We start from the raw sequence: 62509 nt of genomic DNA on the forward strand, positions 1-62509 counted from the left end.
GAATATTTAGAAGTCAAGATGGCAATAGTCTAGACTGTAACATAACATTCCACAACAATCCCCATACCCCAGCAGCATAATTCACAATGGGAGAAACACATGCATCATACAATTGAGAGTAAGTAGAATAACCAAGGTCTTTATATATTTTTAACTTGTTAACAACAGAACCCAAAGCTCTGCCAGCTGAATCAGCCAGGAGTTTAATTCCATTTTCATAATTCATAGATTCATCAAGTGGAAATCAAAATATTTATAAACAGATGTATTTTCTAATGGCATATCAGAATAAGTAAAGATTTTCTCACTTCTTGGGACATCTTTTTTTCTAAAATGAATTATCTGTGTTTTACTGTGATTTATAGACAGCCTCCATCTGCAACACCAGGTCTTTACTAAGTTTAACATTTTCTGTAAATCATCCTCCGATTCAGCCAGCAGAACAATATCATCCGCGTACAACAGAGTACCCACAGTCAAATCATTCAAATGTATACCTAAATTAGCATTCTTGATTTCAAAAGCCAGGTCATTTATATAAAGAGAAAACAAACTAGGGGACATGACATCACCATGTTTAACACCAAAGGGTGTTTTAAACCAAATTATACAAGTGTTTGTGTTAATTTTTATGGGGGCCATTATGAAGCATTTTTTCCAGTCCCTTTTGGTAAAAAAAAATAGCTTGGCCTGTATCCTAGAAATAAAATATACAGGAAAACGCTTGTATATTATATTTTACTATGTCATTTTTATGTTTTGTGTTTTTCCATCTCATCAATGTGTATGTGTCTTCACTCTATAATATGTAGATACCACAATCAAGTGTCCCCTTGGCAACTTCTTCTAAACAATTTTAGAAAGCAAATTTTAAGTAATATTCTGACAAAAAACCTTAATAGTACAGTCCAGGGCTGTACAGTGTGACAGTTTTGATCGCATTTGCGACTGAAATTGATCACGTGCGATGATGAATACAAATCCATTCGCACTCGTGCGACAGCTTGCTAATAAGGAGAGGATGTCTTTGAAACACAGAGGAGAGATGCACAACACTGCTTAGAGGGCTCTACATTAACACTGCGGGTAAATGAGTCTTAGGCAAGTAAGTTATTGAGTCCACCCTCCACTTTGGCTGGTGAAAGATATGTGTCCTCGGGATCTGTGCTCGTGCAGCGATTCTAGGTATAAAAACTTCACCTACGGCAATTACCGGAAGGAGACGGCACATTACCGCAGTTAAGTTAGCGCGTGTACAAACAGAACATTTCCTGTGCGCCTTCACATTAAAAGCCTGTTACTAGCCAAACGTGAGTAGACTTTTATTTTGAAGCCAGTAAGAACAGGAAGTTAGCGCTTTTTTCTAGCTTGAAAGGCAACTCCTTCAGCTGCAGCGAGCAGTCAACAGTAGCCTAGTCTATTTAAACAAAGTTTTAAATAGGCCACTGAAAAGCTACTCCCAACACATTCACAACAACCTATTTAATTTATCCTAAATTGTACCAATATGTATACTTATTTATTTAATAGGCTATGTTTAATGTTTTAAAGTTTGGTTTTAATTAACAGAAGGGCTTTATAATAATAATAATAATAATTCTGAATCAGCAAAAAATTGCAATTGGCAGGTTAGATTCTTTTTTCTAAATTGCAATCAGTGCACCCCTATTAATTTTTCCATAATTACCACTGCACACACTAGGATATAATATTAATTGAGAATCTCAAATGAGACCAAGATGACATGCTCAAAGGTAATTAGAGCGAAATGCAAGGGTTAAGGTTATGCAAGTTTTTGATCATACTTTGTGTGCTACTAAATTTATTTTTGTGCTACTGAATTTTTTTGCTTGCTAGCACCAGTGCTACCACCTAAAAAATAAGCGTACAGCCCTGGTACATTTTCTATTGCGTTTTTGTTTTTGAAAAATGACCAGACACAGAGGTCCACACTTGGTCAATGTAGACTGATAGTCCACTGTTGGCAATGTAGGATAGTATGTGTGTGTGTGTGTGTGTGTGTGTGTGTGTGTGTGTGTGTGTGTGTGTGTGTGTGTGTGTGTGTGTGTGTGTGTGTGTGTGTGTGTGTGTGTGTGTGTGTGTGTGTGTGTGTGTGTGTGTGTGTGTGTGTGTGTGTGTGTGTGTGTGTGTGTGTGTGTGTGTGTGCTAAAAATAAATCCTAAAATCCTACAAGACCAAATCAGACAGTGTCTGTCGCTCCATCAGAATATCGTCCGCCGTTCCTCTCTGGACTCAGAAGTGTGTCGCTGCGATCTCCTGTGAATAAAGGAGGAGATTGAGAGATCAAATCAGAGGACAAGAAGAAGAGCAATACTAAGAGCGACAGATAAGTGAAAAAATACCAGCCTGATTAAAAAATAAATAAAAAAAAATATGTGCCAGATTTTTAATTTCTCTCCAGGGGCATCAAGTCTGAAATGAGGAGGTTAATGAGGAGGAACGGAACAGCACTGTGAACATGTTGCCCTGAACTTTGGATCTGCACGCTTTCAATCTCAGAAGTAATGTTTCTCAGTCTAACTATTTGAAAATTCTGATGTGTTCACTTTGCACCGTGGGAATTCACTGCATTGCCATAAACTTAATATATTTTGCATTTCTTAAGGGCCTCTGGGGGTATATGCTAGGCTCTTCTACTTGATCCCGATATGCATCTGTGATGCTCTCCTTTTTACTTATGCCAATCAAGATTACTTCAATTAATGGAATTAAATAGATATGCACTTGAGGGAGACCACATGCCAGATGAATTTCCAAACCAAACTTTTGCATTCCTCATTTTCACACCCACCACATTCTTGTTTCCGCTGTTGTTGTTTGTGTGTGTGTGTGTGTGTTATCGTGCCATGCAGTGTCTATTCTTTTTGCGTGAATGTGAACTTCCTATCTCCCCCAAGAAGATAATCTGTTCCATCAAAGACTGTTTGTCATGGACCAGTGCCACGTCTTTGTTCTTTTTGAAGGATTTCTCCTACGCAAGCCGACACATAAAGTCACGGACCGAACTAAATACAAAAGCAGAAACTGAGGAAATACGCCGATCATTAGGCAGACATGCGTGCAAGCACAGGTGCACAAATGAGATTTACACACGCAATGCACATGTGTTCAAAGCAGAGTGTAATATGTCATCACACATATGGTGTGTGCTTGAGGAGCCATTCTGATGCCTATATACAGTATGAAAAACTAAATGTTGTTGGAAGTGTGTGTCTAACTGTGTGTGAAAAACAAATATAAGGGATTTGCATGAAAACACATCAACATACAGTATCTCACAAAAATGAGTACACCCCTCACATTTCTTCACATTTTTCTTTATATCTTTCCATGGGACAACACTGAATAAATGACACTTTGATACAATGTAAAGTAGTCAGTGTACAGCTTGTATAACAGTGTAAATTTACTGTCCCCTCAAAATAACTCGACACACAGCCATTAATGTCTAAACTGCTGGCAACAAAAGTGAGTACACCCCTTAGAAAAAATTTACTAATTGGGCCCAAAGTGTAAATATTTTGTGTGGCCACCATTATTTTCCAGCACTGCCTTAACCCTCTTGGGCATGGAGTTCACTAGAGCTTTGCAGGTTGCAACTGGAACCCTCTTCCACCCATTTATGACAGCATCACAGAGCTGGTGGATATTAAAGACCTTTACGCTCCTCCACCTTCTGTTTGAGGATGCCCCAAAGATGCTCAATAGGGTTTAGGCCTGGAGACATGCTTGGCCAGGCCATAACCTTTACCCTCAGCTTTTTTAGCAAGCCACTGGTCGTCTTGGAGGTGTGTTTGGGGTCGTTATCATGTTGCAATACCACCCTGCGGCCCAGTTTACGAAGGTTGAGTGCACATGGTCAGCGTCGTACACAGAGGTTGGCTTTGGAAAATAGACGTATGAGTGCTGCCAGCATTGCTGAAGGGCTTGAAGGGGTGGGGGGTCAACCTGTCAGTGCTCAGACCATACGCCGCACTCTGCATCATACTGGTCTGCATGGCTGTCATACCAGAAGGAAGCCTATTCTAAAGATGATGCACAAGAAACCCCACAAAAAGTTTGCTGAAGACAAACAGACTACGGACATGGATTACTGCAACCATGTCCTGTGGTCTGATGAGACCAAAATACATTTATTTGGTTCAGATGGTGTTAAGAGTGTGGAGCGGCAACCAGGTGAGGAGTACAAAGACAAGTGTGTCTTGCCTAGAGTCAAGCATGGTGGTTGGAGTGTCATGGTCTGGGGCTGCATGAGTGCTGCCAGCACTGGGGATCTACAGTTCATTGAATTCTAACATGTACTGTGACATACTGAAGCAGAGCATGATCCCCTCCCTTCATAAACTGGGCCGCAGGGCAGTACTGCAACATGATAACGACCCCAAACACCCCTCCGAACGACCACTGGCTTGCTAAAGAAGCTGATGGTAAAGGTTATGGACTGGCCAAGCATGTCTCCAGTCTTAAACCCTATTGAGCATCTTTGGGGCATCCTAAAACGGGAGATGGAGGAGCGCAAGGACTCTAATATCCACCAGCTCCTTGATGTCGTCATGAATGGGTAGAAGAGGGTTCCAGTTGCAACCTGTGAAGCTCTAGTGAACTACATGCCCAAGAGGGTTAAGGTAGTGCTAGAAAATAATGATGGCAAAACAAAATATTGACACTTTGGGCCCAATTTGGACATTTTTTCTTAGGGGTGTACTCACTTTTGTTGCCAGCAGTTTAGACATTAATGGCTGTGTGTCGAGTTATTTTGAGGGGACAGTACATTTACACTGTTATACAAGCTGTACACTGACTACTTGACATTGTATCAAAGTGTCATTTATTCAGTGTTGTCGCATGGAAAGATATAATGAAATATTTGAAGAAATGTTAGGGGTGTACTCACTTTTGTGAGATACTGTACATTATACCGTAATTGTAGGGATGGCCATGCATCTAACCCATCCCCCACACACCTGACTGTGTGAAAATCAATTTGCAATCAAGCTTGGAGAGAGTAGGGATCAATGAACCAATCCTCAAGGAACAACATATCAAACATAGGCTATTACTGTAAGGAATCATTCCCAAACAACTGGTTGCTGAATTGAATGGTTTGAGAATATGTTTTATTTTTTACCTAATTTGGATAGCACAAATTCCATGTGTCCATAGTCAGACTGTGCTAAGTTCATTGAGAGAGTTTAATGCATGCAGAAGATGCATACATTTACATATATAGCTACAGACAGTATAATTTTTTTTTTTCATTTTAAAACTTTGTCTACATTTATATCGCTGTTGGATCAGGGAGGCGGCAGGATGTTATATCAGGAGTGTGAATCTCTCCTTCATTAAGGCCGTATAAAGCTTGTAATTGACATGGTAGTCTGTCTGAATCATTAGTACAATGAGCATCTCTGCCACATTAATGGCAAGTTTGAGTTCTGGCTATAGAATACACTTGCCACATATACCTTTGGATAATGCTACAGTGTTTTGTTCCCTATTACAACAACAACAACGAGATCCTAATGTGAAACTGTCTGTGGATGGCATGTTCTCCATAGTCACAGGCCGCTGGGCTCATACTTTTCCTCTTTAACATTTTTTTAACAACCTGCCACAACCACTCCCCCAGTGACTCCAGTGTAAAGTAATCGCAGTTATAATTTACATGCAGCCTGTCTATCACACAGCAGTTGTCTGTTCTGTGATGTATGATGTTGTGTGTGTTTTTTTTGCATGTGTGCGCACTCATAAAGAATATATCACCTTATCATAGTCATGTGTTTTGGATGACTGGCAGAACAACACGGCATCATGGACACTGGAGAAGAGACAGGATCTTGTCACTGTCTCATTAAAGAAACCTCCGGTCTGCAGGTTGTCCACCACGCCAGCTAGAAAAGGAGAGGGAGAAAGAGAGTGAATAATTAATACGAATTTCAGATTTGTCTATCAGTATTTGTGGTAGGATAGAAGGAGTGATAAGCATAAAAAAAATTGGATAAATAGAGAACATTTTAAAACATTCAAAGTCGGTTAATTTAAATGGACTAAAAGTAAAAAATTAAAAGTGAGCGGTATGTTTTAATTGAACCTTGTTGTAATTCTTGGCTGTATGAATATTCTTAACAAACTCCTTTTTCTCATTCCAGGCCGTCAACTGAGTAAAGACTAATTAGAGCTGCTTGTCCTCTAAAATAAACTGGATGGCTTCTAGCATTGTGGTTTTAAGATATTTGTCCCTGGAGAACCACTTTTCTTTTTTTCCATCCAGAAAGTCAGACCTAAATATATGTGGGCTAGCATATAAACTAAACAAAGAGCAGATGCTTTATAAAACCAATAACCCAACCACATCAGTATTTCCCAAACTTCCCGTAGGACCCATTACAATCTTCTCGTGAGTGACCAAGTATTACGTATCTTGCCAGACTTAAACAACCTGGAATAGTGTTCTCTGGAAAACGGCGTACCAGCATCATACATCCACTTCCTTTGCAGGAAATGTTACAATAACATAGGCAAACAGCTAAAGCAACATCCAGTGTTGTTGAGGGAATTGAAATTGTGTGTGGCCAAGCGGGTCTGGAACATGGATGTCAAAAGAAATAGCCTACATTTGTGTGTGGGATAAGAGAAGATCCCTGTGCAATTTTGGAATACTTCTGGCAAACCGTCAGGGAATCACTAACGTCTACGATGGAATAAGTTCGACCCGAGTCATATGGAATAGAAGCTTTTGTATAATAGAAAGACGAATGGAGAATCAGCCAACAGATTTAGGAAAATACATTTACTAACACTCATACGCCCAGGAAGCTCATACAGTTGTAAACAATGACTGTAATAGAGTTATATCTGATAGATTTTGATATTTTCTGGTTAATTTCATGTAAAAATGAATGTGAGAGAAAATGTAATATGCCCAAATCAACAAAAATTAGGTTGCATTTTTTTTTATTGTTTGTTATCTAGCTCTAAGAGGGACTTACTTTGGCAACCAGCGAGAACCACCTCTATACCGATTTGACCGTAGTCTTTCCGGATCTGAAACAGACACAGAGGCACAGAGCAAAGGTCGTGCTGGGGTTTCATTTAATTACTCTGACAATTCAATTCACAGTAATTGAATGCCTGAGGGGATCAATGATAAGGAAAAGGAGGGAAGAATGGAGGACGAGTTGAAATTGTTGAGGAAAGAAATGAGAAATGCAGGGTCACAAGTGTTGGTTAAAGAGAAAGACGTTAGCACAGCTGAGATAAAAGCATCAGAAACAGTCATCTTTGTTAGTTCATTGTCTAGTTTTGGAGGACATTTCCTTATTGACTATCAACTGCAGTATGCATGTTTGTTCATTTGACTTATGTAAAAATATGTTTCTGGATTTGCATTTTAGATGACAAGAATGTAGAATTTAAGAGTAACCAGTTTCGTTCGAATTTAAGACACATAAATGTAGATTATGTACATGTAACTATTGGGATGTATTTAGAATGCACTCCTAAAATGTTTTGAATTTCTTATATGTACAAGCAATTTAATCATTGATAAGTATTTCCCACCTCCCTTTTTGTTCTCTTGGGTGTGTGTGGATGTGAAAATGTGACGGCCGTATGCTTACACCACGTAGCGTCTTGACTCCCACCGTGTCCAGGAAGTTGACGGGGCTGAGGTCTAGGATGATGGCTGTGGGGAGTGAAGGGTCGGGCTCAGCAAACACCTCAATGACAGCCACGTCCCTATGCTCCGTCCCCTCCTGTACGGGAGGAGACACCAGGTTTATCCAAGTCAAGTGTTGTGTTTTAGATAATAATAAATCACTATCAGAGTTCAGAACAGAACGAGACATTTGAGGATCAGGTATGGTTGAATACAGTTTCACTTGGAATGTGTCATAAAACGTTGCCGAAGACTTTTGCAGTGGCCTTCAACAAAAGTTGAGACTTTGATACTCCCTCCCTTTTTTTTCTCATGTATCTTATGTGTTGTTTTGTGTTGAATTTTGTACAGCACTTTGGTCGACTGATGTTGTTTTTAAATGTGCTATAGAAATACATTTGACTTTGACTTTTGATTTCAATTGAAGTTCAGCAGGGGTTCAGTCAGTCACTAAGTAAATATAATGTCTCTGGTCATCCTCACCATGTCCACATTATTCTTGGCTTTCTTTGCATTTTTCTTCTCTTGCCTCTTCCTTTTGTCCTCCAGTTTCTTCTTCGCAGACAGTTGTTTGGTTATGTCAATGCCCGACTATAAGACAGCAAAAGACAATCAAACAAAAAGACAATCAAACATGGTAAAAAAAACTGGAAAATGGAAACAAAACTCTCCTTCAATTAGAATGAGTAGCCTACCTCAATATGATGATATCAGAGGATATATCTGCATTGAGCATCACCACATATTTTTCCTAAACTGTTTCAAAAGCTGTATTTTATTATTATTGACTTTCTAATAATAATAATGGATTGGATTTATATAGCGCTTTTCAAGGCACTCAAAGCACTTTAAAGGGATCCAGGTTCCATTCATTCACACACAGTCATACTGGTGGTGGTAAACTACGATAGTAGCCACAGCTGAGACTGACGGAAGCGTGGCTGCCATTCAGCGCCTACAGCCCCTCCGAACACCACCTCAAACATACAGCAGTCATACACATTCAGACGAGGCTAGGTGGGTTAAGTGTCTTGCCCAAGGACACAACAACCATGACACAGGTGGCAGAGAGGGGATCGAACCGCCAACCCTTGGATCATTGGCCAACCCGCTCTACCACCTAATGCAATAAGCTAAGTTGATAAGCTTCCTCATTAAAACCAATTTAAACTGAAGATCCCTTTGACAAACATTGTAGAGTGGAGTAAATATTTACACCAATTGTCTGGTGATGTTTTATGTACTAAAAACAACTGGGAAGAGTAGTATTGTAGAATTGGTAAATTCAATAAAATAAAGTGTAAAAAAGTATTCTAACCAGAAAAAAAAGAATGTACAATGTTGCACAAGATGTTATTGTGTCACAATAATAGAAGTGGTGATAGATCAACATGAATTACTCTTGCTATACCCTCCTCTTCTTATGGTCCTAGTAATGAAACACAAAGGTTTAATAAGCCAGTTTAGCCAGTTCAGTCAGTCCAACTAGAATGAATCATCAAAACAAATATAACCCTAATCCAAGTAAGCAGGTGTGTCAGGTAGCAGGCTGAGAAAAAAACATCTCATGCTTTATCGCTAATAAAGAAACAACCACGTGACACGTATGTTCATGAAGCTTAGTGCTTTTGCTTGAGGATTCGTGTTTAAAGTAAACATGAAATGAACAACTCAATTATTTTGTCTGGATCCCAAGTGCATTCCTTGATGTTTGTTTGTTTCAAACTTTGGAGGATTTCCACTAGATTGTCTCATATTAACTTTAAATAAGCATTGAATAAGCATGAATATATGCACTGAACAATGACTGCCGATTTTGTCATCCATCATTTATATTCAAATAACTTCACGATGTGATCTTTTCATGGCAAATATGAACATAACAAGGAGAGGTGATAACAGCAAGAAAAACCCTTATTAAAATATGGTTTCTGTTTAGCAGCCTCAGTGAGATGTACAGTAGAAATAGTCTGCTACTGACAATATCTACCTCCAAATAGGGTGATTTCCAACAAACCAAACAATGGAAAAGAGGGTTTTTATCTCAAAAGGTAGGGAAAAGATACTGATGTCCTACAAGCGTGTGTGCTGGCAAGCTTTAGTGCTTTTTAATTATACATGACATACACACTGAAATATGTGACAGCTCCAGTTAAGCCAGGAATTTGCAAAATAACTAAGTGTACTGCCGCTCACAGAAAATTCTCACCAGTCAGAGCCTTAACCAAAACACCTCCCAGTACAACACCAGACAGCTACAGCAGATTGCTAGCCCCTTTTTTTAGATGATGAATGAATTTCAGTTTTCAGTCCCAAGATGCAGTACAAAGAGTTTCAAAAATAACTTTGTTCCTGCGACTATCACTGAGTTGAACAACTGATAGCGATTTTTGCACATAAACGCAATTATTTATCCTTTTTGTCAGCACTATTTCTTTGGTTTTCTACCTGATTTTATCCTGGTTTCATTCCAGTCCAGAATTATTTATTGATATTTATTTCTCTCTCTCTCTCTTTTATTTTCTGAATGGTGGAACACTGAGGACTCCATACTGAGTACTCTTATCTTTTTTCCAGCAGCCTGTAATTCATGCTGTTTTATGTTAAAGTTTGTTTTGTGATTGCAATATGTAATCATCTTGCTGCAAAATGCATAGACCCAAGGGTATGAATAGAGCAACCTTACCTTATCCAACCTTTTGAAAGGGTGCACAGATGCAATGTATAATTTAAGCATACCATTTGTATATTTAAAATCACATAGTAGGTCTAATAGTAGTTCTGAAGTGTGTAGAAAACATAATTGGCAATCAGTAAGGACAAATGAGGTAACAGGAAATACAAAGAAAAATGATCATCGGTCAGCAACAGCCAATCAGATTCTCATTGTTTGTTTTTGTGACTTGCGTAGCCCGAATAAAATGTCTGCCGGACAGTTGCAAAGTGGATGAGGATTTGATTATTGCCATTTAAGCCATCTGAAAAAAAGTATAGCGTCTTAAAAACACTGATGTAATGATATTATAGGAAAAAGTAATTCATGCAATAATGTATGATTTGGCTCTTATACCGTCTCTTGTAGCATTAGAACACCAATTGATGTTATTGCAGCATTATACACAAGTGCAACCCATTAGTCTCTGCATCTGAAAACAAAGCAGTAAGTTGTCCCAAATTTCTCCATTTCCCACTACACACAACAAGTCTACAGTGGACTGATGTAGCAGAAAACACTTTTCCTGACAGATCCTAAAATCACCAGAATGCATCTGGTGGCAATGTCTCACCTTGTAAACAAACTTGCATCCTCTGCCAGCCGACAGCAGCTCAGTGAGAGCTTATTTGTGCATGGAAGACTAGAGAAAATTCTGACATTTTAATGAATGAGACTTTTCCATTATCTCCCTCACTTATTCAATCTCAGCCTCTCACCCTGCCTCCATCTTTTGTCATCTTTCTTCTACCTTCCCTCGATCTGTCTTCCCTTTTGCCCCAAAGAGACGCGAAGGAAGAGGGGGGAGGGAGAGAGAAAGGGCACAGAAAAGGAGGGGAGGGCTTTAATCAAAGTAGAAAGGAGAGGAAGATATGGGGGGATGACATTTTGAACAATGTATGTCACGATCTTGATGTTTGAATCAGTCAAAATGCCGGGTCATTGATTACTGTGTCAGGAATAGTGTTTGGAAGAGAAGTTCATTTCACAGACATTGTGACAAGGGGGATTGTTGCAGGAGTTGGTTTTTTCTTTTCTCTGTGTGTGGTTGTTTTGAGTTTAACTAGATGTAAATCTAGGTTTGTAACTTATACTTTTCTGTTTCAGTGTGTATGGTTGATTTTTTACTTTTAAACCTTATACTTTGAAGGCCTGTTTGACTTGGTTTTAGAGTTAAGCTAAGTTTAAGGGTGTGTGTGTGTGTGTGTGTCATCACCTTCTCTCCAAGGGCCTCTTGGTACATCTCAGCATTGGCAAAGTAGAGGGTGGCAGAGGAACGGAAGATCAAAATCCCTGGCACCTGCCTCACCTAAAATCAATTGGTCCTTGAATGAGTTACTCAATTATAGTGGGAAATAAAGAACTAACATTCCCTTTCTATTATCATTAACAAAATACTTTTATCAGAGATAACTGGACGCTATTTAAATGTTGTTTTGCCGTAATCGAGCAGCCCTACCCACACCGCTGCAATATGTTGACTAAGTTGGCAACCCTAATGCTAACATGCAGCCAGAGCTTGATCACCCTCACTTTCTGCTTGCATGTTATAGACGATAATGTACCTTACCTGGTTATATTCCTCCTGCGGCCTGTACACATCAGTGTCTGGAACCTGCCCTAGTATGGAGTACGTAGGCCTGGAATACACACAGAACAAACACAATTTGTAATAGTTTATGTTTAGTTGCGGTTTGAGAGAGAGAATTATTTAATTAATTATTGGGTGTGAAGATTGATAGCTCCTGAGGGACCAACGAAAAATGAATAAATAAACATAATGTAAAAAGGGTAGGCGCAATAAGCTAAGGCTTCAGCCTACACCTTTTCGATCAATACTATTTATAAGAAATTAATATATAAATTACGATGACAACTTTGTGTTATTTTGTGTGTTTTTTATTATTTTATTTTTTTAACTTATGTAAGTAATGTTGTGAATATGTTTTGATCGAAATAAACTGAAATAAATAAATAGCTCTAGCTCTTGTCAACCAGACACACCCTTTCCACTGAACTATTAGTGTTTATTAGTCTATAATAATGGGTGTGTGAGAGAGACAGCTCAAGGTTTCCTACAGCTGTGTTCTGAAGATGACGGTGAGCATGGAGAAAGCGATGGAAGCAGCCAGTCCCAGGTCAGGGTTGAACAAACAGGTTAGGATGAAGGTGACCACCCAGACCAGCTGGGGACAGAGAGAGACATAGAGTGATTATGTAATAAGACTAGATACCGTCAATTATAACAATGATTACACGTGACTTGTTATACAGTATGTTTTTATTAAAGGTGCAGTGTGTAATAAAAGTGTATTTTGGCGGCATCCAGTGGTGGACAATCTAGATTGCAACACTGTTTCTACGCCACCACCTTCAGAGAATTTAAAGAAGCTGAAGTGGCCTTTTAGGACAAGAAGTTAGTTACTGAAGATGTCAGCATCCACCACAGCCTCAAGTGTGTATAAATAGTGATGAGGTGAATATGTATTTATTTATTTATTCTATGGAACTTCTTCTTTGTCTTCCAACAGGTGGATGTCCGGTTAACAACCACTACAAATAAAAATAAGTCGGGCCGTTAAGTTTGTCCGTTCTGTGTTACTGTACAAACATGGCGGTGCAACATGGCTGCCCGACCAGCTCCAGTGTAGATATAAAATGCTCATTTTAAGGTAAAAATAAATAAGCAACTTTTTATATCCTATGCTGGAGAATTTTGTATTCAAGAAAGCACTTTTCCTCAGAAAAGAGTATGACATATACAGCTTTTGAAGTGCTGTGATTTCAAACGACATTGAATCTACAGAGAAGAAGATATGCCCATCAGTGCAGTACATCCTGTTACCAAAGTATGAATGAATCTTATCTTCCCCACACATGAATCATGCCCTTGTCTACTTTTAAGTACACTCACCATGTCTACTTTGTTGCTCTTCCACAGTGCAGGGATGTCCATGAATTGCTTCATCATGCCATGGAGGTTTACGTAGATGATAGCGGCCAGCACTGTCTGCAAAGTGAGTCCAATATAGTACATTTTATATACAGCGCTACGGTTTCAAAGGCCTCAAAGATGAAGGTGAGTTAGTTTATGTGAGACAAACCTGTTATGTGATTGTGCAAAGCATTTAATAATTGATATCACTTACTTTCGGGTGAGAATCTCATTGCCCCTTTGATATTATTTTTATTGTTTTGCCTTTAGACTGCCCTTGTTGTCTGTGGATTTGTATACCTTTGCCTGTGCTACAGATTACAAGTGTGCCGACGTAAAGTAAGCCTAAACCCGATTGAAACCCTGTACTCAACCTGTTCTGTGAGTCTGCTTTGTGGGTCCATCCATGTATGGTTCATACTTAGAGGCTCATAGTTAAACAATAATTATGCTTCAGAGCCTGGAAACCTGTACTTTGTTCAACTGAATGTATTCAAGTAAAATCAACGTGATTAATTATTTCCAGATGTTTTTATTATTATTTATTATTATTTTCTTAAAGAAGCCATTCACTTTATCAGATGCTAAAATAGTATCTGTTAGTGCCATTATAGCAACACAAGCTCAGCTCTTGCCTTTTTTTGTTTTCTTTTTTACTTACTGAGGAGGAAGGGAAACCACATTAACTCAGACTTGGACATGTGCATATGCTTGGGCACAGATATGAACACTCCCAGGCCCCACATGGATAAAGTACCTTGGGCAAATCTTCAAAGAGGGCTCCAATCCAGAGCGTGATGATAAGAATGATCATTGCTGATAGAGCCCCAGCAACCTGCAGTGAAGGGAGAGGGAAGGTAGAGGCATGAGGAATGGAGAGAGAGAGAGAGAGAGAGAGAGAGAGACAGACAGACAGACAGAGACAGAGAGATAGAGAGATAGAGCTTGGAAAGTGCTTGGAGTACATGGAGTGCTTAAGGCAAGACACTGCAAAAAAGCACTGTTAAAAATTGACCAGTGCTTGAAGAACAGCTACATAAGGGAAGAATGATGCAGTGGTTGTTAGTGTGAACTGGTACATGCTGATGAGAGGAGTCAAGACATGATGGGTTAAGGCCTCTCCTTCCTCTCTCCTCTGTAAGGCAAGGCAAGGCAAGTTTATTTATATAGCACAATTCAGACACAAGGCCACTCAAAGTGCTTTACAGGGGCAAGATTAGAATACATAAAACACATTATAAAACATTTAAAAGCGAATAAAAGAAGCAAATAAAATAAAAATTGCAGGTTAAAATGGAGACACATTATAAAACATTTAAAAGCTAATAAAAGAAGCAAATAAAATAAAAATTGCAGGTTAAAATGGAAACAAAAAAGTCTTCAGACTCGATTTAAAAGAACTGAGAGTTGCAGCAGACCTCAAGTTTTCTGGAAGTTTGTTCCAGATTTTTGGTAATAGGCCTTAGCTGAATTAATGGTGTAATCAGACTAAATTAGTTTGGCCTTTCAGTGAATCTGTGTATGTGTGTGTGTGGACTTCAACAATACAAGACAAAATCGATTCACTAAGAGTTTTTAAATGATGCCACTAAACAGAGGAACGTTAATTATGACCAGCTATGACACCCCGTTTAACCTTTAAGATTTGCACAACTTTATAAGTGCGGGCAAAGTGAGAAGTTGGGATAAAGAAAATACTGGTCTGAAAAGGTATCTCATTCAACGTCCTTGTTAATTTTTAAAAGCATAAACACCAGTAGCATTTTTCATAAATGTTGTGACTGTTAATGCTTTGTTAAAATGCTCAGCTGTGTGGGAAAAAAAAAACAAAGGAGAAGGAGCAAATATCGTGCAACCTAAAACAGCTTTAAAAATGTAAGGTTATATTTGTGCATCAGTATGATGTTGGCCAAGAAAAGTAACATATCAGATGTCAGATCTGTTGATTAAAATGATAGGGCACAGCTAGACAGTTACATTACTAAATGACAAAACACAATCTCTATTGACATTCTCAAACAGTTTGCAGTTTACGATCTCATATGAGATAAAACTCCTATGAATTAATATGATGTACGTTTTTTTAAGATAGTGGTGGAGCTTTTGATGTGTTTGCCTTCATGCATCTTTGTTAGTATGGTGAGGATTTATGTAGAATGCTTTATTTTGACTGAGGTTCTCTCACAAAAGACATTCTGATCTCCGGCGTTCATCCTGTTCAAAGGGTGAGTTCACTTAGATGTTCTGTCAATTTTTGCAACCATACCTATATTCTCTGCACACATTTATCTTAACCATGCCTCCATGATGGAAAAGAGAACACTCCCACAATGCATCGCTCCAAGGCACTTCTCAGTGGTACCAACCTGAGTCTTCCCTCCTGTGCTCTCCTGAACCATGGAGCGAGACAAGGAGCAGCTGATGGCAAAACACTGGAAAAACCCTCCGACCGTGTTACTCAGACCCAAGGCGATTAGTTCCTAAAGCCAGAGAAAGAATACACGTGACATACAAGTAACCAACCTTGAAAGAGCAACACATTCTGGATTCCACCTATCCGCTCCCTACCTGGTTGCTGTCCACCTTGTATCCATATTTAAGGGCAAAGATTCTTCCCAGTGAGATAACGACGCCGTAGCCGACCACAGCCTGAGCAAAGGCATCCCCAATCACCTGACCAAACAGGGACAACTTTGGGACAACAGGCGGCTGGAGACTGGAAGATATGGAGAGAGTAGAATACATTATCCCATTACTCATACTTCACTTCCCTTTGATAATAATGTTTATGTTTTTGTAAGTTATATTTAAAGCTCAATCGAAAACTAATTTGAATTTAAATGTTCTAAAAAATAAACTGTGAAGCCAATCTGTTTTGGAGAAACAATTTGCAAGACACCATTACGAAGTAGCACAAATGTAAAAAAAAGAAAGAAGTGATCTTGTGAATAGCAGGACTCAAACTATATATGGACAAACATATGCATTTGATTTGGCACTGTCTATTAAAATATATACTATTTTTTCTTTTTAATTACTCAAGTCCTCCGACTAACTTTTCTATTACAGTAATTTGTGCATTTGTATGTTTTGTTCACAAATGTTTCGTCATATATAGGTTGTATGTGCAAAGTGTATATCTGGCCTGTATTAATAATTATAAAACCTTAATTTTCCCTATTTGTAAACAACACCCATTTCTGTACGTTTGCTGTGGCCTCACCCCGAGGGAATCGGTCCGACCACATCCACTCCATATTTCTCCTCCAAATTCACTTGCCAGGAGATGACTGTGGCAATCACAATCTGATGAAACAGATAAATAGCCGATGTTGGTAAGTGGAATAGCTGGGGCTGGAATAGTGTGAGCTTATCTTTAGGAACAAACTAACAAACTGTCCGTAGAGAATATTATGGAGTACATTCATTCTGTATTTCTGTATACTCACGGCAAGCAGGTCCACAGGTATAGGAATGGGCAGTTTTTTACTCAAGTATGCGTTGAGTTCCTTAGTGAGGATGAGTCCGACTATTGCGACAATGCTGGTCACAAGAGTGCCAACATTTGTCTGTGGAATGAGATAACACACCTCCAACACAGTCTGGAAGGAAGATAAATAACATCATTATTGTGTGTGTGTGTGTGTGTGTGTGTGTGTGTGTTTTAATCCTTACTCAATACAATTAAAACAACATGTATAACTTAGCAGCTGTTAAAGCTATAGTGCGTAACTTCTGTCACCCCCATGAGGAATTCTGAGAAATTACAACATCACTGTCAGCGCATCTACATGAGGTAAGCCTTCAGTGATCGAGAATGGATATTATTCTGCTGTACGTCCACTGAAACATTTCTGGGACGCTTCTTGAGCTCCTGCGCCAGTGTCGGGGCCAGTTTTTAAACACTGTCATACTGAATAATACAGCGAGAGTTTTGTGGAGCTGATAGGCTTGATCGACTTTGTTTCAGCTCATTTGGCAATGGCTTGAATGTAACCCACATTGATTTAATTAAACAGTTACGCATTATAGCTTTAATGGCTGTGACATGTGTTCTTTCTTACATATAACAACGAGAAGGCTCCGCTGTGTCTCACAGGGTTGATGCCAAAGGTGTATTTGAGCTGGGACACAATGGCATGGATGGCAGCCCCTGTTGTGTAACCTCGGACCAGGGGCTCAGACAGGTAGGTCACAACGAAGCCAAAGTGAATCAGTCCAAGCAGAAGCTCCACATATGACACAATGAAAAACATATTGAGATATACTTTAACTAAGAGGGAGAACAATCAGGAATAACCCTGTCTTACCATCTGTTTTATCCCAGCAGACCTAAGCTATAATTCTTATTTAGTTACAGTTTGACCTTCTAGCCTGGTCTGTTCACATAGTACATATATATTCACATGCATTCAAAGGTCAGAAAATACAGCTCCCTTTCATACTTTTAAAGTGATCAATAAGTTATTGAAATTTATCTTATGGAGGCTAAAAAGCGTTTTTATTGACATGCATTCGTCTAGGCGGGATTCAGGCTTTGAGTATTTTTACTGCTTTTAAATTGATTCGTTGATGTTTTCCTTTATGACTGCTTGAGGCTATTGATGGTTATGACAGCATATCCGTCCGCTCAAACAAGACATAAAAGAGAACTGACCAGATTTTTCGGCACATCAGAACGGGGTTAATTTTCCCGCATATGTTTGACTTGTAGATCAGAATTTCCAGGTTGACTCTGTATTACCTGAATTAATCCAGACAGGCAAGTGACAGCTGCAGCCACCCGGACCCTCTCATCATCGCGGGCTAGAATATCAACTATACTGGAGTTGGTCGTATTGTCCCATATCATGAAGGATGAGTCTGGGGCTATTCGCTCTACCACCCCTCCCATCATCACACACGTCACCGCAAATGTTCCTGGAGAAGGGACACATGTGGTGATGAGTGACAGAGAACAAGTTGGCACAACTGTTACTGTTTGCCATTCTTAGTATTTAAGGAGAAGTAAGTGATGTGGTTCCTTTAGCTAACTTCCTGTCAGTGACTGAAGTTAGCAGTCCCCTCCCTCGTCCCTACATACCCAGCACATTAACGTGCAGCCGTTTTTGTCAGATAGTGCCGCGATGGAGAGCAGCGAGTCATTGTTCACAGGCCCAGAGACCCGCCTCTTTATAGTGCTCTGTCTCCTGATTTGATAAAAACGAGCGGGATCCTCAAAATTGTATCTGGCAATAACTGCAAAGCTGAATGACTGGGAGAACTGTGTTATGCGCTGTTCATACTGTTTAAGTGATTGCTGTATGAATATAGAGTGATTTAACACTTATATAAACAATAATATATCACTTTAATTCTCCTTTAAGAACTCACTAGTCACTACATATGAATGCTAAGTAATCTCAAAAACAGATAATTAGTTCACTCAAATGTAGGCAATCTTTCCTTAACACTTAAGAGTTTTCTGAACCTTTCTAATTTGTACAGTGTAAAAATGACGCATTACGCAGATACATCAAGTGTTCAAATACAAACCGACTGAGATGTGCTTGGAGGTGCCGAAGATGAAGTAGATGAGGACTGGGGAGAAGGATGAGTAAAGGCCAAAGACTGGAGGAACAGCTGCTAGCAAGGCACAGGCCATTGCTACAGGGACAGCAGAGGTACAGTACTGATTAGAAACCAGCTATAACAAGGAAGATGTTGATGTTGGAATTAATTTGAAGAAACCACAGCAATGCATACCTGCAGATTACTATTTCAAATAAACAAATTAAAACAAACATATATTCCCTTTAATTATTCTACCTGTTCACCCCCTCACTGCATCTCTACTCTCTACTGTACTTCCTGAACTTCCATCCTCACCCTGCGACAACTGCATGATCCCCACACTGAGTCCAGAGATCAGGTCACCAAGGTAGTTGTCCCTGAGAGAGTATCGAGGCAGCCACGAAAAAACAGGAACACTGCTCAAAAAACAGCTCTTCATCCGGGGGCCAGAGCACCTGAGTTTGTGTGTCAAAGAGAACAAAGAGAGAGAGAGAAGGGGGGATATGTTTTGATATCCCTGGTGGCGGTTAGTGTCTTGTTATTAATTTTGAGTATTGTTGTTTGACAAATTTTTTGCCACTTTTGACGTCTTGACGACAACAGGGCCGCTCATAAGGGGTAGAAAATGGGAAGGCTTTCTAGGGCCCAGCCACTTGGGGGGCCCATGGTCTTTAGAAGTCAAGAACCTAACTAAGCTAAACTTTATTTTTAGATATGTTTAGATATGTATTTTTATGTCAATATTTATTCAAAGTTGGGTGTTTACACAGAGCCGCGGCCCCGCTTACAGCCATTTCAAAAGCCTGGCCCAGAGCCAGCAGCTGGACATGTTTAATACTAAGTGTCGCCAGAACGTCTGGACAAAGAAGAAGGACTTCTGGTCAAAATGTAATTGTTTGGCCACAATGATGTATCCTTCATTTGGCATAAAAAAGGAGAAGCCCCACTGTCAAACATGGTGGTGGGAACCTAATGCTCTGGGGGGTGTTTTTCAGCCAATGGACCAGGGAACCTAATCACACTAAACGGCACCATGAAAAAAGAGCAATACATCAAGATTCTCAAGAACAACATCAGGCAGTTGGCAGAGATACTTGGCCTTGGGCACCAGTGGACATTTCAGCAGGACAACAACCCAAAGCACACAGCAAAAGTGGTAAAGAAATGGTTAACGGACAAACACATTAACGTTTTACAGTGGCTAAAGATCAGGGTGATGACAAGGAGACCCTCGGACCTGAAAGAGTTGGAGCTCATCGCTAAAGATGAATGGGCAAAAATACCAGTAGAGACATGCAAAAAGCTGGCCAGCAATTATAGGAAGCATTTGATTGCTGTAAGAGCCAATAAAGGCCTGTTCTACTGATTATTGAGAAGGGTATGAATAATCTTGGACATGCCACTTTTTGTTCAAATTAAAATAAAAGCTTTTTTTCCACAATGATGCCCCTTGTACATCGTCTTATTATCTTCTGGGAGAAGCCTGTGTCATTTCCAATCAAGAACCTGGACTGGGTACCACATAACTGATCTGAGGGGAAATGGATTATCATTTAATCCCTTATACAGCATATGCCTTGAAGGTTTCCCACCTAGTTGTGGCCAAGGTTTGGGATGTGTTAATCTAAAAAAAAATATACATTTGTTCTCCCAGAAATTGTAGGATATTTGAGCCCTGCATCCATTTAATTTGAACTCTCAAAAAATAATCTAGTCTTGAATATCTTTTTTAAGTTTGAGTAACAGTAAAATCAAGTATTTGATTAATTCAGGTGTCTCCATATATTAGATGTAGTTATTTAATAAAATGATGCATTACTTTCCTTTACTGTACTCGGACAATATCTGTGGAAGCATCAAACCCAGATAATCAGTAGAAAAGCAGAAATGTTCAAATTTTTTCAAATTGAGCACAGCCGAGTGTAACTGTTTCAAACATAATCCATCCTATAAACCCTTTGTGTGCCAAATGGTGACAAGATTGGGTTTTGATATTAACCAGTTTTGGCTGGATTATATTTCCTGAGTCGTTCCTACTCACGGAAAACATATGTACCTGCTACTTGTGTCTGGGTGTGGCTGGGAAAAGTATTTGGACCCCATGAAAAAACAGGTTTATTGTTTATTGTTTGTTGGATCCCCATTAGTTGTCACCATTGTGACAACTATTCTTCCTGGGGTCCCTAAAAAGCACCTTTTTAGGGACCCCAGGTTGGGTACCTTTTGTAGTTCTACATTCTTATAAAGAGGACAGGCTAGTTACTCTGTAATTTTCCTGGGTCTACAAACAGATTTAAATTCTCTCTCCCCATAACGTACAGTTTTGTGAAAAAGAATTTGCCTTTGGGGACAATAACTTCTAAAGGCTTTGACATAAGTCTTCAGGATGACACGGCCAGCCAGGTCTGACCAGTTTTTCACAAACCTGGCCAATTGACCAACCAGCCGGGTCATACCACAATGAAGCTGACGAGCAGCATCATCCTGTTTTAATTTTTGCCGTAACCACCAAGGTCCTGCTTTCTGTATGTGTGAAGAATTTTGGTGATTTTTAAGTGTTATTTATTTCAACAATACCACCAAAAGATATCAAATTCTTTATTGTCATGTGCAGACATACAAAAAGCAATTTTTGGTGCAGTGTGTAAATGTAGCTTATATACCAGAAACTAGTGCAAATTGTGAAAAAACTGTTTACTTTAGTGAATACTAATGAAGAACAATGTCTCTGTGTGAACTTATTATTTTGTATGGATCTGTTGATCTGTTAAACAATTGTGTTAGTGTAAGGCTATCAAAATAAATTGGTAAGTATGCTGGGCTAAGTCAGAAATGTGCTACTATTTTAAAATAATAATGAGCCCTTGCTCCCCAAACTGTCCCTGCAAGTCCCTGGTTGTTAAGATAGTTGGTCTCTCTAAAAAGACATGCATGTGTTTATTTAGGGATGAGTGCACTCACACACATTGATACGAGTAAAGCATGGGTAAGGGGGCCCATTGACTGGAGGTTTTATGGGGGCCCAGCCTTTTGTGTGGGCAGGCCTGGACAACAAAAAGGTTAATACATGATCTTGTTTCCTCTTAGACTGCCTGTCATGTGTGTTTTGCTAGAGCGCACCAAACAATGCAAGGGGTTATATGAGTGAATAATACATTTCTTAGTCAGAGTCCTCATGTAATCATTAAAGAACAAAATTCTCACATTTGGAAGGACTTTACTTCCTGCTTTAACATGGATGTGGTCCTGACCCTGTTAATTTCAAATACTTTCTGATATTAAAAAAGTACTTTCACACATGAAAATAGTCTCTTGTGATTGTTTTAAATACAAAATTTGGACAAAAGTGGAAAGTTAACTACCTGCATCCTCATTTACCTGCATGTTGTATCTATTTGATTTTCTGACATGCATACCACATTAAGTAAATGTAGTAAAATTAAGAAATCTGGTGTTTGAAGGCTAATTCATTATAGGGGAGAGTGGCTTAAGTTGTGCAACTTTTCACTCAAAGTGACTTTAAAGTAAGGCCTTGACAGTAAAGTCTCCAACTCAAATATGTACATATATTTCAGGGTGTTGTGCATCCCTGGCAATAAAAACTTTGGATCTGGAATAAACTGTTGAAGAAATATAGCTTTCGGAAAAAAAGTTGTCTTGATGCACAACTTGCCCCCGGTGTGGTGTAAGTTGTGCGGTTGGAGAGAATACCATGGGGTGAATTGTGTCATTGCTATATATCTCATAAACTGTAATGCAAGACAAATCCATTAGACAATTACTTATTTAAGGTTTATTTAAAGTAAATAAAGTAAATAGTTGACAAAGATTGAAGGACAATTTTCTTAAACAAGGCCTAGCAGATCTAATGGTTTTACCTGCAAAGCTCACAATGACAAAGTCACCATCATCATCTTTCTGGCCATCTGAACTCTCATCAGTGGTGTCGTTAAGAGGAATTGAGATGTCACTCTCTTCTGAGCTACTGTAGACAATCACTTTCTTTTGGTGACCAGCGTATACAGCCATGCCACTGGCACAACTCTCAGAAATGTACTTTGCACTAGTTGCTCCGTGCTTGTGGAACCAACTGCCACCTGACAAATGTGATTCCCCTACATTTACCTTCATTGTTTACCTACTGAATGCACTATGTACAGCACTTTGGACAGTGCAAACTGTCATGAATGTGCTTTTATAAATACATTTTACTTACTTACTTACTTATAACTCACCCAGGCCCTTTGGCACAAATCACCCCATCCCCAGAATTTTGGATAATAAGCATGATGCAGCAGTTTAGGGCTGACATCGTGCTAACTGTATAGACTCAAAATGTAGCATACCAAAGCACTAAAACATGTGTCAAATGTTTTCAAACTTGTCTATAATTGTTCAGACACAATAATCAAAAAACCTTGATCATGGACATTTTACTTTGAAAGGCAAAACAGTTTTTTGAGCTTAAATGTGCTTCTTATTCCTTGTGTCTCCGTTCTTTACAGGATGAGTCAAATGGATGGCTCTTCTTAAATATGTGGTCACATTTCCAATTTCTTCCACGGTTTTCTAGAAACAAGGAGTGGAACAACTTCCAAAATGCACAACTTAGGCCTCTCTCCCCTACGAGAAAGGTGCTATAATTTATGTTTTTAGGTACCCAGGACTTTTTGTAATTGCTTTATGCAGAACATCTCTGAATACGCAGAGAGAGATACAGTAAGTTTTACCTTAGTGAATTTTTGACCTTCTGAGACAGAGGCATTTTTGAGTCTGTTTTTTCTGCCAGTTCATCCACTGCTCCTTCATCCAGGATCTCCCTGTGCACACTGTAGTGCCGTGGTCTCCTCTCCGCCATGGCTAAGGCTTGCTGTAATACACACAAAAAGGCTTTTTGTCCTCCTAAAGGCTGGGGTTGTTTATGAAAAATGGGTTTAAATAAATATATTCAACAATATAATTAATTTAAATAATGTAGAAGATTATAATAATTAATTTTAATCAATACGGTTCTTGATTCAAGTCCTAATCACAATTCTTCTGGGACTAAACTGTACATCTCATCATGGGAGCAACAGTTTGCATTAATAATGATTACCTTGTCTGTTCAAGTTGAATCAGTTGGTCTAATCTGGTTGCAGCTTTCACAAAAAGCCCGTTACCCACCAAAGACCTTTGAAGAACCAGGCACGTTCAGTGTAGGTTTCCAGAAGTTTTTGGTCTTCTCTGCTGATGATGTCTTCCAACTCCAAATCTATCTTTGGTCAGGGTCCCTGGGGTTTCAAAATAAATTCGCTGTAGCGTTATCCATCAGATCCAAATACTGTAAGTCGTGAACAAAAACCACAAGTTTTCTTGCTCCTCTCTCAGTTGTCTGAGGGTGAGACAGTCTCTGCCTGTGTTGTGGCTCCACTGCTGTGCCTTGATACCTCGAAGACCAATGTGAATATTAAGTTGTAAATTGTTGCGGAGGGAGAGGGCAAAGTCCCAAACTGATGCATGCAGGTGGTAACAGAACAGGTAAACGGAATTTATATGGTAGGTCACCATCTTCTCACCTTCTGCGTGAACCCAAAACAAACATTCCTAGATGTCATCCAAGGATTTTATGGTTCAGTTTTTGACCTGTTTGTCACACTTTCCCATCTGCTTACTCAAACCACACATTGTTTGCTAATTAAGTCAAATATACTGTATATATATAGCTATATATATATTTTTTAACAATACTTAAACGTCTAGTTTGGTACCCTTTAACCCATTGATGACTATGGCAGTCTAAGATGCATGTCCTTAATGCCTGAGGGTTTTCTGAAAAAATAGTACAAATTGTCAACGTCTACCAAAATCTTAATATCTAAGCCTGTGTAGCACATAGAAACATGAAATAAAATACATTTAAAAGGTAAGGTTCACAGGTTTTATTTAAACATGCTCCCTTAGCGCTTACAAACCAACACATTTTTCAAAAAATCTGCAAAATTAGATGGTGGAGAAAAAAAAAGAACAAATAATATAAAATATTTAAAAATAATGTGCTAAATGATGTTACAATCCTGCTTCCTTTTAGCATGGATAGTAGTGACTGAGTGTGCAGTGGAGAGATAAAGATAGACAGATATAGGAAGGAAGATATAGCTTTATTTTATTATTTAGTTCAATTATCACTGGCACCGTAAATGTCCAACTTCCCAGTACAGCTGGAACGCAGACTGACTCCCGCTGTCGGAAACCAATCAGCTGGTCCAAACGGCTGTATACCACGGAGATGAAAACGAAACTGAAACTTAACTATCGCCTGGCTGGGCTGAATTTGAGTTGGAGCCAAGGCCCAACCTCAGCGATTTTTACCGGCATCCAATAAGGAAGTGACCTACAACTGTAATAACCAGAAAGTGCCACTGGGGGTGGCGCCAAGACGAGCAGTTTTTCTTTGACTCACTTGTTAGATAGGCCGTTTTCAAAGTCTTATTAAACCTATTTACAGCCTGGGCCACAAAACCATTTTAGTCTGTATGTTTAGGTCATATCTCCATGACAACACTTTTTTATTCTTTTGGAGGTTAAAATGTATTGGCGCGATCTCTTGAGTGACAGCTCTCCGCCCGTTGTCCCTCACTTTGCCTCGGAGGTATACGTCAGCTATCTCCCTCCCCCCGACGTGACGTCGATTCCCCTTTTCGGCAAGAGGAGTGAGGCGGAGTAAAAATCTCACAAAATGGCGACGCGCACAAACCAGGATTATTGGATGCCGTGTGAATAACTGAGGTCCGGATGCTACATCCATATTATTTACTACAGTATCTATGGTTGGAGCAGCAAAATATAGCCTAAATTCATAAATATTGTTAATAAATAGATGAAATGTGTTGTGTGATTTTTGTCAGTAGCCTATAGTAGACCTAGATTATGCGCTCCGAACGCCACTAACTAATACACTATCGCGGACACAGCCGGCGTATTTTTTTTACTATTTTTTCTTTTTTATTTCTTTTTAATTTTTTTTATTGATTTGATTTTCGGCAAACCACCCAACTTTTGGGTGGTCACGTGGTCTTAGAAAATCAACAAAACCCACCTCATGTATATTTGAACCAGTGACGGTGCATTCTATGCTGCGCGCACCATGAAAATTAGATAAAGTAACAATGCTGCGCTACGCAGCATCAGGCAGGAGATACAATGTGGCATTTCGCAGCAGCCGTCATCAATGGGTTAAAGATGCACAAATCATTAAAAAAAAAACTTGCAATGCCCCTTGCACACGTGGTTTCTCTTGTGCCCCATTTGCATACCAATTAAGAGATCATGTGCAAAATAGTTTTCTGCAATTAATCAATTCACTGAATCAGTGAATTTAATGATCAGCTAAAGCGTATTCTGTGGGAGTAAGAAAAGTTTAAATACACGATATTTCAATAAAGGACAGTGGTGTAACTATTTACCAGTGTTGGGAATAACGCCGTTTAAGATAACGGCGTTAGGTAACGCCGTTATTTTTTCAGTAACGGGGTAATCTAACTAATTACTTTTTCCGTCGTTACAACGCCGTTATCGTTACTGAACGTTAAATGCGGCGCGTTATTATGAATTGATTGAATAAACTGTGTAATCCGAACGCACCCCTTGCTCCATACTACACAAACTGCTAGTGAGGAGACCGGTGTGTTTTAAGTTGTGTTTTATTCAGTGTGGATGACATTATAACTGTCAGTTAGCGCCGTCACGTCAGTCAGCCGGAGCGCCTGTTCAGTGAAGTTTCTTTTTCTTTCTCTCTCTGTTGTGTGAGTGTGCATGTTGCCGCAGTAACCACCTATCAATCCACGGTTGAAACGTGCTCTCCCTGAGTTTGTTTGCGTCGCCCTTGTGAGTAAGTGCTTGGATTTTCCCGATGTCTATAAATTATAATTTATGCACGTTATTAAACGGCCGCGATTCGCCGGTTGCAACAGCTGTTTAGCGTGTCATCACGAGCCAAATATTGCTATTGTTCTTTTCCTGGGATCTGTATGTTGCTGTGCATGTTAAAGAAGGAAATAAACATAGGATACATCCTTACTCCTCCTCTCATCGTCTCATGCTTCATAGTCTGACGTTTTTTGGCCTTAAGTGGTGTTTTAGCCGACACCCCTGAAGTGAATCCAGTGATAGGCCTATTAGCAGATCAGCACGGTACATTCAGCAGTTTCCTCTACTACTTTTGTTGAGAACAAAATACTTGAAGTGCAGGATAAACCTCTTGCTGTCTGTTGATGTGCAATAAATATTGAAGGTTATGTAGCCTACAAGTAGGCCTACCTGTCTGTTCTACTCATTTCAACTGACTTGTGAAAACTGCTCCGAAAAATCAAAACATTTTGACATATAGCAACCTTTTTTTTTTACAGTAGGCTAACGCAAATAGTTACTTTCCCTGGTAACTAGTTACTTCTATTATAAAGTAATTCAGTTACTAACTCAGTTACTTTTTGGAACAAGTAGTGAGTAACTATAACTAATTATTTTTTTAAAGTAACGTTCCCAACACTGCTATTTACACTATTTAAAATGACTCCAATACTGTACTTGTAAAGGCTTTGGTATTCAATCTTGCTATGACCTACCATTACACAACTACAATTCCAAATGTAAAACTACAACTAGAAATGCAATACCTGAAGAAATTGCGGTGTGAATGCTGCGCTGCTGAGCTGAAGCTGATGCTGAATAACCTTCACTGCTGAATGTTGATGAAGAATGAAGGATGAATATATCTGAATGAACAGAATGGTTGAAAAATACAATGTATGAAAATTGTGGAGTATTTGGAAGTTTGAATGGACTTTCTAGCTGAAATGAGGAATGAATTATGACCTTGAACTATGACCTCCAAAATGTAATCAGTTCATCTTTGAGTCAGAATCAACATTTGTACAAAATTTGAAGAAAAAGGGGGCGCCCTTAGCTCAGTTGGTAGAGCGTGCCCCCCATGGGCCTCGGCCAGCAGTGGACCCGGGTTCGATTCCAGCCCGCGTTCGTTCTCTGCATGTCATTCCCCTCTCTGCCGCATTTCAACTCTGTCTCTACACTATCAATGAAGCATAAAAATTCAAAAAAAATATCTTAAAAAAAAAAAATAATTGAAGAAAAACCGTGGAAGCGTTCATGAGATAATGCAGTCACAAAAGGAAATGTCACAGTGACATTGCAATTCGAACTTTGGCCTCTAAACTCTTATGATGTCATCTCTGAGTCATAATCAAAAAATGTTAACCTTTTTAAAGTGAAATGCATGAATCTGGTGCACTTTGAGAGGAAAATTAAGACACTAAATCTGAGGCATTTTGTGTGAACAAATAATTTTGAGACACTGGGTCAGATGAATTAGAAGCTATTGAAGAAGGACACATGGATTTTCCATAAAAATATTAATATACAATAAAATCTTATGGAGGGTCCTCTGGTTTGGGCTTGGTGCTCTTTTTCTTTTATGGAACATACTGTATTTCTCTGTAATATAATGAATGCATTTAAATGCAGTGAGAGGAACGAAGCAGAAGAACTCTGTTGTCCAGCTACTGTATCTTTTTTTCCACAGACGAGGCTGAAATAGGCTATAGACTATACACAGTGCATGGGCAACTGAGGGCAGCCCCATTTCCAATTGTTTTTAAATAAACTCAATACACACTGTGCATGGATGTGAACGTGACATGATCAGATAATTTCGTATTACCTCCCAGATGAACTGATAACATTTTTAGGCTATTAATTATCTAGACCATAACATCTTATTCCTTTTTTTGTATGATAACTTACATTTGCATAATATGATGTTAATAAAAAAAATAAAAATAAAACAAACTAAAAAAAAAATAATAATAATGGAGGGGCCCCCCCTGGCGGTCGGGGGCCCTAAGCGACCGCTTAGTTCGCTTATGCCTCAGGCCGGCTCTGGGTCCCATAGTGACTGACAGCTAATCATTGTCAATTGAAAACAGCTGTCACTTCTCCCACATACAGGATCACACACAGGCGATTTCAACTGAACGCATAAGCCCAAACTGCTGCTTCTATCTCACCAACCGTATGTCTGAAAGAGGAAATGAAGATATCTTGAGAACCAGAAGATTCCGAGTAAGATTCAGTGTCAAATTTGTGTTTGTAATTTGAAAAATTTGGAATTCAGAGCAAGAAGCAAATGGTGTACATTTTGAATCTCCTCGTTGAAAGCAAAGTCTATTTTAATATTGGAGTCAATGAGGCAAGAGGCATCGTTCGGTTAGACTTTTTTCCGCTTAGACTTTTTTCCGCTTAGAAGCTCACAGCTCCCAATATGTATGTCCATTTGGCTCCAAAGAAACATTTCTGCGACCGTAACAATAATATCTACAGTTAGAGACCAAAATTATCCACGAGGAGTTAGATTTTTGTGAGATGACGCAATCTTAAACATTTCTGGTGTTTTTTTTTATTCCATCTCCTCCACTCTGGCAGTTGATGCGCACACTCTAAATATCACTCAAATTGATGTTACATGCGTCAAACATGGCTGATTAATTTGAAAACTATGCTTTTTTTTAAAGGGTGAATTTTAACAATGAATGACGAAAGATAGCTGAATATTTGGTCGGAGAAATGAACTTTGTAGGATGAAATATCAGTGAGCTGGAAGTGTTTGAAATCGTTTCAAACACTTCAGCGTTTTGCCGATTTCCTCATTCATTCCGGGTGATGATTTCTCGTGTAATAAACCTTTAATTATCTCTGAAGTTATGAATTTCATGAAAAAATTGTGAATTATGGAAATGTGGTCCTGTGCAAGACGAACATGAAAAACTTTGAATGGAGTTGCTGCGATGAAGTATGAGCGAGTAGGAGGAATCATCATTTTGTATGAAATATTAATTTCATAAATGGTTAATTTTCTTTGAAGCTATGAATGTTATGAAAATTATTTTATCATAATATTAATGGCTGAACTATGCTGAACATTTAGATACATGAATCAAGTTTGTATGATGAATTTTGGGTGAGATAGTAGCGATTTTAAACGTTTCATAATTTTGAATACAATTTTGAACAATTATGAAGTTATGAATTTTTTTAAAAATTCTGAATTAATCCAATAATGTGAAAAATGGGCTGAATATGAGGATAGTTGAAGGAAGTTTGTGAAATGAAGCATGTTGAAGATATGGCCCACCATGAATTAGGCGTAATACTAAGAATACATACGCAGGATAACAATGCTGTGTCTACTCTTTTATATGTTGTACTTAAGCAATAGCTCAGGACAGGTTGTGGAATGTGCTCATTATACCACAGTTGTTCGGCCCGATGCGAATTACTTATTACTTATATCACCAATGATGAAATCAGTCTTAGCATCTTGGATTTTGGTGTATCTAAAGGTTTAAACTTTGAAGGGAAAAATCCATCATAAAGACTGGTTAAAATGCACCATTGCTTAAAATGTAGCACAAGCTGCTCCCTGAGCTTAAATTTTGGATAAGTTAAGTTCGAGAGAAACTTGATTAACAAAACAATACCATCAGATTATTTATCACCTGCAGGAATAAGGAAAACAAGAAATAGGGTTAGAAACATAACATATTTCTATCTGTATATATCATACATATCAAAGACTTTTGATATCTTAACAATCGCTGCGCTGACAGATGAAATATCTGGCATGTACTACTATAACTTTTCAGAACAGTGGCTGATCAGACACACTGAAATGAAAGCTATATATACTATATATTGTTGCCATATCTGGGGGAGTTATGCATGACAAACAACTTTACTCTAAAGTTTCTATCAAAATCAAGATTTTCATTCAACATGAGCCTGCATTGTGTGTGTGTGTTTTCAGAAGGAAACTTCACACTTCCCCAACCAAAGCTTGTACCATATAACCATTTCTACAAGTTCAAAGAAAATGTGGTCTAAATTCTAAAAACCAAAACTTGCCATGTGGCTGCAAACCACCTATTACATTTTGTTTGTCAGCTTTATTAATTTACCCTGAGATTTGAACAATTTTTCTGGAACACAGAAAAATTCAGGGTTTAAAATATGATATTAATTTCTCAGCAGTTTACACAAACTGGTTTTACGCTTAATCCAGCTGAGTGTAACGGAGTGTTTGGATACCGTGAATTTTCAAATGCTCGCGAACGCCATCTGGAATCAACCGAAGGTTCCAGCCAAAACCTGCACATTATTTTGTCCAAGTATACATTTTCCTTCAAGATGAGAAAGCAACCTAAATCCTGTCCTGTTTACAGAAACATAAACGAAAGCGCAAATGCCAAATTTCGGAAAAAATGCATGTGGAAAAGACACAAGTTGGACAAAAAATGTCTAACGTTTACTCAATATCACATTTGAATTTTCTTATTTTTTATTTTGTTGCTGCAGCAAATACAATAAGGTGAACACGTTTCCCAAATGGATCACCTGCCCTTCGAAGGACTTTCAGTTATTTTTATTTTATTAAAATGTTAGCCTTGTTCATTCTCTGCTAAATGTTTAAAAACTTCTCTTATTTTTTATCTTGCAAGCCTCTTTTACATGGGCTGCTCTCTGTCCAGTTCCTCTAAAATCTTAAATCCACAGTTGTAGACCATGAGGCAAAATAATAACAAAAGGTTTCTTCACTGCCAATGTAAAACATGGCCAAATGAAATGTATGAAGCCTGCTCATGAAATACATTTTCCTGGGTAAAAGAGAAAGCAAAACAGGAATAGCATAAACTTATCCAAACAGAACACATATTGGCCCTCATTTATCAATTTTGCGTGGAAACTGGTGCAGATTCTGGCGCAAATACCTCCCTACGCCAGGTATCGCGTGGGATTTATCAAACAGGCGTATCTCGCCAATCTCAGCGTACGCCAGGCCATTATTGATAAATGCGGCGGATGAAAACTAGTGTATCACGCCCCTATATTTTCTCAGTTTAGAGGCCTCGCCCAGAGGTTTTACGACATGGATATGCGCAATACGGCACTTCCCTGAAGTAGAAATTGACAGAATAACAGCGAAAGTAGAAAAAAAAAGAGTTTCATTTTGGAGCATTAGCCTACAAGCAGCATCAAATAACGACAGAAGGCAGCAGTTAGGAAGGAAATAACTGCTGCGGTCAACAGCGTTGGTGTTGACTCAAAATCGCCACTAAAAAAAGCGTGTTGCTGTTCTGAAATGCAACTAAATGGGGGTGCGGGGCTGCGGGCATAATATAAGTGGTAGAGGAGAAAAAGACGCACCAACTGTCCGATAATGGTCCCCATAAAATAAATACAGGTCTGCAGAGATTTGAATGATTAGAATGTATTGGCCCTTTTAGATAGCACTATTCAAAAGGGTTTTAAAAACTAAAAATAACACATTTAGCGTTTTACTGTATGACAGCATGCGCTTGGCACGAGTGGTCAGCCCGGCCGTCAGCTGCACAAGCCGACCCGGCAGCGATCAGCTGTGAGAGCGCCCACCGTCCTGCTCCACCAGCAGATAGGAACAACGTGCCGGTTAACGGTGGAAATAAATCGCTCGCTTTTGCATTAATGACACATTAAAAGAGGAACTAACATCTACAAAGTGCGTCAAATAAATAAAATGTTAAGCTGAATGTTGTGCCGTGTATTTTTTTGTATCATAAAGAGCAGTGTATGTCTACTACATATTTAATACTTAGGCTAACATTTTGAATGAATGCAGCCCCCGTGCCTCAGTGTCCCCCCAGCTGCTCCAAGACGGAGACAACTGCCCTTATGCAGTCCCATGCAGCCCTCCTAAGTGGCCGGTGTGCGCACTATTGAATCAGCTCTCCTACTCAGTTGCACACCATAAGCTGCTCATTTTTAAGTGATTAATATCTTTATTTCGGTCTTATTTGCACTGCATTTGTATTATCTTCTAATAATTGTCCAACAAAGTCATCGGCTACCCGGCACAGCCTGCACTGCGAGTCCATGCTGTTTTCAAATTTGCGTACACGAGTTGAGAGCTGGCGTGGGATTTGAGCGTACCCCATCATGTCCATATTGATAAATGCCGAGATTTGCGTGGAAATGTACGTACACCAATTTTTCTGGTCTACGCAAGATTGATAAATGAGGGCCAATGACTCAACATGCTTCTCTATTCAAAACAAATTTCCACTTCACTTTCTGGTTTTAATGTTTTATCATACTAATTTACTAATTTTGTTGCAATGCAGTGGGTGTATTCTAAGTATCTCAACTTTCAAACACTCATTTGAGCTTGATTCATGCCTTGATCATCTTTTAGATCGCCCCATAAGATTTAATTACACATTGCATTTTTAGATTTAAGTGTGTTGACTATCTGTGCAATATCAATTATTATCAAGTGGCAAATTGCTCAGCTCAGTCCAACTGGGGTTCACTTCATCACCACACTGCACCCACTTCCAGAAGTATCGTCTGCAGTCTTTATGCCAACGTGAACAGTGTCCATCTTTTTTTTTAATATCTATTCTTGCAAGCCGATGGCACAGATCTTCTTTCAAGTCTCTTAGATAGATAAATAGATTTAGTGGGCTAAGTGACATTGTCAGTCTGGTTCAACAGTCTGATGGCCTGGGGAAAGAAACTCCTCCTCATCCTCTCTGTGTTGGCCCTCAGCAGACGGTAGCGTCTCCCTGAAGGCAGCAGACAGAGACAGGCAGACAGACAGTCCTGCGGCTGGTCCTGATGGTTCTCTCAGCTGAGCGGACCACCCTCCTTAAAGCCAACTGAACCTGCATGGTGGCGCTCCCCATCCATTTGGTGATACTCTCGCTCAGGATGCTCTCTATGGTGCAGGTGTAGAAGTTCTTGAGCACACTGAGTGGGAGTTTAAAGACTCTTAGTCGTCTGAGAAAGTAGAGACGCTGACGGGCTTTCTTCACAACGGTGTTGGTGTGACAGGACCATGACAGGTCCTGTGTGATGTGAACACCAATGTATTTGAATCTCCACCAGGGCTCTGTTTAAGCTGATAGGTTGGAAGCTCCTCTGCTGGGTCCTGCTGAAGTCCACTATAAGCTCCTTGGTCTTGTCGACGTTCAATTTGAGATTATTCTCCTCACACCAGTTAACTAGATGCCTAATCTCAGAACGGTAGGGTGGCCTCGTGATGTCTTAAATCACCCTCCAAAGAAAAGCCTTGTCCAGGCATGTGGGGGAGTGCTGGTGAGGGGGTGGTTGGTGCAGGAGGAGAGAGTGTGCTTTGGGAACAGCGGTTGTCTGCTCTGATCAACTCCTCACCTCCTTCCCAGTCCAAAAGTAGAGTTCGAAAGTTCTCATTATTTCCAACATGGTGCAGTCTGCATAGGTTTAGCAATGAAGTTCAGAGTGTCCATCAGTACAACACAGTAGTTATGCCTGTAGTTTGTGCGGGCAAAACCTGTTCAGTTGGCCTTTGGTGTACAAGGAAGAATCCATCACTGCTGGCCCCCCTTCCTGTGACCGGCCCTGCGGCTCATGGCTGGGCAGGACAGGGTGTGTGTCCTGGAGGCTGCTGCTGTGCTGGGCTGCTATCGGGAAATGGGCATGTGCTGTCTTCAAGGCATGTGTTGAGAGAAGGAGCGTTGGGTGGTGAAGTGAAATCCAGTTTTGGAGCAATCTGCAGAAATAAATCCTTACAATGCATACCTCGGCGAAAATAATACAATTAATTAATATTTAGTTTTTTCATATCAATGTCAAACTCTTCATCTTTCCCATGCTTCAAGCCCAAACTGCTTTTTATCCCTCTAATTCAACTTCCAATTTTCAACTCTTCCAGTCTGCCCTATAAAAAAGGCTCATTAATTCATTTACATTTTGGATACGTCTGCTTGCTCCCTGCTGATTCCTTGTTCCTTTTTCTCCAAACATTTCTTAAATTGTTTGAATTGATTTTTTTTAGACAAACCCAGAGAGTACCCAAAATGTATTAGATTTAAATTGCCAGTGGTTTTCCAAAATTTTACCATAATGAACAAAACCTTGATATATACAATTTGTCCATCTCTCACTCACTACGACTTCATCTCAAGCTATTTGTTTACTGCATTTAAAATGAAAGACTGGTCCCATGAGGTACTAGTATTATCAAATACTATAATTTCACAGGATGTCCCCAGACTCTGTTAAAAAATACCACAAATAACCATGGCACGTCTGCCAATGACTCTCTTGTCATGAGATAGGCCTACACTTTCATATCTTTAAAAAAAAAAAATTCTGTTCTGAAACTTAAAACCATGACTGTGTCTTTATAATTTCAAATTTCTTACCGCGTGGTTCTTTTTCCTTTTTAACCGTAATGTTCCAACCCAGATCCACGAGAAGCAGCAACTCCAATCTTTAGGAATTTTCATAGTTGTGGCCATCCACCTCTCCAGGGATCTGAGCTGTACATTTGAGACCATCCTCAATCGCCAAGTTGTCGGGGAAATTCTATATTCCGACATGCTGTAATAGAAAACTAAACTCACAGAGAATTTAAGAATTTAATTACATTTATAATAAGATAGTGTAAAGCTTCAGACTGCTAGAAATAAAAATATACGTGTTCTTAGCCTTATTTATGAAGGTGTAAAATAACCATGGAGAAAGGTGTAAAATTCAGGATCTCCTCCTCAGTATTTATTTAAGTAAATTGACAAGGCAGTATGAGAAGACAAAAAGCAAAAAGAAGTACAGAAAATGAAGTAGTAGTAGTGAAGTCCAGATCCTCTCAACATCAGGATCTTATATATAAAATTTAAACAAGGCGTCTGCTCTTCTGGCTGACGTCATCATCTGGATTTCTGGGAAAGAAGCATGACCATGTCTAGACTATTGTCCTCGAATGTATCAAAATTACAAAAGACTGGTGTTTATAACTATATTCATGTCTGGTTCTTATCGCTATCTCTATGGGAAAGGTATGAATGGGCTTTTTATCGCAAAGTCATCTCTGCCTCCCCGACTCTCTCACGAGTCTGGAGTGAGAAAAACAAAAGAGAGTTTAAATCAAGTTCAGACTATATTGATTTTTCTATTGATTATCTATTATTAATGTAAATTAATAAGGGGGGGTTATAACATCTTTTAATTAGACATATAAATGCTTACAAGACCTACAAGGTCAGCCCCCGATGGGACTGGCAATATGTGATGGTCAAACAGAGCATGTAAGGCCCCATTCAACAACAGGGGTGTCAACTAACAGATAGTTAATGTCCTCCTTAGGAAATTTGTAGTAAAACTCATTGTAATCGGAAAGGAAATTAGCAAAGAGAAACACACAACTAAGTAAATTCGTATTTATTTTTTTGCATTGAAGTACATGAATATTGTCAGGTTTTTAGATTTTCATAAATAAACCATGTAATCAGGCATTCCTTTGTGTTTGTCAGTGATTAAAAAGGCAATGTAAAAATGGCACACAAAGTTGGCCACAAAAGAAGCGTATCAATTAACAATAGGAGTTAACTGCGAGTGACAAGGTGTGTGTTGGTTTTGCGTGTCTGTTTTTGTATCATAGGTTTTTGTCATTCATTTTAATTCTGTTGTTTTTGTCTTCATGTTTTGCGTCTGCAGGTGTGTGTGTTTGCATACAAGTGTTTGCGTGTATGTGTTAATTGTTATAGTGGGCCATTATGAAGCATTTTATCCAGTCCCTTTTGGTTAAAAAAAATAGCTTGGCCTGTATCCTATAAATAAAATATACAGGAAAACGCTTGTATATTGTATTTTACTATGTCATTTTTACGTTTTGGGTTTTTCCATCTCAGATCAATTGTGTATGTGTCTTCACTCTATAATATGTAGATACCACTCAACGAATCAAGTGTCCCCTTGGCAACTTCTTCTAAACAGTTTTAGAAAGCACATTTTAAGTAATATTCTGACAAAAAACCTTAATAGTACATTTTCTAATGTGTTTTTGTTTTTGAAAAATGACCAGACATAGAGGTCCACACTTGGTCAATGTAGACCGATAGTCCACTGTTGGCATGTAGGATAGTGTGTGTGTGTGTGTGTGTGTGTGTGTGTGTGTGTGTGTGTGTGTGTGTGTGTGTGTGTGTGTGTGTGTGTGTGTGTGTGTGTGTGTGTGTGTGTGTGTGTGTGTGTGTGTGTGTGTGTGTGTGTGTGTGTGTGTGTGTGTGTGTGTGTGTGTGTGTGTGTGTGTGTGTGTGTGTGTGTGTGTGTGTGTGTGTGTGTGTGTGTGTGTGCTAAAAAGAAATCCTAAAATCCTACAAGACCAAATCATACAGGGTCTGGCGCTCCATCAGAATATTGTCCGCCGTTCATCTCTGGACTCAGAAGTGTGTCGCTGCGATCTCCTGTGAATAAAGGAGGAGATTGAGAGATCAAATCAGAGAACAAGAAGAAGTGCGATACTAAGGACGACAGAGAAGTGACAAAATACCAGCCTGATATAAAATAATAATAATAATAAATATGTGCGAGATTTTTCATTTTCTCTCCAGGGGCATCAAGTCTGAAATGAGGAGGTTAATGAGGAGGAACGGAACAGCACTGTGAACATGTTGCCCTGAATTTTGGATTAGCACGCTTTCAATCTCAGAAGTAATGTTTCTCAGTCTAACTATTTGAAAATTCTGATGTGTTCACTTTGCACCGTGGGAATTCACTGCATTGCCATAAATATAATATATTTTGCATTTCTTAAGGGCCTCTGGGGGTGAATGTTAGGCTCTTCTACTTGATCACGATATGCATCTGTGATGCTCTCCTTTTTACTTATGCCAATCAAGATTACTTCAATTAATGGAATTAAATAGATATGCACTTGAGGGAGCCCACATGCCAGATGAATTTCCAAACCAAACTTTTGCATTCCTAATTTTCATACCCACCGCATTCTTGTTTCCCCTGTTCTTGTGTGTGTGTGTGTGTGTATGTGTTTTGTTTGTGTGTGTGTGTGTGTGTGTGTGTGTCTGTGTGTGTGTGCGTGTTATCGTGCCATGCAGTCTCTATTCTTTTTGCGTGAATGTGAACTTCCTATCTCCCCCAAGAAGATAATCTGTTCCATCAAAGACTGTTTGTCATGGACCACGTCTTTGTTCTTTTTGAAGGATTTCTCCTACGCAATCCGACACATGAAGTCACGAACCGAACTAAATAATAAAGCAGAAACTGAGGAAAAGTGCCGATCTTTAGGCAGACATGCGTGCAAGCACAGGTGCACAAATGAGATTTACACACGCAATGCCCATGTGTTCAAAGCAGAGTGTAATATGCCATCACACATATGGCGACAAGACTTTTGTCCTTCCAAAATCTGACCTTTCTGTGTTCATTAAATGATCAATATTTCTGCAGTGAAGCAAATTTATTTTAGTATATTAAACATAATTTGGGAGGGTTTTAGCTTTTATATGAGCCATTTTTTAAAACCAGTGGATTAATTAAAAGTCAGTTTATAAGCTGTTGTTTCTACAAAATTGATAAGTGACAAGACTTTTGTCCGGGACTGTATATCACCTTATCATAGTCATGTGTTTTGGATGACTGGCAGAACAACACGGCATCATGGACACTGGAGAAGAGACAGGACCTCGTCACTGTCTCATTAAAGAAACCTCCGGTCTGCAGGTTGTCCACCACGCCAGCTAGAAAAGGAGAGGGGAAAGAGAAAACAAACAAACAATCACTGATATGGCTTCAGCCGCAGAGGAATTTAATACATTCTTTGTTGGGGTTGGTCCTGGTTTGGCCGGGGAAATTCCAAAGACTGGTATTAGTGATGGTGTTGAAAGTAATGACATATATGTTGATATATATATATGTTGAAACAATGTTTCTAAGAGGGACTGAGGAAAAGGAAATTATTGACACTGTTAAAAAACTTAAGAGCAAAAAGTCCAAAGACTGTCATGATATTGATATGTGCACTGTCAAAAATGTAATTGAATGTATAGCAAGGCCTTTAACTCACATCCGCAATCAGTCTCTTCAAACCGGTGTATTTCCAAACAATATGAAAACAGCTAAAGTCATACCAATACATAAAACTGGAGACAAACATGTACTCTCAAATTACAGACCCATTTCATTGCTTCCCCAGTTCTCCAAAATACTGGAAAAACTATTCCACACAAGAATTAATGAATTCATCACCAAACATAATATACTGTACGAACAACAATATGGTTTCAGAGCAAAGAAAACTACTTAATTTGCAATCATATAATTTGTAGACAAAATCACTAAGGCAATAGAAAATAAAGAATATGCAGTGGGGATATTTCTGGATTTAAAAAAGCATTCGACAGCATGTTGATCATGAGCTGTTAATAAAAAAAACTACAAATATATGGCATTAGAGGCATTGCACTGGCATGGTTATCCAGCTACCTACAGAACAGGAAACAATATGTTGAAATTCAAAATCATAAATCACAATAGCAACAGGATACATGTGGGGTGCCCCAGGGCTCAGTGTTAGGGCCATTATTATTCATTCTGTACATTAATAATATATGTGAAGTATCAAAAACTGTCAACACTATTCTTTTTGCTGATGACACAAATTTACTTTGCTGTGGAGACAACTTGGAACTGCTTCTGGATACTGGAAAAGGAATTGAACAGGATTAAGATCTGGTTTGATGAAAATAAACTCACATTGAATATAAGTAAAACAAAATTTATAATTTTGGGGAATAGACCAACCAACACGGAAAATAAACTAATGATAAATGGCATACCACTAGAAAGAGTATCTGAAATAAAGTTTCTAGGAGTATTAATTGACAAATTAAGTTGGAAACCTCATACAAATTATATTAAAGCAAAAATATCCAAATCAATAACAATACTGAATAAAACCAAAGACCTACTGAATAAAACCTCCCTGTATACATTGTACTGCTCCTTCATACTTCCTTACATGACCTACTGTGTGGAGATATGGGGGAACACTTACAAAACAAATATACATCCAATCTTCATCCTGCAAAAAAGAGCTATACGAATCATATATAAAACCGCTTACAGAGAACCAACAAATCCATTATTTGTTGAACTAAGAACACTTAAGTTTGTAGAGTTGATTGATTATAAAACTATTCAAATAATGTTCAAAGCAAATAATCACCAATTGCCTCATGGCATCCAGGAGTTGTTACAACTGAGAGAAAGCAAATACAAGTTAAAAAGAACCTGTATATTCAATAAACCATCAATAAGAACCAATACAAAACTACACTGTATTACGACAAAGGCTGTAAGTCTCTGGAACAATTGCGATGATGAACTGAAGAAATGTCCAACAATATCAAAACTAAAAAAACTCTTCAGAAACAAAATACTGAATTGTTATGAGCTGGAGCAGTGAATTACTGTTTTTGCTGTTTTCCGTTTGATGGTTTTCGTACATCGGTTCCATTATTTTATTTTGTTATTGTCAAGCCAAACTAAGCATTTATTATTTCTTGTGAATAACTATATTATTATTTGAATTATGAGTTATGTATTTGTTTCGTAGGATCCTCAGGATCCCATTTTTTTTAATTATTTTTTTTTTCCTTTTTTACTGCTCATTCGTTTTATTTTGTTTGTATTATTTTAAACATGTTCAATAAAGATTTAAATAAAATAAAAATAATAATTTATACGAATTTCAGATTTGTCTATCAGTATTTGTGGTAGGATAGAAGGATGATAAGCATACGTTAAGTGTACGATGGTAAGAAATGGAATTTAAAAAATGAGGATAAGTAGAGAACATTTTGAAACATTCAAAGTCGGAAAAATGAAATGAACTAAAAGTAAAAATAAAAACTGAGCGGTATGTTTTAATTGAACCTTGTTGTAATTCTTGGCTGTATGAATATTCTTAACAAGCTCCCTTTTCTCATTCCAGGCCGTCAACTGAGTAAAGACTAATTAGAGCTGCTTGTCCTCTAAAATAAACTGGATGGCTTCTAGCATTGTGGTTTTAAGATATTTGTCCCTGGAGAACCACTTTTCTTTTTTTTCTATCCAGAAAGTCAGACTTAAATATATGTGGGCTAGTATATAAACTAAACAAAGAGTAGATGCTTTATAAAACCAAGAACCCAACCAGCCCACCACACATCAGTATTTCCCAAACTTCCCGTAGGACCCATTACAATCTTCTCGTGAGTGACCAAGTATTACGTAACTTGCCAGGCTTAGAAAAACTTGGAATAGTGTTCTCTGGAAAACGGCGTACCAACATCATACATCAACTTCCTTCACAGGAAATGTTACAATAACATAGGCAAACAGCTAAAGCAACATCCAGTGTTGTTGAGGGAATTTAAATTGTGTGTGGCCCAGCGGGTCTGTAACATGGATGTCAAAATAAATAGCATAAATTTGTTTGTGGGATAAGAGAAAATCCCTGTGCAATTTTGACATATTATTCTGGCAAACTGTCAGGGAATCATTAACGTCTACTCGAGTCATATGGATTAGAAACTTTTGTATAATAGAAAGACAAATGGACAATCAGCCCACTGATTTAGGAAAATACATTTACTAACACTGATATGCCCAGAAAGCTCATACAGTTGTAAACAATGACTGTAATAGAGTTATCTCTGATATATTTTTATCTTTTCTGGTTAATTTCATGTAAAAAATAATGTGTGAGTAAAACTAATATGCCCAAATCAACACAAATTTGTGGAAAAAAAGTACTGGTTGATATCTAGCTCTAAAAGGGACTTACTTTGGCAACCGGCGAGAACCACCTCTATACCGATTTGACCGTAGTCTTTCCGGATCTGAAACAGACACAGAGGCACAGAGCAAAGGTCGTGCTGGGGTTTCATTTCATTACTCTGACAATTCAATTCACAGTAATTGAATGCCTGAGGGGATCAATGATAAGGAAAAGGAGGGAAGAATGGAGGACAAGTTGTAATTGTTGAGGAAAGAGATGAGAAATGCAGGGTCACAAGTGTTGGTTAAAGAGAAAGACGTTTGCACAGCTGAGATAAAAGCATCAGAAACAGTCATCTTTGTTAGTTCATTGTCTAGTTTTGGAGGACATTTCCTTATTGACTATCAACTGTAGTATGCATGTTTGTTCCTTTGAATTATGTAAAAATGTGTTTCTGGATTTGCATTTTAGATGACAAGAATGTAGAGCTCAAGAGTAACCAGTTTGTTTTGTTAAAATTTAAGGCACACATGTAGATTTTGTACAGGTAACTAATGGGATGTATTTACGAATGCACTCTTACAAAAAAGGTTGAATTCTTAATAAAGTATATACAAGCAATTTAAACATTGATAAGTATTTCCCCCTGTGTGTGTGTGGATGTGAAAATGTGACGGCCGTATGCTTACACCACGTAGCGTCTTGACTCCCACTGTGTCCAGGAAGTTGACGGGGCTGAGGTCTAGGATGATGGCTGTGGGGAGTGAAGGGTCGGGCTCAGCAAACACCTCAATGACAGCCACGTCCCTATGCTCCGTCCCCTCCTGTACGGGAGGAGACACCAGGTTTATCCAAGTCAAGTGTTGTGTTTTAGATAATAATAAATCACTATCAGAGTTCAGAACAGAACGAGACATTTGAGGATCAGGTATGGTTGAATACAGTTTCACTTGGAATGTGTCATAAAACGTTGCTGAAGACTCACTTTTTTTTTGCAGTGGCCTTTAACAAAAGTTGAGACTTTGACACTCCCTCCCTTTTTTTTCTCATGTATCTTATATGTTGTTTTGTGCTTAATTGTGTACAGCACTTTGGTCGACTGATGTTGTTTTTAAATGTGCTATAGAAATACATTTGACTTTGACTTTTGATTTCAATTGAAGTTCAGCAGGGGTTCAGTAAGAAACTAAGTAAATATAATGTCTCTGGTCATCCTCACCATGTCCACATTCTTCTTGGCCTCCTTCTTGGCTTTCTTAGCGTTTTTCTTCTCTAGCCTCTTCCTTTTGTCCTCCAGTTTCTTCTTCGCAGACAGTTGTTTGGTTATGTCTATGCCCGACTATAAGACACAGCAAAAGACAATCACACATGGTAAAAAAAAACTGGAAAATGGAAACAGATGATGATATCAGAGGATATATCTACTTTGAGCATCATCACATATTTTTCCAAACTGTTTCAAAAGCTGTATTTTATTATTATTGACTTTCTAATAATAATAATGGATTGGATTTATATAGCGCTTTTCAAGGCACTCAAAGCGCTTTACAGGGTTCCAGGTTCCATTCATTGACACACAGTCATACTGGTGGTGGTAAACTACGATAGTAGCCACAGCTGCCCTGGGGCAGACTGACTGAACCGTGGCTGCCATTCAGCGCCTACGGCCCCTCCGACCACCACCTCAAACATACAGCAGTCATACACATTCAGACGAGGCTAAGTGGCCAACCCTTGGATCATTGGCCAACCCGCTCTACCACCTAATGCAATAAACTAAGCTGATAAGATTCCTCCTTAAAACCAATTTAAACTGAAGATCCCTTTGACAAACATTGTAGAGTGGAGTAAATATTTACACCAATTGTCTGGTGATGTTTTATGTACTAAAAACAACTGGGAAGAGTAGAAGTATTGTAGAATTGGTAAATTCAATAAAATAAAGTGTAAAAAAGTATTCTAACCAGAAAAAAAAAGAATGTACAATGTTGCACAAGATGTTATTGTGTCACAATAATAGAAGTGGTGATAGATCAACATGCATTACTCTTGCTATACCCTCCTCTTATTATGGTCCTAGTAATGAAACACAAAGGTTTAATAAGCCAGTTTAGCCAGTTCAGTCAGTCCAACTAGATTGAATCATCAAAACAAATATAACCCTAATCCAAGTAAGCAGGTGTGTCAGGTAGCAGGCTGAGAAAAAAACATCTCATGCTTTATCACTAATAAAGAAACAACCACATGACACATACAGTGGAGGAAATAAGTATTTGATCCCTCACCAATTTTGTAAGTTTGCCCACTTACAAAGAAATGAGCGGTCTATAATTTTAATGCTAGGTTTATTTCAACAGAGATAGACAGAATATCAAAAAGAAAATCCAGAAAATCACATAAAAAAAGATAGAAATTATCATGCATTTCATTGAGTGAAAACAGTTTTTGATCCCCTACCAATTATAAAGAATTCTGGCTCCCACAGATTAGTCCTTGTGTTTTAAAAAAGTATTCCTAATCTCAACTAGTTTCCTCTATAAAACACACCTGTCTCAACTTGTTACCTGTATAAAAGACACCTGTCCACAGTGTCAATAAATAAAACTCCAACATCTCCATCATGGGCAAGACCAAAGAGCTGTCTAAGGACATCAGGGACAAGATTGTAGACCTGCGCAAGGCCAGAATAGACTATAAGACCATTGGCGAGAAGCTGGGTGAGAAGGAGACAACTGTTGGTGTGATTATTCGAAAATTAAAGAAACACAAAATGACCATCAATCTCCCTCGGTCTTGGGCTCCATGCAAGATCTCACCTTGCGGAATATCAATGAGCATGAGAAAGGTGAGGGATCAGCCCAGATCTACACAGGAGGACCTTGTTTATGATCCCAAGGAAGCTGGGACCACAGTCAGAAAACCATTGGCAACACACTATGCCGTAATGGATTGAAATCCTGTAGTGCATGTAAGGTCCCCCTGCTCAAGAAGGGACATGTACAGAACCGTTTGAAGTTTGCCAATGAACACCTTAACGACTCAGAGAATGCTTGGGAGAAGGTGATGTGGTCAGATTAAAACAAAATCATGTTCTTTGGTATCATAGTGACTCGCCATGCTTGGAGGAAGAGGAGTTCTGACTATGATCCCAAGAACACCATCCCCACAGTCAAGCATGGAGGTTAAAACATTATGCTTTGGGGGTGTTTCTCTTCTAAGGGGACAGGTGGACTTAACTGCATCGAGGGAACTATGGATGGGGCCATGTACCATGAAATACTAGATGACAACCTCTTTCTCTCAGCCAGGTCCGTAAAAATAGGTTGTGGATGGGTCTTCCAGCAATGACCCTAAAAATACAGCAAAGGCAACAAACGAGTGGCTCAAGAAGAAGCACATTAAGGTCATGGAGTGGCCTAGCCAGTCTCCGGACCTTAATCCAATAGATCTGTGGAGGGAACTGAAGCTCAAGCGACAGCCTCAAAACCTTAAAGATTAGGAGAGGATCTGCAAAGAAGAGTGGTCCAAATATCCTCCTGAGATGTGTGCAAACCTGGTCATCAACTACAAGACACGTCTGACCTCTGTACTTGCCAACAAGGGTTTCTCCACCAAGTACTAAGCAGGGTTTTGATAGGGGATCAAATACTTATTTCTCTCAATGAAATGCAAAATAATTTCTATCTTTTTTTTTATGTGATTTTCTGGATTTTCTTTTTGATATTCTGTCTATCACTGTTAAAATAAACCTAGCATTAAAATTATAGACCGTTCATTTAATTGTAAGTGGGCAAACTTACAAAATCAGTGAGGGATCAAATACTTATTTCCTCCACTGTATGCTCATGAAGCCTATGTGCTTTTGCTTGAGGATTCATTTTTGAAGTAAACATGAAATGAAAAACTCAACTCTTTTGTTTGGATCCCAAGTGCATTCCTTGATGTTTGTTTGTTTCAAACTTTGGAAGATTTCCACTAGATTGTCTCATATTAACTTTAAATCATGCATTTCATTTCATTTCATGCATCCATAATTCATATTCAAATAACTTCAGGATATGATCTTTACATGGCAAATATGGACATAACAAGGAGAGATGATAACAGCAAGAAAAATTAAATATTAAAATATGGTTTCTGTTTAGCAGCCTCAGTGAGATGTGCAGTAGAAATAGTCTGCTACTGACAATATATACCTCCAAATAGGGTGATTTCCAACAAACCAAACAATGGAAAAGAGGGTTTTTATCTCAAAAGGTAGGGAAAAGATACTGATGTCTTACAAGCGTGTGTGCTGGCAAGCTTTAGTGCTTTTTAATTATACATGACATACACACTGAAATATGTGACAGCTCCAGTTATGCCAGGAATTTGCAAAATAACTAAGTGTACTGCCGCTCACAGAAAGTTCTCACCAGTCAGAGCCTTAACCAAAACACCTCCCAGTACAACACCAGACAGCTACAGCAGATTGCTAGCCCCTTTTTTTAGATAAAGATTTCCATCCTTTGTACAGTGAATTTCAGTTTTCAGTCCCAAGATGCAGTACAAAGAGTTTCAAAAATAACTTTGTTCCTGCGACTATCACTGAGTTGAACAACTGATAGCGATTTTTGCACATAAACGCAATTATTTATCCTTTTTGTCAGCACTATTTCTTTGGTTTTCTACCTGATTTTATCCTGGTTTCATTCCAGTCCAGAATTATTTATTGATATTTATTTCTCTCTCTCTCTCTTTTATTTTCTGAATGGTGGAACACTGAGGACTCCATACTGAGTACTCTTATCTTTTTTCCAGCAGCCTGTAATTCATGCTGTTTTATGTTAAAGTTTGTTTTGTGATTGCAATATGTAATCATCTTGCTGCAAAATGCATAGACCCAAGGGTATGAATAGAGCAACCTTACCTTATCCAACCTTTTGAAAGGGTGCACAGATGCAATGTATAATTTAAGCATACCATTTGTATATTTAAAATCACATAGTAGGTCTGATAGTAGTTCTGAAGTGTGTAGAAAACATAATTGGCAATCAGTAAGGACAAATGAGGTAACAGGAAATACAAAGAAAAATTATCATCGGTCAGCAACAGCCAATCAGATTCTCATTGTTTGTTTTTGTGACTTGCGTAGCCCGAATAAAATGTCTGCCGGACAGTTGCAAAGTGGATGAGGATTTGATTATTGCCATTGTAGTGTATTATGTTACTAAACATTTTATATTAAGGTATACTGCTTCAGGAGGACACGACACAGAGTTGGTCTCATCTTGTAGGGACCAGGAGAGGAATGTGTATTGCTTAAGTTGAGGAAGCCAGCAGGCTGATCTGGAGATCATTTAAATTTCACACAAAGGGAGACTCGGAGATGATCCTATGTGGGGGGCAATTTAGGACAGCCTGGTTAAGAGTAAACAGCTAATTTATTGGCCCCTGGCTAAAGGATTGTCCTAAAGTTACTGAATCAGACTTCTTAGTGTCCCACGGGATATCGCCTCTAGGGATTGATTAACACAGATGTCCTCTAAACAGTATAGGTTGGAGTTAGTTAGGGTCCACCAATCAGGAGTTAGGAGAGGCGGAGCTTACTGACCTAAGGACCAATCAGCTCACTTAGATTTGCAGGTTAAAGGCCACCACAATGCAGGAAGAGACATGTCTTTTAGCTTACAGGAACTCTTCATAGCTTTTTCTTTTATGCATGTACCTCTATTAGTTTTTTGGCTACAAACACTTTAACTTTTTATCGGCTTCGTTTTGACTGCAGGATGAGTTTTGTTGTTTAAATAAAATAATTGTTCCTGGGACCTCCTCATCTGCCTCAAACTGCGTCTTCTTCCATTAACCTGCTACCAACGCCGTTTTTCTGAGTAAAGGCCGAAAGATTAACAGCACCATTTAAGCCATCTGAAAAAAAGTATAGCGTCTTAAAAACACTGATGTAATGATATTATGGAAAAAGTAATTCATGCAATAATGTATGATTTGGCTCTTATACCGTCTCTTGTAGCATTAGAACACCAATTGATGTTATTGCAGCATTATACACAAGTGCAACCCATTAGTCTCTGCATCTGAAAACAAAGCAGTAAGTTGGCCCAAATTTCTCCATTTCCCACTACACACAACAAGTCTACAGTGGACTGATGTAGCAGAAAACACTTTTCCTGCCAGATCCTAAAATCACCAGAATGCATCTGGTGGCAATGTCTCACCTTGTAAACAAACTTGCATCCTCTGCCAGCCGACAGCAGCTCAGTGAGAGCTTATTTGTGCATGGAAGACTAGAGAGAAAAGAGCCACCCTTTGGCTTTGACATTTTGACATTTTAATGAATGAGACTTTTCCATTATCTCCCTCACTTATTCGATCTCAGCCTCTCACCCTGCCTCCATCTTTTGTCATATTTCTTCTACCTTCCCTCGATCTGTCTTCCCTTTTGCCCCAAAGAGACGCGAAGGAAGAGGGGGGAGGGAGAGAGAAAGGGCACAGAAAAGGAGGGGAGGGCTTTAATCAAAGTAGAAAGGAGAGGAAAATATGGGGGGATGACATTTTGAACAATGTATGTCACGATCTTGATGTTTGAATCAGTCAAAATGCCGTGTCATTGATTACTGTGTCAGGAATAGTGTTTGGAAGAGAAGTTCATTTCACAGACATTGTGACAAGGGGGATTGTTGCAGGAGTTGGTTTTTTCTTTTCTCTGTGTGTGGTTGTGTTGAGTTTAACTAGATGTAAATCTAGGTTTGTATCTTATACTTTTCTGTTTCAGTGTGTATGGTTGATTTTTTACTTTTAAACCTTATTCTTTGAAGACCTGTTTGACTTGGTTTTAGAGTTAAGCTAAGTTTAAGGGTGTGTGTGTGTGTGTGTGTGTGTGTGTGTGTCATCACCTTCTCTCCAAGGGCCTCTTGGTACATCTCAGCATTGGCAAAGTAGAGGGTGGCAGAGGAACGGAAGATCAAAATCCCTGGCACCTGCCTCACCTAAAATCAATTGGTCCTTGAATGAGTTACTCAATTATAGTGGGAAATAAAGAACTAACATTCCCTTTCTATTATCATTAACAAAATACTTTTATCAGAGATAACTGGACGCTATTTAAATGTTGTTTTGCCGTAATCGAGCAGCCCTACCCACACCGCTGCAATATATTGACTAAGTTGGCAACCCTAATGCTAACATGCAGCCAGAGCTTGATCACCCTCACTTTCTGCTTGCATGTTATAGACAATAATGTACCTTACCTGGTTATATTCCTCCTGCGGCCTGTACACATCAGTGTCTGGAACCTGCCCTAGTATGGAGTACGTAGGCCTGGAATACACACAGAACAAACACAATTTGTAATAGTTTATGTTTAGTTGCGGTTTGAGAGAGAGAATTATTTAATTAATTATTGGGTGTGAAGATTGATAGCTCTAGCTCTTGTCAACCAGACACACCCTTTCCACTGAACTATTAGTGTTTATTAGTCTATAATAATGGGTGTGTGAGAGAGACAGCTCAAGGTTTCCTACAGCTGTGTCCTGAAGATGACGGTGAGCATGGAGAAAGCGATGGAAGCAGCCAGTCCCAGGTCAGGGTTGAACAAACAGGTTAGGACGAAGGTGACCACCCAGACCAGCTGGGGACAAAGAGAGAAATAAAGTGATTATGTAATAAGACTAGATACCGTCAATTATAACAATGATTACACGTGACTTGTTATACAGTATGTTTTTATTAAAGGTGCAGTGTGAAATAAAAGTGTATTTTGGCAGCATCCAGTGGTGGACAATCTAGATTGCAACACTGTTTCTACGCCACCACCTTCAGAGAATTTAAAGAAGCTGAAGTGGCCTTTTAGGACAAGAAGCTAGTTACTGAAGATGTCAGCATCCACCACAGCCTCAAGTGTGTATAAATAGTGATGAGGTGAATATGTATTTATTTATTGATTTATTCTATGGAACTTCTTCTTTGTCTTCCAACAGGTGGATGTCCGGTTAACAACCACTACAAATAAAAATAAGTCGGGCCGTTAAGTTTGTCCGTTCTGTGTTACTGTACAAACATGGCGGTGCAACATGGCTGCCCGACCAGCTCCAGTGTAGATATAAAATGCTCATTTTAAGGTAAAAATAAATAAGCAACTTTTTATATCCTATGCTGGAGAATTTTGTATTGAAGAAAGCACTTTTCCTCAGAAAAGAGTATGACACATACAGCTTTTGAAGTGCTGTGATTTCAAACGACATTGAATCTACAGAGAAGAAGATATGCCCATCAGTGCAGTACATCCTGTTACCAAAGTATGAATGAATCTTATCTTCCCCACACATGAATCATGCCCTTGTCTACTTTTAAGTGCACTCACCATGTCTACTTTGTTGCTCTTCCACAGTGCAGGGATGTCCATGAATTGCTTCATCATGCCATGGAGGTTTACGTAGATGATAGCGGCCAGCACTGCCTGCAAAGTGAGTCCAATATAGCATATTTTATATATAGCGCTACGGTTTCAAAGGCCTCAAAGATGAAGGTGAGTTAGTTTATGTGAGACAAACCTGTTATGTGGTTGTGCAAAGCATTTAATAATTGATATCACTTACTTTCGGGTGAGAATCTCATTGCCCCTTTGATATTATTTTTATTGTTTTGCCTTTAGACTGCCCTTGTTGTCTGTGGATTTGTATACCTTTGCCTGTGCTACAGATTACAAGTGTGCCGACGTAAAGTAAGCCTAAACCCGATTGAAACCCTGTACTCAACCTGTTCTGTGAGTCTGCTTTGTGGGTCCATCCATGTATGGTTCATACTTAGAGGCTCATAGTTAAACACTAATTATGCTTCAGAGCCTGGAAACCTGTACTTTGTTCAACTGAATGTATTCAAGTAAAATCAACGTGATTAATTATTTCCAGATGTTTTTATTATTATTTATTATTATTACCACATTAACTCTCAGACTTGGACATGTGCATATGCTTGGGCACAGATATGAACACTCCCAGGCCCCACATGGATAAAGTACCTTGGGCAAATCTTCAAAGAGGGCTCCAATCCAGAGCGTGATGATAAGGATGATCATTGCTGATAGAGCCCCAGCAACCTGCAGTGAAGGGAGAGGGAAGGTAGAGGCATGAGGAATGGAGAGAGAGAGAGAGAGAGAGAGAGAGACAGACAGAGACAGAGAGATAGAGCTTGGAAAGTACTTGGAGTACATGGAGTGCTTAAGGCAAGACACTGCAAAAAAAGCACTGTTAAAAATTGACCAGTGCTTGAAGAACAACTACATAAGGGAAGAATGATGCAGTGGTTGTTAGTGTGAACTGGTACATGCTGATGAGAGGAGTCAAGACATGATGGGTCGTTAAGGCCTCTCCTCCCTCTCTCCTCTGTAATAGGCCTTAGCTGAATTAATGGTGTTGTCAGACTAAATTAGTTTGGCCTTTCAGTGAATCTGTGTATGTGTGTGTGTGGACTTCAACAATACAAGACAAAATCGATTCCCTAAGTGTTTTTAAATGATGCCACTAAACAGAGGAACGTTAATTATGACCAACTATGACACCCCGTTTAACCTTTAAGATTTGCACAACTTTATAAGTGCGGGCAAAGTGAGAAGTTGGGATAAAGAAAATACTGGTCTGAAAAGGTATCTCATTCAACGTCCTTGTTAATTTTTAAAAGCATAAACACCACTAGCATTTTTCAGAAATGTTGTGACTGTTAATGCTTTGTTAAAATGCTCAGCTGTGTGGGGAAAAAAAACAAAGGAGAAGGAGCAAATATCGTGCAAACCTAAAACAGCTTTAAAAATGTAAGGTTATATTTGTGCATCAGTATGATATTGGCCAAGAAAAGTAACATATCAGATGTCAGATCTGTTGATTAAAATGATAGGGCACAGCTAGACAGTTACATTACTAAATGACAAAACACAATCTCTATTGACAAGTTCACTTAGATGTTCTGTCAATTTTTGCAACCATACCTATATTCTCTGCACACATTTATCTTAACCATGCCTCCATGATGGAAAAGAGAACACTCCCACAATGCATCGCTCCAAGGCACTTCTCAGTGGTACCAACCTGAGTCTTCCCTCCTGTGCTCTCCTGAACCATGGAGCGAGACAAGGAGCAGCTGATGGCAAAACACTGGAAAAATCCTCCGACCGTGTTACTCAGACCCAAGGCGATTAGTTCCTAAAGCCAGAGAAAGAATACACGTGACATACAAGTAACCAACCATAAAAATAAAAATCAATCCACTCCCTACCTGGTTGCTGTCCACCTTGTATCCATATTTAAGGGCAAAGATTCTTCCCAGTGAGATAACGACGCCGTAGCCGACCACAGCCTGAGCAAAGGCGTCCCCAATCACCTGACCAAACAGGGACAACTTTGGGACAACAGGCGGCTGGAGACTGGAAGACATGGAGAGAGTAGAATACATTATCCCATTACTCATACTTCACTTCCCTTTGATGTTTATGTTTTTGTAAGTTATATTTAAAGCTCAATCGAAAACTAATTTGAATTTAAATGTTCTAAAAAATAAACTGTGAAGCCAATCTGTTTTGGAGAAACAATTTGCAAGACACCATTACGAAGTAGCACAAATGTAAAAAAAAAGAAAGAAGTGATCTTGTGAATAGCAGGACTCAAACTATATATGGACAAACATATGCATTTGATTTGGCACTGTCTATTAAAATATATACTATCTTTTCTTTTTAATTACTCAAGTCCTCCGACTAACTTTTCTATTACAGTAATTTGTGCATTTGTATGTTTTGTTCACAAATGTTTCGTCATATATAGGTTGTATGTGCAAAGTGTATATCTGGCCTGTATTAATAATTATAAAACCTTAATTTTCCCTATTTGTAAACAACACCCATTTCTGTACGTTTGCTGTGGCCTCACCCCGAGGGAATCGGTCCGACCACATCCACTCCATATTTCTCCTCCAAATTCACTTGCCAGGAGATGACTGTGGCAATCACAATCTGATGAAACAGATAAATAGCCGATGTTGGTAAGTGGAATAGCTGGGGCTGGAATAGTGTGAGCTTATCTTTAGGAACAAACTAACAAACTGTCCGTAGAGAATACTATGGAGTACATTCATTCTGTATTTCTGTATACTCACGGCAAGCAGGTCCACAGGTATAGGAATGGGCAGTTTTTTACTCAAGTATGCGTTGAGTTCCTTAGTGAGGATGAGGCCGACTATAGTGACGATGCTGGTCACAAGAGTGCCAACATTTGTCTGTGGAATGAGATAACACACCTCCAACACAGTCTGGAAGGAAGATAAATAACATCATTATTGTGTGTGTGTGTGTGTGTGTGTGTGTGTGTGTGTGTGTTTTAATCCTTACTCAATACAATTAAAACAACATGTATAACTTAGCAGCTGTTAAAGCTATAGTGCGTAACTTCTGTCACCCCCATGAGGAATTCTGAGAAATTACAACATCACTGTCAGCGCATCTACATGAGGTAAGCCTTCAGTGATCGAGAATGGATATTATTCTGCTGTACGTCCACTGAAACATTTCTGGGACGCTTCTTGAGCTCCTGCGCCAGTGTCGGGCCAGTTTTTAAACACTGTCATACTGAATAATACAGCGAGAGTTTTGTGGAGCTGATAGGCTTGATCGACTTTGTTTCAGCTCATTTGGCAATGGCTTGAATGTAACCCACATTGATTTAATTGAAACAGTTACGCATTATAGCTTTAATGGCTGTGACATGTGTTCTTTCTTACATATAACAACGAGAAGGCTCCGCTGTGTCTCACAGGGTTGATGCCAAAGGTGTATTTGAGCTGGGACACAATGGCATGGATGGCAGCCCCTGTTGTGTAACCTCGGACCAGGGGCTCAGACAGGTAGGTCACAACGAAGCCAAAGTGAATCAGTCCAAGCACAAGCTCCACATATGACACAATGAAAAACATATTGAGATATACTTTAACTAAGAGGGAGAACAATCAGGAATAACCCTGTCTTACCATCTGTTTTATCCCAGCAGACCTAAGCTATAATTCTTATTTAGTTACAGTTTGACCTTCTAGCCTGGTCTGTTCACATAGTACATATACTGTATATTCACATGCATTCAAAGGTCAGAAAATACAGCTCCCTTTCATACTTTTAAAGTGATCAATAAGTTATTGAAATTTATCTTATGGAGGCTAAAAAGCTTTTTTATTGACATGCATTCGTCTAGGCAGGATTCAGGCTTTGAGTATTTTTACTGCTTTTAAATTGATTCGTTGATGTTTTCCTTTATGACTGCTTGAGGCTATTGATGGTTATGACAGCATATCCGTCCGCTCAAACAAGACATAAAAGAGAACTGACCAGATTTTTCAGCACATCAGAACGGGGTTAATTTTCCCGCATATGTTTGACTTGTAGATCAGAATTTCCAGGTTGACTCTGTATTACCTGAATTAATCCAGACAGGCAAGTGACAGCTGCAGCCACCCGGACCCTCTCATCATCGCGGGCTAGAATATCAACTATACTGGAGTTGGTCGTATTGTCCCATATCATGAAGGATGAGTCTGGGGCTATTCGCTCTACCACCCCTCCCATCATCACACACGTCACCGCAAATGTTCCTGGAGAAGGGACACATGTGGTGATAAGTGACAGAGAACAAGTTGGCACAACTGTTACTATTTGCCATTCTTAGTATTTAAGGAGAAGTAAGTGATGTGGTTCCTTTAGCTAACTTCCTGTCAGTGACTGAAGTTAGCAGTCCCCTCCCTCGTCCCTACATCCCCAGCACATTAACGTGCAGCCGTTTTTGTCAGATAGTGCCGCGATGGAGAGCAGCGAGTCATTGTTCACAGGCCCAGAGACCCGCCTCTTTATAGCGCTCTGTCTCCTGATTTGATAAAAACGAGCGGGATCCTCAAAATTGTATCTGGCAATAACTGCAAAGCTGAATGACTGGGAGAACTGTGTTATGCGCTGTTCATACTGTTTAAGTGATTGCTGTATGAATATAGAGTGATTTAACACTTATATAAACAATAATATATCACTTTAATTCTCCTTTAAGAACTCACTAGTCACTACATATGAATGCTAAGTAATCTCAAAAACAGATAATTAGTTCACTCAAATGTAGGCAATCTTTCCTTAACACTTAAGAGTTTTCTTAACCTTTCTAATTTGTACAGTGTAAAAATGACGCATTACGCAGATACATCAAGTGTTCAAATACAAACCGACTGAGATGTGCTTGGAGGTGCCGAAGATGAAGTAGATGAGGACTGGGGAGAAGGATGAGTAAAGGCCAAAGACTGGAGGAACAGCTGCTAGCAAGGCACAGGCCATTGCTACAGGGACAGCAGAGGTACAGTACTGATTAGAAACCAGCTATAACAAGGAAGATGTTGATGTTGGAATTAATTTGAAGAAACCACAGCAATGCATACCTGCAGATTACTATTTCAAATGAACAAATTAAAACAAACATATATTCCCTTTAATTATTCTACCTGTTCACCCCCTCACTGCATCTCTACTCTCTACTGTACTTCCTGAACTTCCATCCTCACCCTGCGACAACTGCATGATCCCCACACTGAGTCCAGAGATCAGGTCACCAAGGTAGTTGTCCCTGAGAGAGTATCGAGGCAGCCACGAAAAAACAGGAACACTGCTCAAAAAACAGTTCTTCACCCGGGGGCCAGAGCACCTGAGTTTGTGTGTCAAAGAGAACAAAGAGAGAGAGAGAAGGGGGATATGTTTTGATATCCCTGGTGGCGGTTAGTGTCTTGTTATTAATTTTGAGTATTGTTGTTTGACAAATTTTTTGCCACTTTTGACGTCTTGACGACAACAGGGCCGCTCATAAGGGGTAGAAAATGGGAAGGCTTTCTAGGGCCCAGCCACTTGGGGGGCCCATGGTCTTTAGAAGTCAAGAACCTAACTAAGCTAAACTTTATTTTTAGATATGTTTAGATTTGTATTTTTATGTCAATATTTATTCAAAGTTGGGTGTTTACACAGAGCCGCGGCCCCGCTTACAGCCATTTCAAAAGCCTGGCCCAGAGCCAGCAGCTGGACATGTTTAATACTAAGTGTCGCCAGAACGTCTGGACAAAGAAGAAGGACTTCTGGTCAAAATGTAATTGTTTGGCCACAATGATGTATCCTTCATTTGGCATAAAAAAGGAGAAGCCCCACTGTCAAACATGGTGGTGGGAACCTAATGCTCTGGGGGGTGTTTTTCAGCCAATGGACCAGGGAACCTAATCACACTAAACGGCACCATGAAAAAAGAGCAATACATCAAGATTCTCAAGAACAACATCAGGCAGTTGGCAGAGATACTTGGCCTTGGGCACCAGTGGACATTTCAGCAGGACAACAACCCAAAGCACACAGCAAAAGTGGTAAAGAAATGGTTAACGGACAAACACATTAACGTTTTACAGTGGCTAAAGATCAGGGTGATGACAAGGAGACCCTCGGACCTGAAAGAGTTGGAGCTCATCGCTAAAGATGAATGGGCAAAAATACCAGTAGAGACATGTTGAAAAAGCTGGCCAGCAATTATAGGAAGCATTTGATTGCTGTAAGAGCCAATAAAGGCCTGTTCTACTGATTATTGAGAAGGGTATGAATAATCTTGGACATGCCACTTTTTGTTCAAATTAAAATAAAAGCTTTTTTTCCACAATGATGCCCCTTGTACATCGTCTTATTATCTTCTGGGAGAAGCCTGTGTCATTTCCAATCAAGAACCTGGACTGGGTACCACATAACTGATCTGAGGGGAAATGGATTATCATTTAATCCCTTATACAGCATATGCCTTGAAGGTTTCCCACCTAGTTGTGGCCAAGGCTTGGGATGTGTTAATCTAAAAAAAAATATACATTTGTTCTCCCAGAAATTGTAGGATATTTGAGCCCTGCATCCATTTAATTTGAACTCTCAAAAAATAATCTAGTCTTGAATAGCTTTTTTAAGTTTGAGTAACAGTAAAATCAAGTATTTGATTAATTCAGGTGTCTCCATATATTAGATGTAGTTATTTAATAAAATGATGCATTACTTTCCTTTACTGTACTCGGACAATAACTGTGGAAGCATCAAACCCAGATAATCAGTAGAAAAGCAAGAAATGTTCAAATTTTTTCAAATTGAGCATAGCCGAGTGTAACTGTTTCAAACATAATCCATCCTATAAACCCTTTGTGTGCCAAATGGTGACAAGATTGGGTTTTGATATTAACCAGTTTTGGCTGGATTATATTTCCTGAGTCGTTCCTACTCTTGTGTCTGGGTGTGGCTGGGAAAAGTATTTGGACCCCATGAAAAAACAGGTTGGGTACCTTTTGTAGTTCTACATTCTTATAAAGAGGACAGGCTAGTTACTCTGTAATTTTCCTGGGTCTACAAACAGATTTAAATTCGCTCTCCCCATAACGTACAGTTTTGTGAAAAAGAATTTGCCTTTGGGGACAATAACTTCTAAAGGCTTTGACATAAGTCTTCAGGATGACACGGCCAGCCAGGTCTGACCAGTTTTTCACAAACCTGGCCAATTGACCAACCAGCCGGGTCCTACCACAATGAAGCTGACGAGCAGCATCATCCTGTTTTAATTTTTGCCGTAACCACCAAGATCCTGCTTTCTGTATGTGTGAAGAATTTTGGTGATTTTTAAGTGTTATTTATTTCAACAATACCACCAAAAGATTTCAAATTCTTTATTGTCATGTGCAGACATACAAAAAGTGCAATTTTTGGTGCAGAGTGTAAATATAGCTTATATACCAGAAACTAGTGCAAATTGTGAAAAAACTGTTTACTTTAGTGAATACTAATGAAGAACAATGTCTCTGTGTGAACTTATTATTTTGTATGGATCTGTTGATCTGTTAAACAATTGTGTTAGTGTAAGGCTATCAAAATAAATTGGTAAGTATGCTGGGCTAAGTCAGAAATGTGCTACTATTTTAAAATAATAATGAGCCCTTGCTCCCCAAACTGTCCCTGCAAGTCCCTGGTTGTTAAGATAGTTGGTCTCTCTAAAAAGACATGTATGTGTTTATTTAGGGATGAGTGCACTCACACACATTGATACGAGTAAAGCATGGGTAAGGGGGCCCATTGACTGGAGGTTTTATGGGGGCCCAGCCTTTTGTGTGGGCAGGCCTGGACAACAAAAAGGTTAATACATGATCTTGTTTCCTCTTAGACTGCCTGTCATGTGTGTTTTGCTAGAGCTCACCAAACAATGCAAGGGGTTATATGAGTGAATAATACATTTCTTAGTCAGAGTCCTCATGTAATCATTAAAGAACAGAATTCTCACATTTGGAAGGACTTTACTTCCTGCTTTAACATGGATGTGGTCCTGACCCTGTTAATTTCAAATACTTTCTGATATTAAAAAAGTATTTTCACACATGAAAATAGTCTCTTGTGATTGTTTTAAATACAAAATTTGGACAAAAGTGGAAAGTTAACTACCTGCATCCTCATTTACCTGCATGTTGTATCTATTTGATTTTCTGACATGCATACCACATTAAGTAAATGTAGTAAAATTAAGAAATCTGGTGTTTGAAGGCTAATTCATTATAGGGGAGAGTGGCTTAAGTTGTGCAACTTTTCACTCAAAGTGACTTTAAAGTAAGGCCTTGACAGTAAAGTCTCCAACTCAAATATGTACATATATTTCAGGGTGTTGTGCATCCCTGGCAATAAAAACTTTGGATCTGGAATAAACTGTTGAAGAAATATAGCTTTCGGAAAAAAAGTTGTCTTGATGCACAACTTGCCCCCAGTGTGGTGTAAGTTGTGCGGTTGGAGAGAATACCATGGGGTGAATTGTGTCATTGCTATATATCTCATAAACTGTAATGCAAGACAAATCCATTAGACAATTACTTATTTAAGGTTTATTTAAAGTAAATAAAGTAAATAGTTGACAAAGATTGAAGGACAATTTTCTTAAACAAGGCCTAGCAGATCTAATGGTTTTACCTGCAAAGCTCACAATGACAAAGTCACCATCATCATCTTTCTGGCCATCTGAACTCTCATCAGTGGTGTCGTTAAGTGGAATTGAGATGTCACTCTCTTCTGAGCTACTGTAGACAATCACTTTCTTTTGGTGACCAGCGTATACAGCCATGCCACTGGCACAACTCTCAGAAATGTACTTTGCACTAGTTGCTCCGTGCTTGTGGAACCAACTGCCACCTGACAAATGTGATTCCCCTACATTTCTGCCTTTAAATCAAGGCTCAAAACCCATATGTACACCCTGGTGTTTCCTCCCCATTAACTATCTTACCTCTGCACTACTATCTGTGTTTATGTGGATGTATGGGCTTTACGTCTTTTATTTTGATTATTGTTATTTTACCTTCATTGTTTACCTACTGAATGCACTATGTACAGCACTTTGGACAGTGCAAACTGTCATGAATGTGCTTTTATAAATACATTTTACTTACTTACTTACTTATAACTCACCCAGGCCCTTTGGCACAAATCACCCCATCCCCAGAATTTTGGATAATAAGCATGATGCAGCAGTTTAGGGCTGACATCGTGCTAACTGTATAGACTCAAAATGTAGCATACCAAAGCACTAAAACATGTGTCAAACGTTTTCAAACTTGTCTATAATTGTTCAGACACAATAATCAAAAAACCTTGATCATGGACATTTTACTTTGAAAGGCAAAACAGTTTTTTGAGCTTAAATGTGCTTCTTATTCCTTGTGTCTCCCTTCTTTACAGGATGAGTCAAATGGATGGCTCTTCTTAAATATGTGGTCACATTTCCAATTTCTTCCACGGTTTTCTAGAAACAAGGGGTGGAACAACTTCCAAAATGCACAACTTAGGCCACTCTCCCCTACGAGAAAGGTGCTATAATTTATGTTTTTAGGTACCCAGGACTTTTTGTAATTGCTTAATGCAGAACATCTCTGAATACGTAGAGAGAGATACAGTAAGTTTTACCTTAGTGAATTTTTGACCTTCTGAGACAGAGGCATTTTTGAGTCTGTTTTTTCTGCCAGTTCATCCACTGCTCCTTCATCCAGGATCTCCCTGTGCACACTGTAGTGCCGTGGTCTCCTCTCCGCCATGGCTAAGGCTTGCTGTAATACACACAAAAAGGCTTTTTGTCCTCCCAAAGGCTGGGGTTGTTTATGAACAATGGGTTTAAATAAATATATTCAACAATATAATTAATTTAAATAATGTAGAAGATTATAATAATTAATTTTAATCAATACGGTTCTTGATTCAAGTCCTAATCACAATTCTTCTGGGACTAAACTGTACATCTCATCATGGGAGCAACAGTTTGCATTAATAATGATTACCTTGTCTGTTCAAGTTGAATCAGTTGGTCTAATCTGTTTGCAGCTTTCACAAAAAGCCCGTTACCCACCAAAGACCTTTGAAGAACCAGGCACGTTCAGTGTAGGTTTCCAGAAGTTTTTGGTCTTCTCTGCTGATGATGTCTTCCAACTCCAAATCTATCTTTGGTCAGGGTCCCTGGGGTTTCAAAATAAATTCGCTGTAGCGTTATCCATCAGATCCAAATGGAACCAAATACTGTAAGTCGTGAACAAAAACCACAAGTTTTCTTGCTCCTCTCTCAGTTGTCTGAGGGTGAGACAGTCTCTGCCTGTGTTGTGGCTCCACTGCTGTGCCTTGATACCTCGAAGACCAATGTGAATATTAAGTTGTACATTGTTGCGGAGGGAGAGGGCAAAGTCCCAAACTGATGCATGCAGGTGGTAACAGAACAGGTAAACGGAATTTATATGGTAGGTCACCATCTTCTCACCTTCTGCGTGAACCCAAAACAAACATTCCTAGATGTCATCCAAGGATTTTATGGTTCAGTTTATGACCTATTTGTCACACTTTCCCATCTGCTTACTCAAACCACACATTGTTTGCTAATTAAGTCAAATATACTGTATATATATAGCTATATATATTTTTTTTAACAATACTTAAACGTCTAGTTTGGTACCCTTTAACCCATTGATGACTATGGCAGTCTAAGATGCATGTCCTTAATGCCTGAGGGTTTTCTGAAAAAATAGTACAAATTGTCAACGTCTACCAAAACCTTAATATCTAAGCCTGTGTAGCACATAGAAACATGAAATAAAATACATTTAAAAGTTAAGGTTCACAGGTTTCATTTAAACATGCTCCCTTAGCGTTTACAAACCAACACATTTTTCAAAAAATCGGCAAAATTAGATGGTGGAGAAAAAAAAATAACAAATAATATAAAATATTTAAAAATAATGTGCTAAATGATGTTACAATCCTGCTTCCTTTTAGCATGGATAGTAGTGACTGAGTGTGCAGTGGAGAGATAAAGATAGACAGATATAGGAAGGAAGAGATAGCTTTATTTTATTATTTAGTTCAATTATCACTGGCACCATAAATGTCCAACTTCCCAGTACAGCTGGAACGCAGACTGACTCCCGCTGTCGGAAACCAATCAGCTGGTCCAAACGGCTGTATACCACGGAGATGAAAACAAAACTGAAACTTAACTATCGCCTGGCTGGGCTGAATTTGAGTTGGAGCCAAGGCCCAACCTCAGCGATTTTTACCGGCATCCAATAAGGAAGTGACCTACAACTGTAATAACCAGAAAGTGCCACTGGGGGTGGCGCCAAGACGAGCAGTTTTTCTTTGACTCACTTGTTAGATAGGCCGTTTTCAAAGTCTTATTAAACCTATTTACAGCCTGGGCCACAAAACCATTTTAGTCTGTATGTTTAGGTCATATCTCCATGACAACACTTTTTTATTCTTTTGGAGGTTAAAATGTATTGGCGCGATCTCTTGAGTGACAGCTCTCCGCCCGTTGTCCCTCACTTTGCCTCGGAGGTATACGTCAGCTATCTCCCTCCCCCCGACGTGACGTCGATTCCCCTTTTCGGCAAGAGGAGTGAGGCGGAGTAAAAATCTCACAAAATGGCGACGCGCACAAACCAGGATTATTGGATGCCGTGTGAATAACTGAGGTCAGCCCGGATGCTACATCCATATTATTTACTACAGTATCTATGGTTGGAGCAGCAAAATATAGCCTAAATTCATAAATATTGTTAATAAATAGATGAAATGTGTTGTGTGATTTTTGTCAGTAGCCTATAGTAGACCTAGATTATGCGCTCCGAACGCCACTAACTGTTCTGTAATACACTATCGCGGACACAGCAGGCGTATTTTTTTTACTATTTTTTTTTTTAAATTTATTTTTAATTTTTTTTATTGATTTGATTTTCGGCAAACCACCCAACTTTTGGGTGGTCACGTGGTCTTAGAAAATCAACAAAACCCACCTCATGTATATTTGAACCAGTGACGGTGCATTCTATGCTGCGCGCACCATGAAAATTAGATAAAGTAACAATGCTGCGCTACGCAGCATCAGGCAGGAGATACAATGTGGCATTTCGCAGCAGCCGTCATCAATGGGTTAAAGATGCACAAATCATTAAAAAAAATACTTGCAATGCCCCTTGCACACGTGGTTTCTCTTGTGCCCCATTTGCATACCAATTAAGAGATCATGTGCAAAATAGTTTTTTGCAATTAATCAATTCACTGAATCAGTGAATTTAATGATCAGCTAAAGCGTATTCTGTGGGAGTAAGAAAAGTTTAAATACACGATATTTCAATAAAGGACAGTGGTGTAACTATTTACCAGTGTTGGGAATAACGCCGTTTAAAATAACGGCGTTAGGTAACGCCGTTATTTTTTCAGTAACGGGGTAATCTAACTAATTACTTTTTCCGTCGTTACAACGCCGTTATCGTTACTGAACGTTAAATGCGGCGCGTTATTATGAATTGATTGAATAAACTGTGTAATCCGAACGCACCCCTTGCTCCATACTACACAAACTGCTAGTGAGGAGACCGGTGTGTTTTAAGTTGTGTTTTATTCAGTGTGGATGACATTATAAC

At 39.0% G+C, this 62509-nt stretch overlaps 2 protein-coding genes across 2 annotated transcripts; both read right to left on the minus strand.

Annotated features, from left to right (window-relative positions):
• Positions 1 to 2253: 2253 nt before the first annotated feature.
• slc26a6.2 (solute carrier family 26 member 6, tandem duplicate 2) lies at positions 2254 to 23737 on the minus strand (the record flags this gene model as incomplete). The annotated part of the gene is made up of 19 exons (XM_080030760.1): positions 2254 to 2277; positions 5785 to 5912; positions 7011 to 7065; positions 7641 to 7775; positions 8162 to 8269; positions 11608 to 11700; positions 11962 to 12031; positions 12471 to 12577; positions 13306 to 13401; positions 14084 to 14161; positions 15693 to 15806; positions 15895 to 16042; positions 16550 to 16632; positions 16776 to 16928; positions 17391 to 17555; positions 18071 to 18246; positions 18862 to 18972; positions 19195 to 19334; positions 23610 to 23737. The coding sequence occupies 19 exons, from the start codon at positions 23735 to 23737 to the stop codon at positions 2254 to 2256; spliced, it is 2112 nt and encodes a 703-aa protein (XP_079886886.1).
• A 9772-nt stretch (positions 23738 to 33509) lies between these two features.
• Positions 33510 to 59638, minus strand: LOC307252939 (solute carrier family 26 member 6-like; the record flags this gene model as incomplete). The annotated part of the gene is made up of 21 exons (XM_080030761.1): positions 33510 to 33812; positions 37117 to 37187; positions 37867 to 37951; positions 38353 to 38480; positions 41570 to 41624; positions 42193 to 42327; positions 42723 to 42842; positions 48397 to 48489; positions 48751 to 48820; positions 49024 to 49130; positions 49863 to 49958; positions 50520 to 50597; positions 51583 to 51696; positions 51770 to 51917; positions 52420 to 52502; positions 52646 to 52798; positions 53267 to 53431; positions 53952 to 54127; positions 54743 to 54853; positions 55076 to 55215; positions 59511 to 59638. The coding sequence occupies 21 exons, from the start codon at positions 59636 to 59638 to the stop codon at positions 33510 to 33512; spliced, it is 2559 nt and encodes an 852-aa protein (XP_079886887.1).
• Positions 59639 to 62509: the final 2871 nt, after the last annotated feature.

This window comes from Ammodytes marinus (genome assembly GCF_949987685.1).
Source record: "Ammodytes marinus genome assembly, chromosome: 7".
In the NCBI taxonomy this organism is placed as follows: Eukaryota; Metazoa; Chordata; class Actinopteri; order Uranoscopiformes; family Ammodytidae; genus Ammodytes; species Ammodytes marinus.